The sequence below is a fragment of the Misgurnus anguillicaudatus genome, chromosome 20 (genome assembly GCF_027580225.2).
Source record: "Misgurnus anguillicaudatus chromosome 20, ASM2758022v2, whole genome shotgun sequence".
Lineage (NCBI taxonomy): Eukaryota > Metazoa > Chordata > Actinopteri > Cypriniformes > Cobitidae > Misgurnus > Misgurnus anguillicaudatus.
This window is the reverse complement of record NC_073356.2, coordinates 39,473,655-39,536,090: the sequence shown is the minus strand read 5'-3', so window position 1 is coordinate 39,536,090 and position 62,436 is coordinate 39,473,655. Positions and strand designations below refer to the sequence as shown.

Sequence of the window (62,436 nt, the reverse complement as noted above, 5' to 3'; positions counted from 1 at the left end):
TAAGTTTACTTCAAACTCAAAAAAGTCAAACTCAGCAACAAGAGAATCAGTTAAGGAGGTTTAGAGAAGTTAGAATGTGTAATGGAAAATCAGGCACACATGTGTACACCAACATTACAGATGGAGATGGGTGCACACACACCAAATTCTGTAGTTTATACTGTGGGCTTGAAGTTTTATATGGACATACATTGTCATCTTTTTCTCAAGAGATGTGAAAATCAACACAGCATCTTGCATCCCTTCAAGGTCTGAACTATCCGCCATCTCTTCAGCGTAATTTCAGTGCAAAGTGCTTTTATGTGGTGTTGCGTTAGATATTCTTTGTGCTGTATGTTTTGACTGCATAATGCCAACCATTTTTGACTAACTAATTACTTTTTTTTTTACACAAAATATGGACAATCCAATATGGTCGTCACTACCGAACATTTGATGTCACGACCGAAACAAATAATGTTCTGGAAAAATAAAATAGGTTTTGTTATCAGAAAAGATGACATAATTTTATTTAGTTAGATAAAAATTTAAACTAATGAATCCTTGAATTTGAAAACTGTATCAGTGCATGTATGGCAATTACAGAGAAATATTGCTTTCAAAATGCATTTAATTTGATGAACCACTCTTATAGTTTTGTTAAAATAATATTTCTAACCAATACACCCATGACACTGTTTTTATAAAAATGTAAAAAATATATTTAGAAGGTTAATGTAAAGAAAATCAGAATAGGCTATTAAAAACCTAATTTTTATATCAAATGTTGTTGTGTTTCGGTAGTGACAAATTCTGGGAGAGAGAAAACATTTCGAAACTGTATAAAAACATGCTAGGAAACTAAAGTGTCCAATCAGTAGATTAATGTTCCTTAGATGTTCTACTATGTTTATGTCTACAAAGCTTGCAGGAAAAAACACACTTTTTTCAAGAAGTTTTGAAGTGTCAATTTGCACCAATTCGGTAGAATGGCCCAACTATGCGTTGTTCTTCAGAGATAAAGACCCATACCAGCAAATAAAAGAAAAAGTAACAACAGATTCAATAAAACAACTATAAAACATCTTCATAAAAGTGCTGTCCACATTAAAATGTCTAAGTTTACGAAAAAAAAATACATACATTGGTGGGCTTTCTTACACACATTATCAACCTGAAGCTCAAATGTAAGTTTGTTGTCAATCACATTCCCAAGATATTTGTAATTCTGAACAGTCTCCACAGCCTGACCATTTATAAAAACAGGGGAAATAACATCATGTCCCTTCCTAAAATCAATAATCATCTCTTTGGTCTTACCAACATTGATATCTAAAAAAGATGAATTGCACCAGCTAATAAAATCTGACACCACAGGGCCATGGTCCTGATCATCTGAATAGACACAATGACGGAGTCGTCAGCAAACTTTACCACATGTCGTCTTGGATGTTTACTTTGGCACATATTTGTATATAAAACAAATGAAAGAGGTGAAAGGACACAGCCCTGTGGTGAGTCAGTGGAAGAGATAAGAGCATCAGATAAAACATCATTGACCTTTACACGTTGGGATCTGACAGTTAAAAAGTCCATCAACCAACATAAAATTCCTGGGTCAATGTTATGTGTTTCTTTTAACCTTTCCGCTAAGATGTGTGGCTGGATACAATTAAAAGCAGAAGAGAAGTCAATAAAAACAAGACGTACAAACGTCTTAGCTCCCTCTAAATGGGCATATACCATATTTAATAAAGTGCAAAGTGCATCATCAACCCCTCTGCCTGACGTATACGCAAACTGGAGTGGGTCCAGATCTGCTTTTACAGTATTTAACAGAGCGTTTTTCATAATCCTTTCAAAAGACTTCATAACTAGCGAAGTAAGTGCAACAGGGAGCATTTACCTTTGGTACTGGTACAATTATGGATTCTTTCCATAGGCACGGGACCTTGTGGAGATTAAGTGAACAATTAAAAATTGTAACTGAAGTTATCTCCAGATGCGAGTGTGTGTGCTTCATCAAACAGACGGTTAGGGTTAGGGTTAGGGTGGTCGACGTCCAAACGCACACACAAACACACGATACCTCATATTTGACGCGATTTGGGTTATCATTATAAAATATGCGATTGTAAACATCACGTCTACTTGTTTACTCGCGCCTAAAGTTATCTCCAAACAGACGCGAGTGTGTGCTTCGTCAGTGTGACGGGATCGATGTCCAAACGCACACAAAAACACACGATGCCTCATATTTGACGCACTTTGTGGTAAAATTATAAAAGATGCTCTCTTGCCTGTAAATACAAGTTATCTCCAGGCGCTTATGTTTTCTTTGTGCTTCCGTCAGACGCGGTCGACGGCCAAACGCGCACACAAACACACAATGTCTCATATTTGACGCACTTTGTATTAAAACGCATCTAAACACATCTAAAACCCTGTTTGTTCGCGTTGTATTATGGTACGAAAATTTGTACCTTTTGCCTATTCTTTCTATTCAGGGTAGGCAAGGACAGTCAAAACTAATAATTACTTCCCTAGTATACCAATCATACATTACCTTAAATAAGATAGAAACTGAAAATTGGATTATACTCACATAATTATTAGAAGACTTCCCCGTGGTTGATTATTTGAGCTAAGTTCACGCAAGCACACTTCTTCTTGTCTTTTAAAAAATGTATTAATACAATTTAGCTAGTTGCGATTACAAGTTTTGCCGAATTAAAAAGAAAAAGAAATAAAAAATTCCAAGTTAACTAAAAGTAATAAGACATTAATACAAAGTCTAAAAAGTACTAAGTCTAGAGCACACAAGCTTTCAGGCTGTCAGACAACGGAGATGCTGGATGCTGCGCGGTCTCCAGATCTGCCTTAGTTCTGCACCACCATCAATTTATAGGCACGGCCTCAGGTCCGAATTCCAGGAATCATATTCAGGGCCTCATGGCACGCCTTTGATCCTTACGTCTACTGGGAAAGTCCCCTAATATCTTAAATATACGACGACATCTCTTTGTCGTTCTTCTCCGAACTCCTCTGCGCTTTCTCCCACGAAGACAGGTCTTTAAATCATGCTTTAAACTGTAATGTATCCCTTATGCTTTGTTCTATCTAATGCATGCATCAATCTCTCTGCTCTTAATAAACTAGTAAATACATAACCATATATGTGTCACTTTGTTAAACATGCAATTTAAGAGCAGTCATGCATATACTCCCAACTCAATGATTATAATACTTTACATCAAAGCAACCCTAGGCGTATTAAATAACTTAAAGAGTTTAACATAGTAAAATGAGTATAAAATAACAAACCACAGGTTTATATTGCTCAAAAGAAATACATATAAAATTAGGTGTATTATTTGGTTTATAAAGGTTGGATAATTTGCATCTTACACAACAGCGTATATCTCTGCACAGTAAGTTTATTTAATGCATGATCACGCATGGGAAGGCATTTCTTTTGTGTTGCTTTCACAAACAAACACGTAACAAGGCGTCGTCTTACTGCCTAAAGGCTCATTATGCAGCTCATTATGCAAGTGTTTTGTTCTTCACCTGTCAATCACAGATTATTCAAGAGCTTCCAGCCTCCTTGCATATTGCCTTCCTATCCAAAAAGTGACTTTGAAATTGTAAATCAATATATTGTCTTATGTTAATGAGTAAGCAGAATGATTTTCACATCTTTTTTAAAGAAAAAACTCTAGACTACTAGGTCCTGTTTTGAAAAGTCTTGGGAAAACATATTTAGTATGTTTTTTTTTTTGGACATATATCAGTCACTTAAAAATGTAGCTTTTTCAAAAACCATGCATAAAAAATTTTCTCTCAAAAATACAAACATGTACATACATGTAGATCATATAATATGGTAGCCCAGTTTGTGCTGAACACAGAGTTATAAGGCTTTTGCCATTATTATGTTTTTAAGCAACTGAAACACGCACAAATGTCAGTGCATCTCCAAACTTCTCCAGGGCCCTAAAAACCCCTTAGACCCCAGAGGTTAAAGGAAAAGTCTACCCTTTTGCCATATTAAACTATGTTATTACCTCAACTTAGACGAATGATTACATTTCTATCTTTTTTCAATGCGTGCACTGTACAGCGCGTTGTGAATTTGTTAGCATTTAGCCTAGCAAGTTTTATTTTGTGGCACCATACTTAATGGTATAACTCCTCATGTAACAGTCTTTAAATAGGGAAAACACAGAAGTGTTTGGTGGCTTCCCTGTTTGGTAACATAGGAATGAATGGGTCTAGGCTAAATGCTAACACATTCACGACGCGCTGTACAGTGCACGCATTGAAAAAAGATAGAAATGTAATCATTCGTCTAAGTTGAGGTAATAACATAGTTTATTATGGCAAAAGGGTAGACTATTCCTTTAATACTTTACTGCATAAATTGCATTATTACTACGCTCGCTTTTCTTTGCTTTTCCTACATCTATTAATGTAAAGCTGCTTTGAAACAATTCACAATTGTGTAGTCATTTATTCCCATACATGGGAAGACCATCTTAAAAGCCTAGAGCAGTTTTTTAGCAAGTTGGCTGAAGCCTCTTTAACTCTTAACCTTTAGAAATGTGAATTTGCTAAGGCTGTTGTTATATACCTAGGTAAAAAGGTGGTCAGAGTCACATGAGACCTGTTGAAGCTAAAGTGACCGCCTTTCTAGATTTCCCGACTCCCTGCAATAAGAGAGAGTTACGGAGATTTCTAGGTATGGTTGGCAATTATAGAGGATTTTGCAGAAATTTTGCTACCATAGCAAAATTACCATAGGTGTAAAACATCCAGTATGTTACTTTTCCAAGAAATGTACTCTTCCACAACAGAAGTACAGTACCATAGAAAAAGAAGCACTAGCTCTGCTGCTGGCACTACAGCATTTTGAAGTTTATATAGGAGGTAGCAATGTCCCTGTAACGTCCTCGACCCCGAGGACAATGAGACAAACAGACCCAGTTCCGGTAGATGTGAAAGACTGCACACCTCTGATCTACTGGCCGTCCTTCATCGTGATGCCCAGCTGATGCCTGACCAACGATCACCAGCAGAACCCGTTTAATCTTCGCTTAATATCTGCTTAATCTCCTCATTTGTTTATATGTTAGGGTTAGGTTATATATTTAATATATATATTATATCTCCCAAAGGTTTTTCCCTCCTAGGACTTTTTTATTTCCTCGGCTAAAGCCAGGTTTTTTTTTCTCCTAGCGTTTTTTTTTTTACCCCGGGGAGGCAGCCTTCTCGGGCTTAAAGGAACAGTATGTAGGATTGTGGCCAAAACTGGTATTGCAATCACACTGCTTGTGGCCAATACAAAACATGACAACATAAACATCAGTTGAGGGCTGCAACTCCACTTTTTAAATAAGAATATCCTGGCCAGACCGCTGTTGTGAGTGAAATAAGTATTTGAAATGAAAATGATTTCTTAATGCCTAGTGACATATCAGGGCCATTTTATGAATAGTTTAGATACATTTCTTACATACTGTTCCTTTAACTTAGCTTCCTCTTCTAGACGTTACATTAGTAATACGCTCGCTTATTTATTTATTTATTTATTTGACATTTATTAGAGGATCAACCCCATGAGATGCAACATCTCGTTTTCATGGGGGTCCTCAGGATCATGAACAAACAACAAGTACAAGCGAAGTATACTTGACAGTAAATACAATTATAATAGATTCAAAGTAAAAAAAAAAAAAAAATAGAATACAAAACACACACACACACACATACACACACACACACGCGCTCTCAATATCCCCACCCCCATCCCCATCACATGGAATATGTCTCCAAACAGCCAAAGAAAAATTTTACATAACACAATAATCCCAGATATTTCTAAGAAGTTCCCATCGCTATAAATGTGCATACATACACAGATACATAACATGACACATATCAATGCTAAATCTAAGAAACTAGAAACATTGACAGGAATTCTGAAAGTATGTTAACAAAGCAGTGCGGAACCGAGAAAGAGACGTAAGCGAGCGAATGAATTCAGGAAGTGTGTTCCAATCATGAGGAGCTCTAACACAGAATGCATATTTACCAATTTCTCTCTTAATTCTAGGGACAATAAAAAAGAGCTGTTCATTATGACGAAGGTCATATTGTGAACTGTAAGGCACTAAATATTGCGATAAATAATATGGATATTGAAAGTAGATACATTTTCACATTATAATGTTGAGTCATAGCCTCAGCAAATTTAACTGCTTGTGCTATCGTGTATTTTGTTGTGCTATCTGTCGTTTTTCTGTGCTTTTCACTGCTTCTATTAATGTAAAGCTGCTTTGAAACAATTATCTATTGTGAAAAGCACTATATAAATAAAATTGAATTGAATTGAATTAATTTTATACACAGACCATAATCCTCTAGTTTTCTTGAAAAGAATGCGTAAAACTCAAATCAGCGGCTGATGAGGTGGTTGTTAATCATAAAGGAGTACAATCTGATTGTTCACTACTGTAAAGGCTCCAATAACACTGTGGCTGATGCCCTCTCTAGAGTGTATTATGTTGAAGAATAAAGGGTATGTAATGTTCTTTTTATTCATTTTTCTTTCAATACATCAATGATGTTGGTGGGGGTGTTATGTTCCCATGAATCTTTTAGTGTAATCGTGTTTATTGATTTTATCGATGTTTTGTGCATTGTGTTGTACCTTTTTGTTATTTGCCTGTCCTTATTTCCTATGACTCCCTTTAGGAGGGAGAAAAGAAAGAGAGGGCAAGAGAGAATGCATGCTCCTACGGCCTGATTGCTCACACCACCTGCAGCTAATTACAACACTACAAGCTGCCTTTAAAAGACTGTGCTTGTGACCAGAGGCGAGTTTGAGTTTGTTGGAGAGAGACCTGTGTTGCTACTAGTTGTTATACACTGTTGATTTTTAATATACTTGTTGATGAGTTTTAAGCAACTAACATTGTTTAGAGTTGCTGAGAGTCTAGTTGAAGCTTATTGAAACTTTATTTTGGGTGCCTGCTTTTTACTTTTCTATTATATTTTCTCCTGTTTTTAACTAGTTAGGGAGGCAGTGTATTTTGTTTCCTTTTTGAAAAGGACAATGCACATCAATCAAAATGTTTTTGTTTACACTCAATGTAAATGCGGCAGAGTTAGCTAAAGAGCTATTTTTATCTGAAGTCCCTTGGCAGGTCAACACTGTATCATAGTAAAAAAATAAAATGCATGAAAAGCACAAGACAAATTAAAAAACTAGATTGATGACGATGATGATGACTTATAAGAATAATAATAATTACAATACAAAGATGGGCTGTACCTAAGATAAATTAACTATTGATGATTGCAGTTTTGGGTGTTTTTAATCCATTTTTTTTAGTTTAAATTTAAATAATGAATAGCTGGTACTCTAAGTTCAGTAGGGAGACAATTCCAATAATTTGAGGCCCGCACTGAGAAGACTGTTTGACCAAACTTACTTCGCTTGTCCTGTATAAGACGGTCTCCCCTGGTAGCTGCCCTATTTGCCCTACCGTTGTTTTTCTTTCGGTTTTTATAAATTCACCAAGTGGTGGAGGTGCAAGTCCATGTAAAATTGTTAAAATGGGGCAGGCATCTAGATAATATAAGAAAAATTGAATGAGTTATATTTAGTAATAATTACTGTGATGGCTGATAGGTTTTTGATCTAATATTTTTAAGTTTGCTAATGAAGGGTTTCTTATGGTTTGAGAGTTGTCTCATTTGCTTGGGACCAGCTTGTGAAAACTGTATGATATGAGAAAAAAATCAATGCATGCATAAAGATTTTGGCTGCCTTTGTTGTTAAATATTAGCCTGGCTCCGCCCTCCTATGTGCTTCCGCTTAATTTTCATTTCACTTCAGTACTACGTCTGGGACTGCTGTGTAGAGTTTCGTTTTCTCCTGCAAAAATCTGCAGGTCCAATCAGCGAACAGAGAGGGGTGGCTAAAAACGATGACGTTGAGATTGTGTGTCAGTTTGAGTTGTAGTTCAGTAATGGCAGCGGAGAAAGGCGTGAGAAAAGCTATTCGGTCCGTTGTTGCAAAACTGCCGAATATACAGAAGTTAAAGCTGGAGCAAGAACAATGTTTGCAAAGTTTTGTTGGTCTGATCATTCGGACTTGTTGTTTCCGGACGGTTTCGGCTCATGATATACGTCACAACCACACGCTAGTTATGGCAGATCCTGAGTGACTCTGGGGCAGATCCAATAGTTTTAAACTTCAATAGAGGACCCTCCTTAACGGAAGTAACGCTTTGCAATGGAGAGTGGCCAGACTCTCTGTAGAAATGAAATGAATGTACGAGAGTCTGGTTGGACCAGGCTAGTTAAATATGGCCTAATGTGTCTGAAGTTTGCCATATTATATCTGATTGTTTTAGCCACTTTTTTTAACATGCTTTTAAAAGTAGTCTAAAATAATATCAAGGTATTTAAAATGTGACACTTCCGTGATTTTTTTTTTTCTTCCATAAAACATCAGCCTTTTGAAGACCGTTTAGCAGATTTAATATTCCTAGGTAGAGGGCTTTATGTTTATTATTATTATTTTGGGCTAAACCCATCCTGATGCCTTTTTGTTTGCTTCCACTGTTTTCATTACCTCTTTTTGACATGAAATGAGTGGAGTCTGAACTCGTAATAAAACGCTCCTTTTGTTTTCCAAATGGTTGTTCGTCTTAATTATTTTACTTTAGCTTTTTAATTTTCTAAACTCAACTGTTACATAAAATATCCCCTGGATAAGGCAAATACCATCTAAGAACGTAACACACGTGACCATGATTTTCACACACACCTGATTCTTGATTTTTCCAAACCCAAATGTGACTATGATTTTAACACACACGTGACCTTTGATTTTTCTGCATACAATTGTGACCATGATTTGTCCGCACACAAATTTTATTCATATTTTTCTCTCAATTGTGACCGTGATTTTTCCGCACACAAATGTGACCGTGATTTTTCCGCACACAAATGTGACCGTGATTTTTCCGCACACAAATGTGACCGTGATTTTTCCGCACACAAATGTGACCGTGATTTTTCCGCACACACACGTGACCATGATTTTCTCTCAATTGTGACCACGATTTTCCACACATAAATGTGACCACGATTCCCCCCCCACACACAAATGTGACCACGATTTCCCCCCCCACACAAATGTGGCCACGATTTTCTCTCAATTGTGACCACGCTTTTCACACACGTGACCACGGATTTCCGCACACGAATGTGACCATTTGGCACTGCCAGAGCCGGCCCAAGGCATAAGCGACTTAGCAATTGCTTATGGCCCCCAAGCCACCAGGGTGCCCCCGACAGCACACAAAATGACAGTTTAATATTTAATTATTAGTTTTTATATGTATTATGTCAGCTGTGAACAACTATGGTAATTATCCAAAAACAATATTAAACACAAAAAACACAAATATTATGTTAACTGGCTGGCTATAGGATGCTGGATGCAGGTGGGCAGGAATTCGAGTCAAGTGGTTTGGCAGAAGAAATAGCGCTGCTTAGTTGAGATGCACCCAGTCCCAGAACTGTTATTTACAACATTTAGCCTAATAAATGTCACAAAAAAGATATATCCCTTCGGTGCAGAAAAAAGAAATCTAAATCAGGGGTTTTCAAACTTTTTGGGTGTGTGGACCACTATTTGTAATCAAGAATTTTCGCGGACCACCTCATAATACTTATTATAAAATATGTCTACACAAAGTCCTGAATTAATCTGCACATCTAAATTTTCTTACTAGCACTAAAACTATAACTGGTCATCACATCAGTACAACAGGTTTCTTAAAACAAAGTTTACCTCACAAAACGGCTGCCACATATTCATACACCAATCCATTTTGTACGGCACTCAACTTGAATGTCACCGGCCGAGCGCCACTGGCTTATTTCAGTAATTACACAATAACTTGACAATTTAGATTTAAAATTTATATCGATATTTTTATGTCAATATTATTTATGTACATATTCTCAGTGTTGGGAAAGTTCACTTTCTACATGAACTAGTAGTTCACAAATCACAAATTTTAAAAATATAGCTGCAAGCAGCGATGGCGGGCCCTCGCACGTATTTTTACCGCTACACGGTGCCTCCGAGAAAACGATGCACGGTGGGCAAGTGCATCAAGTGGGTAAATATCGGTGGAGTATTTATGTTGTTACTGACCCAATTGGGGACTGTAGGTAAAAGAAACCTCACATTTTGGACAAATGGGGGCGCTAGTGAGCGACTTAAGAGGCACACCTATGTCTGACCTGTTTGTCAACACTTAACAGTTGACAACTCTGATGTGTGTGCCAAATTTGAAGTTAATCTAAGCATGCCAAGAGGCTTAAATATTCCTGAAATAATAGTAAACTTTGATGCGTTGCCATGGCAACAGCGTTCGAGATGTCAAAAATCCCTTCGCATTTTATCATCTCCAATGTCTCAGCATCATGTTGACCACGTTTGGTGTCAATCGCATGAATATCCTAGAAGGAGTATTTAAAAGTCCACTGCATGCAACTGAAGGGCTTAAATATGCTTTTAAAATGAAAGTAAAGTTTGAAGCGTTGTCATGGGAACAACGTTCGAGATATCAAAAATCCATTCGCAATTTATCATCTACTATGTCTTGGCATCATGTTGACCACTTTTGGTGTCAATCGCATAAACATTCTAGGACGAGTATTTAAAAGAACATCACATGGAACTGTCAAAAAAATCAACCTTTGTGACTGCAACACTTCCTGGCGCCTGGTGGTGGCGCTATACCCGAGACTCACAATAGGCACATCGATGCGATCGGAATCTTCAGACGAACAAACACTCCGCGTGTCATCACAATAAGATATTTTTTGCCTTAGATATTAGACACTTTCTGTTTCTCTGATTTCGCCATGACTTTGCCGCTTCGCCATTGCAACACCGTTCGAGATATCAAAAATCCCTTCGCAATTTAGCAAGTCCAATGTCTTGACATCATGATCACCACGTTTGGTGTCATTTGCTTGAATCCCCTAGGAGGAGTATTCAAAAGTTCACCGCATGCATTTTTTAAACAATCCAAAATGGCCGACTTCCTGTGGGGCGGAGCTAATAGGTTTGATTGTGAAAGTTGTTCGGGTCGATGAGATCTATATACGTACCAACTTTCGTACATGTGCGTACATGTTTGCCCGATTTGTGCACCAATATTTTTTTTGCATTACAGGGGGCGCTACAGAGCCCTACTGCCACACCCGTGTTCCAGCGTTTGCCCGGTCCTAATGGCCGATGACTTTGAGGTCTGTGCCAAATTCACGGTGTTTTCGAGCATGTTAAGGCACCCAAAGTGCATGCCAAGTGCTTAAATATCCCTGAAAATGAAAGTAAAGTTTGACGTGTTGCCATGGGAGCAGCATTCGAGATATCAAAAATCCCTTCGCAATTTATCATCTACAATGTCTCAGCATCATGTTGACCACTTTTGGTGTCAATCGCATGAAAATCCTAGGAGGAGTATTTAAAAGTACACCGCATGCAACTGTCAAAAAATCCACCTTTTGTGACTGCCACACTTCCTGGTGCCTGTTGGTGGCGCTATATCCGAGACTCACAATAGGCACATCGATGCGATCGGAATCCTTGGCCGAACATACACACTTGCGTTTTTATCCCAATAAGAAATTTTTTGCTTTAGATATTAGACACTTCCTGTTTCTCTGAATTCGCCATGAATTTGTCACCTCGCCATGGCAACACCATTCGAGATATCAAAAATCCCTTCGCAATTTAGCAAGTCCAATGTCTCAGCATCATGTTCACCACGTTTGGTGTCAATCGCATGAATCCCCTAAAAGAAGTATTTAAAAGTTCATGATTAACACACTTCCTGCTGCCTGGTGGTGGCGCTATACCTGAGACTCACAATAAGCACATCGATGCGATCGGAATCTTCAGACGAACAAATGCCTCGCTTGGCATCACAATAAGACATTTTTTGCCTTAGATATTAGACACTTCCTGTTTCTCTAATTTCGCCACAAATTTGTCGCCTCGCCATGGCAGGACCGTTCAAGATATCAAAAATCCCTTCGCAATTTAGCAAGTACAATGTCTCGACATCATGATCACCACGTTTGGTGTCATTCGCATGAATCCCCTAGAAGGAGTATTTAAAAGTTCACCGCATGCATTTTTGAAACAATCCATAATGGCTGACTTCCTGTTGGGCGGAGCTAATAGGTTTGAGTGCGATAGTTGTTTGGGTCGATGAGATCTATATGGGTACCAAATTTCGTACATGTGCGTACATGTTTGCCCGATCTGTGCACCAATGTTTTATTTTGCATTACAGGGGGCGCTACAGAGCTCCTTTGCCACGCCCGTGTTCCAGCCTTTGCCCGTTCGCAATGACGGACGACTTTGACGTCTGTGCCAAATTTCAAGAGTTTTCGAGTATGTTTAGGCACCCAAAATGCCCAAAAGTGTTAAAAAAAAAATAATAAAAAAAAAAATAATAATAAATATAACTGCAAGCAGCAATGGCGGGCCCTCGCACGTTTATTTACCGCTACACGGTGCCTCCGAGAAAACGATGCACGGTGGGCAAGTGCATCAAGTGGGTAAATATCAGTGGACTATTTTATGTTGTTACTGACCCATTTGGGGACTGTAGGTAAAAGAAACCCCATATTTAAACAAACGGGGGCGCTAGTGAGCCACTAAATAGACACGTCTTTATCTGACCTTTTTGTCAACACTTAACAACCGACAGCTCTCATGTGTGTGCCAAATTTAAAGTTAATCTAAGCATGCCACGAGCCTTAAATATGCCTGAAATTAAAGTAAAGTTTGAAGCGTTGCCATGGCAACAGCGTTCGAGATGTCAAAAATTTCTTCGCAATTTATCATCTACTATGTCTTGGCATCATGTTGACCACTTTTGGTGTCAATCGCATTAACATTCTAGGAGGAGTATTTAAAAGAACATCACATGGAACTGTCAAAAAAATCAACCTTTGTGACTGCAATACTTCCTGGCGCCTGGTGGTGGCGCTATACCCGAGACTCACAATAGGCACATCGATGCATTCAGAATCTTTAGACGAACAAACACCCTGTGTGTCATCACAATAAGACATTTTTTACCTTAGATATTAGACACTTCCTGTTTCTCTGATTTCGCCATGAATTTGTCGCCTCGCCATGGCAGAACCGTTCGAGATATCAAAAATCCCTTCGCAATTTAGCAAGTACAATGTCTCGGCATCATGATCACCACGTTTGGTGTCAATCCCATGAATTCCCTAGAAGAAGTATTCAAAAGTTCACCGTATGCATTTTTGAAACCATCCAAAATGGCCGACTTCCTGTTGGGTTGAGCTAATAGGTTTGATTGTGAAAGTTGTTCGTGTCGATGGGATCTATATACGTACCAACTCTCGTACATGTGTGTACATGTTTGCCTGATTTGTGCACCAATAAAAATTTTTGCATTACAGGGGGCGCTACAGAGCCCTACTGCCACGCCCGTGTTCCAGCATTTGCCTGGTCCTAATGGCCGACGATTTTGAGGTCTGTGCCAAATTCCCGGTGTTTTCGAGCATGTTAAGGCACCCAAAATGCATGCCAAGTGCTTAAATATGCCTGAAAATGAAAGTAAAGTTTTACGTGTTACCATGGGAGCAGCATTTGAGATATCAAAAATCCCTTCGCAATTTATCATCTACAATGCCTCAACATCATGTTGACCACTTTTGGTGTCAATCGCATGAAAATCCTAGGAGGAGTATTTAAAAGAACTTCGCATGGAACTGTCAAAAAAATCCACCTTTGTGACTGACACACTTCCTGGCGCCTGCTGGTGGCACTATACCCGAGACTCACAATAGGCACATCGATGCGTTAGGAATCTTCAGACGAACAAACGTCCTGCGTATCATTACAATAAGACATTTTTTGCCTTAGATATTAGACACTTCCTGTTTCTCTGATTTCGCCATGACTTTGTCGCTTCGCCATGGCAGAACCATTCGAGATATCAAAAATCCCTTCGCAATTTAGCAAGTCCAATGTCTCGACATCATGTTCACCACTTTTGGTGTCAATCGCATGCATCCTCTAGGAGGAGTATTCAAAAGTTCAACGCATGCATTTTTAAACAATCCAAAATAGCTGACTTCCTGTTGGGCGGAGCTTAAATGTTAGAGGGCGAAAGTTGTTCGGGCCGATGAGATCTATATGCGTACCAACTCTCATACATGTGCGTACATGTTTGCACGATCTGTGCATCAATGTTTTTTTTTGCATTACAGGGGGCGCTACAGAGCCCCCGTGCCACGCCCGTGTTCCAGCCTTTCCCCATTCGCAATGACGGACGACTCTGACGTCTGTGCCAAATTTGAAGAGTTTTCGAGTATGTTAAGGCACCCAAAATGCCCAAAAGTGTTAAAAAAAAAATAATAAAAAAAAAATAAAAAAATAAAAAAAAAAAAAATAATAAATTTGAGCAAAACCAATAGGGCTTCGCACCTTTCGGTGCAGGCCATTCTGGCCTGCTCCTCGGTGCTCGGGCCCTAATAATAATAAATCCGAGCAAAAACAATAGGGCTTCGCACCTTTCGGTGCAGGCCATTCTGGCCTGCTCCTCGGTGCTCGGGCCCTAATAAACTAGCTCAGTTCATAGTTCATATTTCAAAATTTTGAACTAGTTCACAGTTCCAAAAATGAACTAATTTATAGTTCTTTTTCCCATATTTTTTTAAATGATTGCCATTATAGCCCATATAGAACCACAGACAGCTTTAACACTGAAGCTAAATGCGTCAGATTTCATCTTCATATCCAACTTTAAATCCTTATCCAACCAGGGTTTACATAAGCATTGACTGTCTTTTAATTTTTGTATTTGCTTGCACATACCTTGAAAGGCTAGCCGGGTAGGGGTCGCACATCGGGCGAGAAGCATTTCGTGTATGACAACTCGCAGGTATTGCACACCACACAATCTATGCTGATCTTTTAGTGAATGGTTTGATATTTTTAATTGATTGATTTGAATAACCAAATGATTGATTTAAGTGTAACCTGCCTGGCAAAATTGTTAATTTTATTGATTTCAAAACTTGTCAAATCTTTTATATTTTCAGGGTTTAGATAAATAAACTGGAGGCGGCATAGATTAGGAAAATTGCCTCTACTGAAAATATTACTATAGTAATTGCCTCCCCGTTTTAAGTTGGATGGAGAATTGCTTCAACCTAAAACATAGATGGATCCTCTTATTTTCAATATGTTTTGGAGAAACCGCTAACTTTAACTTAAGTTATAAGGAGATTGCCTCTATCCCCAGCTGTATGGAATTGCCTAAGCACCTTCAAAATTACACCTTATTCTCTGTGAATATAATTTATTCTAAATAAATATAATAATAATTATATTAAGTATGATCAGCATCAGAATAATATTGATAACATATAAATTGGAGTCAGATTATAATTTAACCACAGAGATCAGAGAAATAAATTAAACCCTAATAAATGGAATTATTCTTCTAGAATCGCTACGGACGGAAAGAACACGTGAATCCTTCACCACGCCATCGGATTCCGTTGTTGGGCCAGTGGGTGGCACCTTACACTACTTTGTTCTTTTCAATTTTATATGCTTGTAATTTCTTGATTCGTTCTTATTTTATTTTTCCACATCATTTTTTTGCTTATCTGAAAATTATTCAACCCATACCTCAAAAACCATAATTTTACAATATAGTACTGGTTAAATTACACTAAGTCATTTTAAATTAGATGTAGGCCTTCAGGTCCACAACTTAAAATTGTATGGCCTTGCGACGGATGGTCTGATTATGGCAAAATAAAATTATTGCAGATGTAAAAAATTAAGGGAATGCTACTTATTACAGCTTTCCACATTTATCAACCCATTTAATTAAACATGGTTTCGGTTACTGGTCAAATGTTTACAGAGGCCACAACGCCCCTCGAGCACCCTTCTCACCCTTTTCACCCCTGACCCGTTTTCATGCCTGTTAAAAACATGTTAAATTTCATATATAAATCACACCTGAATAAATGTCGCAGGGCCAGCCAAACAAATGAAAACAATGTGAGACTTATAGTCTAGGAAATATGGTTTATTTTTTTTTCATGTGGAGCCTCGGAGTTTCATCTGAAATCACAAAAGATTTCACAGTTAATATCTGCCATTCATATAAACACGCTTCAGAAATGTCAACGCATAACACAAAACTTAATTTGTTATGTACTTGACAAAGATGAGAGGAGGAGCATTACCTCTGTCTTTATAATGTGATTGGCCATACTAATGCGGACGGGTGAATCATTTATGGTCACCCGCCGGGACTCAGTCGACCCCTTGACCTGGTCCGAAATGCCAATTTCTGCCCCCCGAGGCCTGCCGGATTTCTTTAATTTTTGCTATGAATTGGGGGGGGACAAAACACTCAATATAGCCAATAAAGCAAAAAAGTCGTGCCTTCTATTAAGAGCAACCAATCAGCAATCACTAAAGAAAAATGACACTCTGTGTAAGTCAAGTCTGATGTCATCTCAAAACAATTATATGCATTTACTTACCCAGGAGCCAGCCATCGCGAACGGCACCTGCTCCAAGTCTATTTCCTACACTGCTGTGCACTAGAATAAAAGAGTCATGTGTAGAACCAGGCCACCGTGCCGCGACATTATAGATGATTTGCACATTTATTGAATGCACATGTTTGCGATTCACATAAATGAATTCATCTACATATGGAGCCCTTATAGCAATATGAGTGCAGTCAATTGCACCGATTACATTGAGGAAACCGGACATTGCTGCAAATTGCCTTTTAATATTGGCCTGTTCTCCGACAGTGTAAGGAATTATGGCAGTAGAATTGGCTGGCTACCAGTGACTTACTGGGATTCAAAGGATCTTGAAGAAATCTTGTTAGCTGTGGAGAAAAAAAGATACCATTAACATTCAGATTCAGATTTAATCAAAGATATAAAATGTACAAATATGAAGCACTAGCATTGCTATGAATTGGGGGGGGTCAAAACGCTCAATATAGCCACTCAAGCAAAAAAAGTCGCGCCCTCCAGTAAGAGCAGCCACTTGGCAATCACTAAAGAAGAATGACACAAGAAGTGTGGTCAAGATCATCCGGCGCTGTGCAGGCCGATCAGCAAGGTTTGCCGCTTGCAGTCGAGGGGGAAAGCTAAAGACGGAGCCATCAAGCCGGACACCTGCTGCTTGCCATAGTGACGTGTGCGCCGCGTTCCCTTTTTTTATCGAGAATGAAGTGAATTAGATGGTGAATTTCATAAAAACAAATCTTTCAATAAAAAGCTGCAACCAGAAACTTATTATATCGAATATTTGAATTGCTGCTTATACTGTATGCCCAAAAATAATGGGAAACCAGACTACATTATTAAAATACCAATATAGTTTGGTATTTTGCTTCTTTTTATTTTATTACACCAATAAGGATGTAACGATACATCTCAGTACGATACTTCACGGTACAAAAATGATGGGGATATTCATACGATGCTGTTCTTTTTATTTTATTCAGTATATGACCTACTCTGTGACAGCGTCACTTGTGCTTCACCGCAGTCACACAGACATCGCTTGAATCACCAGCAGCTTAAACTGAAGGTCAGCAACATGGCTTAGGAAGAAACAGAAATTGATATAGATGACACCCCGTCATCTTTTAAGTCCGACGTCTGGCAGCATTTTGTTTTCATTTCACTCGACGACAATTTTAATCAGTCGCATGGACTTGTGCCCAAAAATTTGTCCGGACGCGCGCTTCTGTCCGTTCGGCCGCTGACAGCTGCATACAAAAGTCCAGGTGATGCCACACAATTGAAATATCTTATGAAAACATAACAAAAAGTAAGTTTCTAAATAATAATGATAATCTTATTTTGACTCGATCACTATTGGCTCCTCTAGATGGACATCAGAAATGTTTAGTGCAAAGCAGGGAAAGGGAAGCAGAAATGAGAAATGATGAGTTTAAGGGAGTTTAAAAAACGGCGCTGCATTTTGCTGTGTTTTCTCCTTATAGCAGAATCAGCTTAAAATACACCATCATAAATAATACGTGTTTGATATCTTTTAAAACTGTGAAGGGTCTTCTTTATTTTGTATACATTTACACTAACAACAGATCTTTGTGTTTTGTCAAATAAGGAAAATAAACAGGGTGCACATTCAGACATTTCTGTCTCCGCCAGCTGTCTCTCTAAACACGTTACAAAAATCAATTGAAACTCTGCGAATTCATCGTCACACAAACATGATACACATATCCAAAGAAAGCCTGAAGTGTGTACTTTTAAACAAGCTAATTTTAATCGAAAACAAATATTGCCTGTTTATATAATCTGCATTGAAATAAAGAGAGTACTGTTTTTTCCTGACTGACTTCATTATCTTTAATGCGGTCACACCCACAGGCTGTACCCGCTGTTCACATGGTAATGAACAGACAAACATTTCAAACAATCACAAACAAAGTGTGGAGTTTTATCAGATTTGAAGACTTTACCACATGCTGATGATAAACTTTATACACACACGTGAGGAATATCTTCATTTATGTCTGGACATTGAGAAAGAGAAGCGTTTATCTTTAACATTAACGTTACCCAAGAAGAACAATGGAATACGCATTGGAGGAGGATATATTTCTGAAGTAAGTAACTTAGCAAATATTAATGATGATAAATATCATGTAATATTCTAATGGCTTGTGCAGATCAGCCTACATAAGCGAGCTCAGCAGGCTGCACGCTTCGGAATAAAAAACGTTCGCATTGTTTACAAACAAGGATACATGAACTCGCGTAATGGCGGATAACTGTTACATGTCGTACAGTGTTAAATACAGTCATTCACATTCGTATCCTTCATGGAAACTTTCAGTAAGGCTGCACTGTAGGATCTTTTAACTCATTCACCGCCATTGACGAGTTATCTCGTCATTTATGAGTTCATATTTAACATATGCCTTTCTGGACGAATTTCAAAGTGAATACCGCTTTTATCCACCAGATGGCGCCAAAACGAATTTATCAAAAACGGAAGTTAAAAAGATTTTATGATTCATTTTAACTGCCTTTATGTTTGATAGTCATTCTGAGTCTGATTTCTAACATAAATTGCGTTTTTTAAAAGGAATTTTTTAAGCTTTTTGCTCAATGTTGTATTTTTGAAGAGAAATATCCATATTTCAGTGGTTAAATTAAGTAGAAAAAGTAAATATATAATGAAACGTTTTTTCCCCATTTTGTTTGTTTGTTTATTGTTTGTTTGAAAGCAGAGGAAGTTTTCTTTCATTTGATATAATTTGTATGTTTATATATTTATAGAAAATAATTTTTCCTGCAAGGAATTTTGTGAAAATTGTTAAAATCACAAAAATGCAGGTGAGCAACTTTTCTCAAAGGCTGGCAGTGAATGAGTTAAGTGTGTGCTGTAATATGATTCCATATATTGTTTACATGCAACGCAATTCCACACAGTGCGCTTTACACGGAAACTCGAGTCCTCGCGCACATGGACGCTATATGCGATGTGTTTTTAAAGTTCACAAGGTTTTTAAATATCACAAGGGCCATGGTCAACACTGATAATTGCTGGGCAGACCATCACCTTATCCACTCTAAAATGTTAATTAGACTCAAGAGGAAGAGGAGAATGCAAAAAAAGCATGACTGAACCTTGACAGCCTTGATGAAACTGCCACCCAGCAGCAACTTCAGGCTGCTCTTGGGGAAAGTTTTCAACAGAAAAACCCTGATGACATTGATGGGCACTGGAGTCTGCTAAAGTCTACCATCCTTGCCACTTGCAAAACCATTCTTGGGTACAAGCCCAGAAAACACCACGACTGGTTTGATGAGAATGACACAGAGATAGAACAACTCATCTCCAAGAAAAGGAAAGCCTTCTGTGCCTGGCAAAATGATGTAACCTGCAAAGCCAAAAGGTTGACTCACTCCAGAGCCAAGGCAGATGTCCAGAGATGGGTAAGGGAGCTAAAAAACTCTTGGTGGACGGAAAGGGCTCTTGAAATACAGAGAATGGCAGACTCTGGTGACACCAGAGGTTTTTTAAGTGCTACCAAGGCTATCTATGGTCCACACTGCCATGGCCTAAACCCCCTGCGTACAAAGGAAGGTCAGAAGTTACTGAAGGAGAACGAGTCCATTAATGCCCGATGGAAGGAGCATTTCCAAGAACTCCTAAACAGGGTCAGCTCAACTGAATTGGACATTATCAAACACATCCCCCAAAGACCTATTAGAGAAGACATGGGGGAACCTCCAACTATAACAAAGGTTCGAAATGCCATCAGGAGCCTTAAGAACAACAAGGCTCCTGGTCCAGATGGTATCCCAGCTGAAATCTTAAAGGAGGGTGGACTGGAACTCTTGTATCACATTCATGCCCTACTCCTCAAAGTCTGGGAAAAAAGAAGAACTTTCCTCAGAGCTCAGGAATGCTCTAATAGTGACTATTCAAGAAGGGTGACAAGACTGAATGTAGAAATTACAGGGGTATCTCACTCCTGTCAACGACAGGTAAAGTCCTTGCTCGTGTTCTTGCAAATCGACTACTACCACTGTCTGAGGAAATACTCCCAGAATCACAATCTGGCTTCCGTCCATCCAGAGGTACAGCAGACATGATTTTCACAGCACGGCAACTACAGGAAAAATGCCGTGAACAAAGGCAGCCTCTGTGCATGGCCTTTATAGATTTGACAAAGGCTTTTGATATGGTAGACTGCCACGCCCTGTGGAGTATACTATCAAGGCATGGTTGTCATGACAAGTACATCAGAATACTGAGACTCCTACATGATGGCAGTCACTCACAGTGCTCAGCAATGATGGCTCTGAGTCTGAGCCTTTCACAGTGGAAACAGGAGTTAAACAGGGATGTGTTATTGCACCCACCCTGATTGCCATCTTTATTGCAGCCATACTCCACTCATGGGTGAGGAGCTGCCACAAGGCATTCCAATCGTGTACATAAATGGCAGACTCTTTAACCTTTATAGGTTCAAGGCCAAGAGTAAAATCATCCACACCACCGTTACAGAGCTTCAGTACGCGGATGATAACGTCATTGCTGCACACTCCGCAGAAGACCTTCAGGGCATTCTGAATGCTTTTGCCAAGGCGTACAGAGCCCTGGGCCTAAAGCTAAACATCAAGAAGACCCAGGTCTTATATCAACCTCCACCCAACCGGTCAGCAACCCAGCCAACCATAAAGGCCACTTCACACTGGTCAGACAGACTCCAACAGACTGTGTGAAACCCCTGTTGGCAGTTGTTGGATCAAAGTCAATGAGACTTTAGAATGTGGTTGTCTGTTGGTGTCTGATGGAGTTGGTAGTTGTCTGACCAGTGTGAACTGGCCTTAAGAGTGAATAACACCACACTTGAAAACGTGGACCACTTCCTTTACCTCGGCAGCTTTCTTTCCACAAAAGCTGACATAGACTCTGAGGTTAACCACCGGCTGAGTTGTGCCAGCAGAGCCTATGCCAGGCTCAGGAAGAGAGTCGAAGACAGAGACCTATCTGTCCAAACAAAACTCCTGGGGCCTCATTTATCAACATTGCGTAGAACATGTTCTATATTTGTACCTACGAATGAAATTTAGAATTTGCCCTAGTACAAAAAAATCGAGATTTATCAAACATGCGCACGTGGTTTGTACGCACATCAGTAAGTAATCCTTGATGATAAATCCCACTTGATCTTAAGCACCATGCTCGTGCACGTTCATAATCATTTGCATTCCGAAACGCCTCCAATGAACCATATATGGTGACAACACCTCCCGTTATATGTCACGTGGTTGTGCTTTTTCCCTAATCGCAATAATGACAAAGAGCGTAAAAGAGAAATTTTACAGACACAGAAATTGTGTTACTGGTGGATGAGGTTAAATCCTAATAACACATCCTGTTTGGTTTACTTAGTGCGAGAGGAATGACTAACAAAAGAAAACAAATCTGCATGGGAACATGTTACCAGTGAGTTTAATTCCATTGAATATGAGGAGAGAACACTTCCAGAAATAAAAAAGTGGTTTGACATTAAATTATCAGCAAAAAAAAACGCATCACAGCACACTGACGTGAAACGAGTGCAACTGGAGGAGGACAGACAACTTTCCACCTTGGACAGCAGCATATAACCAGCATCATTGGCGCGATCTTTGAAAACGCGCTACCGGTGGAATGGATTATTTGCCAAGTCTTCCAATAACGCAAGATCAGTGGTGGACGAATTACACAAATCGTGTACTTGAGTAAAAGTAAAGATACCCAGGGTAAAATATTACTCAAGTAAAAGTAGAAGTACTTGCTTAAAATTTTTACTTGAGTAAAAGTACAAAAGTATCTGCCTCAAAATGTACTTAAAGTGACACCATGTAATTTTTCAACCTTCATAATACATTTTCAAGACCCTTGTGATAGTACATCGACTTTAAATAGGTTGAATGACATGTCTACCATAGCCTGACGGGGTCTGTATCACTTTTACTCGTATTTTAAAACTTAGGGTTTGTGGTAGTAACCAGAGCACAAAAAAAACTACAAAATTCGACTGCTTTACGGCATACGTCACTTCCTCCACACAATTTGTTTTTAACGTGAATTTTGCTGGAGGCTACTTAAGGAGTGTGGAGAGCAGTTTCTATTATGTGACTCTGTGGCACAGTCTTTAGTGTCACGGACCTATGACACGGGCGACCCGGGTTCGATTCCCCTTTAAGGCAATTTTTTATATAAACTGTTGATTCATACATAAATGCGATGTTCTTTATAAATTACGGCGATTATATTGCATATAGTTCCCTGTATTCAGATGCTGTGTTCACGTATTTACCTTTCTTTTTACTGTGTCTATGATATTTACATTACAATCCAGGATGCTATAGCACTCAAACTTGCTCACAGTGTAAAACCAAACCCTATTCATTCACCAATCAGATCCGAGCGTTTCTCTCTTCTCTCTTCCTCATTTGCTGCGTTCCGCTGTCACTCGCGTGACGTATTACAAAGCGGCAGACCTAAACGCATCGGTTTACTTGGATTTGGAGCGATTTTCACACAAAAAAGAGGAATAACGAGCGCCATTGCGGAAAATCCTGGTGGCGAGGGAGAGAGAGAGGATGCAACAATATTTGTTTGGAAAAAGGCAAGGAAATACGTCTGGTCGTTTCTGAATTGGAAGGCTGCAGCCTCCGGAGGTCAAATATGCAGGCTGCACACGTCATCAAGCCTGGGTTATTAAGGTAAACTGAGCATTACATTCGCAAGTCATAAGCATACTGCAACAATTTACGATTAACTAAGTATAATAGTCAACTTTGTAATTGTTAATATTGTGAAATAAGACAGTCTTGATGACGTATTAGAAATACGACATCCGGAGGCTGCAACCTTCAGATTGAGAAATGGCTTCTGCCACGACGAGTTCCTCATCAGAAAGTTGTAACATGACTGCGTTTCTCACTGTTGTCTCAAAATGTTGATCGTTTAGCATTTTAAATGTTTAGTTTTTAGTTTAGTTTTAAGGTTGGCCAGTTCCTTTCCTTTGCAACAGTGCTGCGGCGCTTGTGGTCTCTAGGGGCGCTAGAAGTGAAAAATACGTGTCTAGCACCCCCTAGTGGCCAAAAGTTTCATGGTGTCCCTTTAAGTACAAAAGTACTGCGATTTATTATGGCCGTATCATTTTTGTCACAAAACTCAAATTATGTGAAATAACTCTCTTGGCTAACCAATCAATGAATAGAAGGACATTAATAAATCAGACACTGATGTCTATTAAAATTATCATAAGCCTAAAACCTTAAAAACAAAAAATTTCCTTTAGCATCAAATGAAATAACAGGATTTGAGAGCAGTAAGTCTCATTTCAAGATTTATTTGTTAAATAATTTATCAGTTTAAGTGTAATAAAAACTTGACTTAAGCACAGGTTCACAATAGTTTTCAAAACATTATACATAACGTTATCTAGAAATCACACTCCCTTTCTTTGACAAATAAAACAAGCCTTACAGAATATAATTTCAGAAACGTTTCATGTGCTTTAGCATGTCATATGTATATTGTAATACATAATTAAATGTATTTATATATTTTGGAAGCAAAACTTTTGAAAATATTAATAACAATCTCAGTTAATAGGGAGCACTCCAATCCACCTGCCTGTTTAAGCATCATACACTGCATGGCTAGTCAAAATGTCATTTATATTTTGCTACAGTGTTGATAGTGATTAATTGTCATTTCAAAATAACAGAGCACTGAGCTTCAAATACAATGAACTTAAGTGAAACAGCTAACTATACGGCTAAAAATAGCTTCAGCCTGCATAGCTTAGTTCATTCATGATAACGTCGTATATATTTTAGCAACACAATTAACAGTTTTCTGCAAGCTACTGTTAAGATTGCTCATTTAAAACGAAGTTTAATAATAACTAGAAAATGCATTTCGGGACGAACTGCAAAAGTGTGCTTGCTCTGGTGCCGCCGATTTAGTTTGTGCATCCTCACATTGGAGTCCCAAGTTCATGTACAAAGTTTGGTTTCAATACGTGAAAGCGTTCCTGAGATAAACTACTTCCTGTTTTGGCGGCGTCGACGCACATTTAGTTTTTGCGGTTAACTTATTTACTCACTTAAGTACACATAACCAAAAGTTTATAATATGGAATATAACATTGTTTTATGCAGTTTTTTGTCAATGCTAATTATTTCACGACCTCTATTTAAACTATAACCGCCATTTTAATAGCTGGCAAACATTAGGCTAGCTTCTAATAAGAGAAATTATACTTTTAGATTTCGTCAGGGCAGTAAAATCAGGTGTATGTTTGTCAGCGCGATACGCATGCAGTGATGCAGGTGCTGGGCTGTGAGCGATGGGCGATTAACTTACTATCTGTCTGATTATTTAGGCTTCAACGTGGCAAACTCAGCCTAGATTCATGAAGATTTTAACAGAGGTGGAAAGAGTAGCCAAAAACTTTACTGAAGTTAAAGTAACTAAATAAATAATTACTCAAGTAGAAGTAAAAAGTATGCAATGAAAATAATACTCAAGTAGCGAGTTACTAGTTACTCATGAAAAAATAAATCTAGATATATGCACACACACGCGCACACACACACACACACACACACACACACACACACACACACACACACACACACACACACACACACGCACACACACACACACACACACGCACACACACACACACACGCAGTGCCCTCCATAAGTATCAGAACAATAAAGACAAGATTTTTCTGTTTGATGTGGAGACCAGAAATTGGTAAGATAAATATCAGTATACCAGAAGTTTAGAATGTCACATTTTATTAACCTTTGTTTATGTTTCAACACATACATGCTTTAACAACAAAGAACAACAGCATTAAATGCTGACTTATGTGTATTGTACACAAATGCACATAAGTGAATCAAACTGATCCTACATATTTTATGCTTTTCATGTGTAAACAATCAGGACACAGCTCAGTGCCCATTAAAAAAAATAATGCGACAGATTCTGTACTTTTGTCTCATGTTCATCTTTTAATGTTTAGACATTTCTTGACTCCACAGCAAACAGAAGAATACTTATGAAGGGCATTTCTACAGTATGTGTAAAACTGCAACATACACCAACAGTATACAGAAAAATGTAGCTTGTAGCTGAAATATCAGACAAGTAAACTGACAACAGTTTTGTATATGTATAAAGTTGGAATCTCCTAAGATGGTCTGAGGACATTGACAGTTTACACTTAGACAAAACTCATGTTTTCTTACGTTGTCATGTCACGTGTGTTTTGTGAGAATCACTTACATCATACAGTACATTAAACAGCGAATCAGACGTCAATCATCGATGGATTTCTTCAATCTGTGCTACAGTGTTTCTGGAGGTTGCACGCGTTTAACTGTGTCTGACGACGAACAGGTCGGCGGTCGCGCGTATGTAATGGCGGGTACATGTGTGAAGTTTTGCTTTTAGTTAAAAGATTGGTAAATTCATTTCCACGTCACCCAACACTGGTTATATTCTGCGTGTTTCTACATAGGTTACGAGTAAAACAGCTTCGGACGATTCCGTGTTTGAAGCGATCTGAACAATTCATTCAAACTGATTCGCGAACCACTTTAAAACATTTGGCCCATTCGCTTTGTAAAGAGTCGACTCAAAAGACTCATTTATTTGCAACACTTTGTAATGAAAACGACTCAAATGAGTCATTAATCCTCGAATGCGCCAGAAACACAAGATAGCAATTTAAAAATAAAATACAAATTTCGTAATTAATTAAAATACCGATGCCAAACGATCACTGCTACCCGAGGACGCGAAACTGACGTCTTTACAAACTAATACGTTTACAATGTATTACATTGATGAAAAAGGGAATTAAACTTGTCGTGCCATATATCACTGAAATAAAAGAAAGGGATTAAAATATGTCTGAATCATATAATTCCTACCTGTATGTGAAAATGCACGTTCTCCAGAGAGCTCGCGTTGATTCAAGCATTCAGAATATAAAATCCATTTGCAGTTTTGCGTCCGAAACCGCATACTGTATAGTGAATAAGATGAAGTTTACGATTCTAAAAATATGTATCCAGGAATCTGTCCATATACGATACGAAGCTTGAGTGGCAGCCGAGGTTACTGAGTCCTCCACGGGCTCGCAGCAGAGTCTGAGGCTGTCGCCTCTTCTCCGGGCTTCTCTGCTTTCTCTTCCTCAGCTCTTCGCTGTATTGTGGCTCTTAAAGGAACACATGATTCTCTCAACAGCTCTTTTAAATTCCATTTTGCCATTTTAACATTAAAACTACATCCCGCCATTGTTATTCAAACTTTTCCACGGAGCAAAAGCCTGTTAGCTTAGCTTCTAAAGATGGCTGCCGCTATCTTTACATTCTGTCTAAAAAACACGTTTGAACGTAAAGGCTGCCCTCTACTGGTAAAGGCTAATGACATTTTTTAATTTTACACAGGTTTTAATTGGACATTTTAAAGTGAAAATAACATAATATAGACATGTTTCTGCAATGTTTTTTTTATCTTGGGCATCTTCACATTGGAGTAAAGAGTTCATATAAACATTTTGGTTAATAAATGTTACAGACATATTGAGATTTGAACTACTTCCTGTTTTGGCGGCGTTGACGCACATTTAGTTTGGGCTGTGGCGCGCAAACGCTTCCGAAAATCAAAAATCCTTCTAGTAACTTTTGTGAGGCTCGGTCCAAGGATCGCGTACGTGGAATTTCATGAAGTTTGGACAAAATTTGTGACCTGTGAAACTTTAAGGTTTTGTGTTCTATCCAATATGGTGGCCGAACGACATGGATCTGTGACTTCATCTTCTCAAGCAACTTACACCGGTACTGCCCGAACATTTTAAAGTTTGAACGGTGTCTCTGCGTCAAACGGTCTGGTCGCTAGAGCTGGCCAAAAAAATCTACCCGGGAAAAATAATAATAATAATAAAACTTAAGAAGAACAATAAGTGTGCTTTTGCAAGCACACTTAATAATCGAGTGCTCGTATCACGTTAAGAATAAATGAGAAAGCAATAGTAACGTTATACGAGTAGTTTTATTAACTTTTACCTCGCGCCAAAACAATAACAACACAAAAGACACTAAATATGAATAAAAAAACAAGTACTAGTTTGATCATGACACCAAATACTGCTGATTTGATCTCATTTTGACGATCAAAAACAAACAAGGCCAACATGAGAGCCGGGGTATCTCTGTCAGAAATGTAGCCCAGAGAGGGCGGTGGTCAGCGGGGCGAGTGAACACTGATGTTCGCTCATGCTTTGGTTCTCATTCGTACCGAATCTCACTAAGCAAACGTTCAAACAGGTGCTATCTTTACTAATCGACTGCAGATTTAAATATAATACAGCTACATTCTCGACTGAACTAATCTTAAAACTACACTTTGTGACCAAGAAACAGTAATATAAAGAAACGGCTTTTCCGTCCATTGAGTTGTTATGAGCTTCAAAGCAGCCGAAAGTTTTACCTGTCATTCTGGCCGCCCTCAAATCCGTGGCGGAAGAAGTAGTTCTCAAACAAAGAGGCTTTTAAAATAACTCCGTTGTTGTTTTCCAGTTTTCGTTTTTCAAACGTGTGCCGTCGAACTGTTGTATAAAAGCAATATCGCTCTCAGAGTCGTGTGATATAGCTCTATATCATCACGGCTGTGATTGCTTAAATATATATATGTGTGTGTGTGTGTGTGTGTGTGTATATGTGTGTGTGTATATGTGTGTATATGTGTGTATGTGTATAGTATATAGTTTCTTGTTAACACATACGCCACTCTGTATTTACTGTAAAACTGCTTCCCTATAATGTTAAAAAAGATGATATAGAAACCAATCTGAACTGAATATAAAGATGGAATATACCAGATTTTCAATAATTTTGGACTCAAAAAATAATCTCTTACTTGTTTGTGATCCACTAGGCATATGTGTGATGGAGTTTGCTCATGATTTTTCTTCTTATAACTAACACTTCTCTTAAATAGCAGTAAGAGTTTCCTCCTGAAACTTATTCACAAAGCTGCTGAGAGCAACTTTAGTTTGTGTCCATTAGTGTGTGCAACAGATCACTTTAGTAGCTTTATCGCTATTAACATTTGCAAGGCTTATAAACACATGCAAATGATAAACTTTCTACATAAATAGTTATTTCTGATAGTTATTTCTGATTAATTGACTGATTATTATTGATGCGATTAGTTTCACGTATGCATGATTTTCCCGCTTTCCCATAAAAAAAAGAGTGTCTTTTCTGACTGCGTGGACCAGCCTTCCATCTGTCAAGCATTAAGAATTTGTATCAACAGTATTTCATGCAATATTTGGCCATTTTAACACGTTTAGTGTCTCAGCCAATCAGATTCGAGAAGCAGACAGAAGTGTTGTATAATAAGATTTATCATCTGTTGGTGTTTAACATGCTTTTAATGCATAAGTGCTCCCAAATGTACTGCACATAACATGACATGCATACCAGTATATAGCATGAATTTCACTTTCACTGTTTGATGACAAAACAAAACATTTGGTTTGACCTTAACCCTGGGATAACAGCATGTATCATGTTTGTGAACTGTTGCTCACATCAGATGCATCACATGAGCACAGTGACACACGCTTACCGGTCCTCCCGCGAAAACTACATGCGATCCTGTGGGTCTTGGGCGATATTGGATATTAACACCCTTTGTAGGACACTAAAATAAGAAGAAAACAAGAAGAATGATGTGCAAACAATTCTGCAGTTTTAAGTCATTTCAACAAAAAAGTTCTAGTTTATATGTGCCTGACACACACTGACATGTTAACTTAGCTGTTGGAGTTAGTTGTCAAAATGTCTGGTTGTTGCATTTGGTTGCACTAATATAATATAAGTATATATGTATCTGGCCATCCGCTAACATCTTCTATACACTCCATTATAGTACACAGATTTAGTAGCGGTGTTAAAAAGGTGATAAAGTCGTTTTTTTAATCACTTTCTCAGTCTGTGTTAAAATCACTTTCACTGCTGATTCTTGCCATACTTCTGTTGCCAAGATTACAATTAAAAACTTTAGAATTAAAGAAGAAATAATGTGGTGATGTATTAACTCTTTCCCCACAACTGACGAGTTAACTCGTCAATTAACTCATTCACCGCCAGCCTTTTTGAGAAAAGTTGCCCACCTGCATTTTTGTGATTTTAACAAAATTTTCACAAAATTCCTTGCAGGAAAAATTATTTTCTATAAATATATAAACATACAAATTATATCACATTAAAGAACACACCCTCTGCTTTCAAACAAGCAATAAACAAACAAACAAAATGGGGAAAAAACGTTTCATTATATATTTATTTTTTCTACTTAATTTAACCACTGAAATATGGATATTTCTCTTCAAAAATACAACATTTTGAGCAAAAAGCTTAAAAAAATGCGTTTTTGTAAAGAAATTTATGTTAGAGATCAGACTCAGAATGACTATCAAACATAAAGGCAGTTAAAATAAATCATTAACTCTTTTTAACTTCCGTTTTTGATAAATTCGATAAAGCTGTAATACACTTTCACTTTGAAATTCGTCCAGAAAGGCATATTTATTAGTTAAATATGAACTCATAAATGACGAGATAACTCGTCAATGGCGGTGAATGAGTTAAGAGAAAACGCTTCGCTGCCAATTGCCAGTTTTTCCGGCAATCCGTAATAGTGTTATTATCCACCAGGTGGTGCTTATAAAACCTGGAAAGTATAGACCTTTTGCGAGTCGACGTCACAGTTACGTCACGCACGCAATGTGGTGGCAGAAAAGCAGTGGAAATGAATGAGACACGAGTGAAACTAACAATATAACTCACTAGAAAATGTCTTGTTGTACTGTTGAGTGTCAGAATAGGAATGCCAAAATAGATGCCCTTCATTTTTATAGTATACCGTCGTCAAAGACACCGTTTGAAGATAAATGTAGGCGTTTATGGTTGCAATAAGCCCTCAACTGGACAGACTGGAGTGATGAAATCATCTGAAAATCTTGTAATAATTTGAGTAGAAAATAATTAGAGAAGATATCCGGTGTTCTGTCTGATCCCTCTATGTGTGTCTCATAGCGTTTTCATCACGTTACGTTTATAATTTATTTAGAAAGATTAAAGATTTGAATGAGTTCATAATATCAATAATATTACCATTTATTAAAGTTTTGATATTTTTTCGTTTTCTATTACTTCTTTTTACCTTCTATCTCAGCCCATGTCTTCCTGTTTGTTCTAAATTATGGTGTTTACTAATAAAAATATATATAGCATACACACGATGTAAAGTGTTAATAATATATAAACAGGCCTATACAAATTAATTCGTATGTAAACATAATAGTTTTAGAACAAACACGTAGGCTAAAAATATAAGGAAGAAATTGAAAACAGGAAATGATAAAATATTTATTATAAAACGGGCAGTTCTGGTTCTTCATTTTGTTTGGTTGAAACGCGTTCTAAGCCGTGATAAAATACACCGGTAACCTCACAGTTCAGACCACATTACATAACTATCACTGCGCAACTGTTGCTGCGTACTGATTTATGAAAATAAACACCACAGTCTTAAATCATATTTTTAATTTGTCTACAATTGCACAATTAATGGCGATATCCAGATGAATGTCAATAAATATTGTTGAGTCATCTCGTCGATAAAGAGAAAACGTTGTCTGAGGATTTTATAACTCAAGTTCATACGTCCGCTATTATCCACTGGGTGGCGATCTTACCCAACTTAAACACTGACGCATTCACTGAAAACACAGTGTAGTAGCTGTTCATGGCTCTGAATTTGATCTCTTACTAAAGTTCTTCACAAAAATGGAATTATCTCCGCTTTTAATAAAAAAATTTGAGAGGTGATAAGAGATCAAATGAAGGTAGGATGAAATGTTTTTTGGTTTGTTTTGTTTCAAAGCGGATGGTCTGTTCTTTCATTTGATATTTTATGTTTATATAAAGAAGATAATTTTCTGTAAGGCATTAAACTAAAACTGGGTGGCAACTTAAAAAAAAAACGCTGACGGGAAAGAGTTCAGCATGCTTCCAAGCATATTTGATCATCACTTCAACAGCACAATATAAATGTTAATGTATAAATTAGATGAATGGTGATTTATAAAATAAACACCACAGTCTTAAATCATATTTTCATTGTGTCTTTGCTGCGTCTGTGTTGGTTGGGAACTGCGCTCTGTTTCAGCCACACTTGATTCTGAGGAACTACTTTGTTTGGCGGAAGACTAATATTTGTACTAATATAATTACAACTTTTTTGGGTTTTATTTTATAAAATCCCGCTAACGTTGTGCATATGAAGTAACCATTTTATAAACGCAATAAACCCCTCGAAGCGTTGGGTTACCAGTGCATTTTATAACAGCTAAGGGGCTTCGCGTCGTGCCTAACAACGCCCCTTAGCTGTTATAAAATGCACTGGTAACCCACTGCTTCTCGGGGTTTATTGCTTTAATAAATGATATTATACAGAATACATGATAGTATAAGTACTTCAGCGATTCATAATGTAAAAATAATTGATTTACCAATAAAGAACAATACATATACATTACATAAATGCACACATACAGTATCAGTAGCCAAGCCATTAAACTTTCTGCCACCAGTTGGGCTCCGCCTACAAAAAACGTCATCTCTGTCAGTTCAAACTCCAGATTCAGAGCGATCCTCAAAACTGACGCGATCTCAAAAGCCCTTCACAAAAATTGAATTATTTCAGATTTTTGCTTAAATTTTGTTTGGTGTTTTTGAAGAAACCTACCCATATTTGAGAGGTGATAACAAGAGAACAAATTAAGATAGGAGGAAACAGTTTTTTGTTTAAAAGCAGAGGTATTGTTTCATATGTTGTATGTAAAAGATTAACATTTTCTATAAGACATTAAACTTCTGTGAAAATCATAAAAAAAGCTGGCAGTGGCTGGCAACTTTTTTAAAAACGCTGGCGAGGAAAGAGTGTGAGGTGCAGGGTTGCTACATGGTAGTGGTGTGATAGAAAGAAGAGGATGCTTCATGTGTGTTAGTAAAATAAAGCCAAAAATGTTCACCAAGTTTTCTGCTCTGTTGCAAGACAGAATTTTTGATTAACTATTGCTGCATTTATTTTGTCTGTGTGATAGGCTGTTTAAATCAAATTCTTTAAATAAAGCACAACAAGTAGAAGCATACTTGTTTTATACTTTATGTACTTCAATCATATTTCTAATACAATACTACTCTTTTTCCTGAGCTTTGCCAACCACAAGTTCCTCCTCTGATATTTTCTTGCATTCCTTTCCCTGGTTTTTAATAACTTTTGAAAGTCGATAATATTCCAAATGTTTTTCTAGATCTGTCCTATTGGTACATCCTCAAACACGGCAATGATTAACAATTTTCCTTGACGACGTTCAGGATATACATCAGTGCCTGTGCTCTGTTGTGATGCGGAGTGCCTCCAATATGGCAACTTCCGCTCTGATGACGCGTCGTGAAAACCCTCTATAAAACACATATCTATCGCGGACAACTGCATACTCATGCCGAAAGTGCTGAAAATTATTTGCATGCGTTTTAAAGTTTTGAGCGTTTAAGCAAACTTTATTCAACCAGGAGAAATCATATTGAGACTATAGTCTCTTTTTCAAATTTAAACTTTCTGCTCTTGACTAAGGAACTGTTATACTCCATATGAATGCGTGTATTTTTCATTTTATACAATAAAGACTGTGAAGTGTTTAATTTTCATTACTTTTAAGAGACCTTTTTAAAAGTGAGATTAAATATCTCTTTGCAGAAGAAATATTTGTTGTGCTTATTTATTTGATTCTCTATTAACACAATAATATACTTAAATACTGCAAGTAATATAACAAAGACAATATCTGTGGTATTAATTTATCTAGAATTTTTTTAAAAAGTTACAGTCATCAAAGAGCTTGCATATTAGCTAAAAAAAAGAAAATCGGAATCGGTATCGGTTGATCACGAAGATAACAAAACGGCAGCAAAAATCCTGATCGGAGCATCTCTCGGGAAAACCTAACTTCAGCATGACACAATAAGAATCAGAATTCTCATCTAAAGTATTCATTTTGTTTGTTTGTTGATCAAAGTAGATGAGGAAAACTAGGAATCTGCGTACTTAACGTGCCGCCATTGTTTGTTTACAGATATCTCGCAATACCCTTCCGCAACTTTTTAAAACCGGAAGTATTGCCCTATGGCAAGCTGCTGCATGTCCGTGTCTGTTTTAAAGATCGCTCTGAATGGGATCTCTATGAAAAGACCGTCACAAAAATGGAATTATCTCAGCTTTTTGCTCAAAATATGGTGTTTTTGCAAAAACCTACCCATATTCAAAAGCTGATTGCAAAAGAACCACTAAAGGTAGGATGAAACGTTTTTTTTTGTTTGAAAGCAGAGGGTCTGTTCTTTCATTTGGTATATTGTGTGTTTATATATTTAAATAAGAACATTTTCTGGAAGGCATTAAACTTTGGTGAAAATCATGAAAAACGCTGGCGCTGGCTGGCAACTTTTTTTAAAAACGCTGGCGGTGAAAGAGTTAAATACTGACCTGATATAATACTGATTCTGGCAGTAACTCATTTTTTCAAAAATGGCGTTTATCGCCTTTTGGAACCAAACTCTTCAAATACACAAACTGATTGAAATACAAAAGAATTTAGCAATTGTTCAAAAATTTGTTCATGCGATTTTATAAATTTATGTTGTAAAATAAATGAATCCATAATAATCGTAATAACCATACAGCCGTGATTATTTAGCACAGGGGTTTTCAAACTGGGGGGCGGGGCCCCCAGGGGGGCCGCGAGATGGTGCCAGGGGGGCCCCAGTTTTATGACATTTTATAAAATACATTAATTTATCATGAATTCTTCGTAATTAAACATAAAAAATAAGGCTACTAACCAAAAGCACTACTTTTTTGTATAATTTAATATGTGTTTTAGTAAAATGTTGAGTTTAGAACAGCTTTTTGTCACAAATTTTCTTTGGGGGGCCGCGAAAGAATGCACCATACACAAGGGGGGCCGCACGCTGAAAAAGTTTGGGAACCACTGATTTAGCAGACTATAACCGAACCATCAAAATCTATAATCGTTGCATCCCTAGTCAGGAGTTTTGAACATTTAAATGGATATTCCACCATTTGGGGAATTAAGCTCATTTTCCACCTTCCCTTGAGTAAAGCAATTTTTAACGTTTTGGAATCCATTCAGCTGATCTCCGGGTCTGGCGGTACCACTTTTTGCATAGCTTAGCGTAATTCATTGAATCTGATTATACCATAAGCATCTTGCCAGCATCACGTTTAATGCTACACTGTGTAGGATCTACTTCCATCTAGCGGTGAAATTCTATGACAACCAACTGAATATTACTTTCTAGACTTTGAGCACATATTTTTGAAAGAACACTTAGATTTAACAAAAAATAAATAAAAAATAAAAAACACTACACAGCGGAGCTTTAAAAGTGACTAAGATTTCCAGAATTTTTCCCATTTAAAACTTGTCTCTTTTAAATTAAAAAAAGTGTCCCTTAAATGAATGTGACTGTAATGGTACCTTCTCAATCATATTTAAAATAATTTTTAATGCATGAAAAACGGAGTCGCTTCTCCCGGCAATTGCGACAATCCTCTCCAGCCACCCAAGGGAGATATTAATATGAGCACCGCTCTGCAAAGACAATCGAAATCACAGATAAACAGTTTTACACAGACCAAGAGTTTCAATCATCGCTAAAAAGCAAAAAGGATTGATGAGGGATCTCACCTCTTCACGTAGCTTTTTTATGGTTTCTCCTTTCTGCAAGATAGAAGTGCATTTAAATAAGCTGGACACATGAAGACACATGAACATATCACTAACACAACACTGCTGAATGCTTCATTCTGATTGGCTGACAGACATTGTGCAAGTGGAGGGGATTGATTTTTTATGTGTATAAAATTGCATAATTATAAAGTCATTAAATAGTGAGGCTGACACCGCACAGATGTGCGTTTCAGGTCCGACAGGGACGTTGTTGATGTTGTGCAATGGGCTGTGCGATGTTCACGCTTCATCTGCAAGTACCTCTGGACTCACGGCTTGGTCAAAGAGGTTCGTTTATGCAGCACATTATGTCTCTTGCTGTGGTGGAATATGTGCGCAAGCTGCCAAGTTACGAGGTACACATGCTCACACTCACTTTTATTGTAAATATATAGCCACAACTTTGGACGTTATGGAAGTTCTTCAGCCAAGACTATGTTCACATTAAAGTAAATCGGCCCAAGGTATACTGAAAAAAATTATTCTTTGCATTTAATAAATTTTTTTAAAGGACAAGTTCGGAATTTTACACTTAAAGCCCTGTTTTCATATTGTTTATGACGAAATAGAACGGTTTTGACAGAAATTTCGACATATGCGGCTGCCCCGAGAATTTTCGGGTGTTTGTTGTTTTACCTCCCACCTCTATAATGGCTGTATAGGTGCACTGAAACAATTCTTCCTAAAATGCATTAAACTTTCGTTTACAAAGACATGAAACTCACCTGAGTGGTCAGGGGTGTTCACTGATAATAGACACTCCAGCCCAGGTGGTGGCGATAACCCACCTCTACCAATTGCAAGAATACAAACAACGTTCCCGGGGCGGAGTACCTGTAATACCGTACCTCATAGCACATCTAATACAAGTCAATGGAGCTGGACAAAAACTACGATAAAACCTTTTGGAAAGCATCTTTTGCAGCGATTTTTGTGTGAGCATATTAGTGAACACCCCTGACCACTCGGTGAGTTTCACGTGCACTGTAAAAAATAAATTGTTGGCTCAATGAATTATTTTTTAGTAACTAGTTCCACAGAAATTTTACGTTCACTCAATTTCTGTCACCAAAGTGTTACCTGGATTGATGTTTTTTAGTTGGCCCAAATTTGACTCAGATTTAAAAAAGTATGTTGGCTCAATTAGCTTTATAGTTCATTCAACTAAAATGTTTTAATCAGTTGAATCTTTAAAAACTTACAGCGAAGACTGTCAATTAAAATTTAAGTATTCATTCAATGTTTTATGTGTTACTTCAATTAATATTTATTATTTGGGATTTTTTTAATAACATTTTTTAATTATTTATCAAATAATTTATGCTGGTGTTGTAAACAAAATAATTAACTTCAGTCACATAAAAACAAAAGCTTTTTATTCACTTATCATACAGACTGAACATACAGAATTAAGTCTTCTTTAAATAGAGGGCATAAAACAGTCCAAAAAGCCTCCAAAGTCAGTCAGAACATCTCCAGGGCCATTTAGGAGACTTTCCTCAGCCAGTCCAAGCGGAGACTGTCTCGCTATGTCTCGGGTCTGCCACTCACATCATCTCCGCTCTGGTTTGATAAACAGAGGAATATAAACACACACACATACATAAATAACATGTTTAATATAATAAAGTTTGACGGTGAAAGACTTTATTCCCTAAATAACGTTAATGTTAGGTCAAATTTCCCTCAGACATCACACATTAAACACTATTGGGCGGTTTTCTCGGACAGGGCTTTTCACTGACTAAAATAACTTACTGACATCTCTTAACATATGAGTGCTACTGTTTTGTCTCAAAATGCACGCCAGTATTGTATTATATAAGGTTTGTTTGTAAAAATGTCCCAATTATAATAAAGACCGAGTTCTTAACTCTGTCCGGTAAACCAACCCTATAACGTTATCCAGGCTTTTTATCTTAACTAAAATAGCTCCACTTTACTTCGGTCACATAACATAACACACTTCTAATATATCTTTACAAAAATATCATTACAAAAACGTCGAGTATTTGCGTCTTTGCCAATTAATATATTCTAAAATTAACATTTAATTACAAACACTTACCTGACGTGAACTTGAGGAAACGGCTGACTTGTGTGAATCAGTAAGTGATTCCAGCTGTTGCGTGCGGATTGATCTCAGATGAAATGCCCTGTGATCCAGATCCTTCCGAGTTAAAACATTTTAAATTCAAAATACACAGACGCAGGCGCATACATACATACATGCACACGCGCGAGCACGCGCGCGCGCACACACGCACGCACGCGGGTACACACACGGGTATATTTAGGGTATATTTAGAAGTTTTAAGATTGTTATGATATTGGGACTATTTCTCCACTCGCACCTTCAGCTCTGAAGTTCAAATTCGCAGGCAGTACGCAGCCCAGTTATTACAAATGTGAAAGATATGAAATATCATTCAACAGCGATATCATTTAAGTGCAATCCTAAAATATGATTTAAAACATACCGGTAAACCTTTTATTATTAAGTATAAGAAATTAAAATGAATTAAATCGCATGTTTAAACGCCACAGAGATATCAGAGCCAGCAGTCGATTTCTGATGGGCTTGCCGAGGCGAGGCTGCGCTGGGCGGGGTGTGAGCGCTTAAGTGTCTGTGATTTTCTGGAGCTCATCTGGAGCTCTTCTTCCGAAAGTGTCCGAGCACATTTTTAAATAGACGCTATCTATATTAACCGACCGCATATTTAAACTTAAAGCACATACATTCACGCCTGAACAACTCTTAAAATTACATTTTGTTACCAAATAACAGTAATATTGTGAGCATTTTGTTGTCAGGAAACATAGCTGTCATAAGTCCACATATTGACCAGATTTGTCTTAATTAGTTCAGTCAACATAGCCATTCTGAATGTTGACTGAATTTGGAAATAACCATTCACTTAATGTTTTAAACACAGATTTATCTAGACTTAAAATAATATGTCTACTCAACTAAGCCCAAACAAGAAAATTGGTTTAACTTATATATTTTTGCCCTTCCAACATTTCATTAATTGGATTTTTTACAGTGTGTTTGCAAATGAAAGTTTAATGCATTTTAGGAAGGATTATTCCAGTGCACCTATAAACCCATTATAGAGGTGGGAGGTGATACAAGAAACACCCGGAAAAAAAACAGGGCTTTAAGTGTAAAATACCGAACTTGTCCTTTGAGGTAAGTGGTTGCAATCAATTATTTTACTTTACTAATTTTTTTTTTTAAATGTAGCTTAAATAAATTGATTGCAACCACTTACCTTAAAAATTTTTTTTTTTCAGTGTAAGATGAGCTTAGAGAGAGGGGGGGCTATAGCCCTGACTGTAGTATCAGCCATAGACACCCACTAATATGATGTAGGTGATATATGTGCACTGCACAAGATTTTTACAAACTGGATATTCCATATTCTTCACAGGTTTCACTTTTATTTTTATACAGGAGAGTACATGTACAGTCAGCATATATGGAGAGATAGAGAGGATTGTTGCAGCCTTCATGTGCTATACTGTAACACTGTTTAACACTGTAAACCCACACAGCAGGAGACTCCTATGCGGATCTGCGTTCAAGTCGTCAAACCCGCGTGACTGTCACATTCGTTTTGGAGCCGCGCAGAGGATCAGCTCCGCCTCCGTCAGCGCCATAAATTCTACTGTCAAACAGCGGATCCTGAACGGACCCATGTCGGATCCTCGGACGCACCTTTACTGAACGGTTAAACGATGCACACCTGTCAATCGAGACTTTCTTGCTGGGACACGGTTGAGCTGAACCCTCTTTTGAGTAAGTATTGATTTATTGATATAATTGTAGCAGTAAACATTGTTTTTTAATCATCCTGTATATACTAATGATTGGAATGACATTGATATTAGGAAAACTTGAGCATGTTCACTAGTGGATAATGGTTAAGCCCTAGCTGTGCATTATTAAGTTTACATGTTGGCAATTTTGGTGTAGTGTATCTGCCATCTTCTTTATAATGAAAATTAATCTTTGGCAATTTACTCATTGTTTGACTGGGTTCAGACTCACGGTCACACTGCAAGATGCCATGTGACCTAATCAGTGACTAAATGAATGCAGGTGTCAGTCAGTGCAGGCACGTGCACACATAGGCTGCGTCCGAAACCGCATACTGTATAGTAGGTACTGAATTAGATGAAGTACCTACTTACTTGGCGTTAAAACAGTAGGTACTGTATAGTATGAATCCTGGTAGTATAAATGAGATTCGGACGTACTACATCCGCCATGTTGCTACATCACGTGACATACGTCGTCATCACGTCGTGTCATTTCAGCGCGAAAACAGCCGCGTGCCTCTTCTTCTTCGTTGGATAACTCCTCGTCCGGGGCATCATGGCATGGGATAGTGTAGCGTCCATCGTATGCACACTGCAAAATCTAACCGGAAGTAGTAGGTCATCCGGGTACTTTTCGCATACTGTTTTTCGAATACTATGTATTCGGACATACTACTCGCTTCGCCTACTGCTTTTCGCGTACTATATAGTATGTAGTAGGCGGTTTCGGACGCAGCAATAGACATCAAAGGGGGCTTGAGCACCTGCCGTTTTTATTCCTGGAGAGAAAGTGCCCTTTTTTCTGGGGTGCTTTTAAAAAAAAAAAAAATATATGATCTTTATTCATATAACAACTGATGTCTGTCTGTTTCTTGTGTTTTTTACTTGTTGCTTATTTAATTTAACGTGAATTTATTCAGGAATCATTTAAATGAGATTCTTATATAAAGAAAAATAGCGCTATTTGTGGCACACAAACGGTTAACAGATGAGTCCCGCCTCCAAAATTCACATCGCTAATATGATTGACTTTACCTTTCCTTAGTCCCGCCTCTCCAACTTATTTCGCTTTATGATTGGTTTGTCTACACTCATGCTGCATCATTCGCGCTTCAAGCGCCAAAGCTCAGCCTGAATACGAGACGCGATCATGTGCATGATTATGCAGGCAGGCTATCGGTAAGTGTTTGAGGAAGAAAGCATTCTTATATTAACAGTTTTATGCACAAAATATATAAGTTGCAGTTAGGGTTATACACATAACGATTCAGGGACATTGTTTTCCATGGCAATCCCATATTAACCTGAAGAGTTGCAAACTTGTATCCGTATAGTGTATGTAGTTTAAACGGACTGCTCAGAAAATAATAAAGCACAAACAACAAAATAATTGCTAACTGCAGTAGTAAGCTTTTTTTTGTTTGCGTTTTTTGTAATGGCTGTTAAATAAGTATAATGTGTTATATAGTGGTGTGCTGGAGTAGATTGGGAAGAAATCTGACGGTTCAGTATTTTACTTGCCCAGTCTGAATTTTCACTGACATCACAAAAAAGTAAAATATAAATACAAATAAAATAGACCTTATCTATGTTTCTGACATGTGTAACCCTAATAAATATGAAACCTAAGATTAAAGGTGCCATAGGATGTGTTGTCATAATATGTTAAAGTGTTCTTTGACAATTACATAGAAGGTATGTTACTTTATTAAGTGCAAAAAATTATCCAGAAACGTTTTTACATGTCTATTTACAACCCTAGAATTTGTCATTTTAATTAAATGGTCTATTTTTGCCCTATTTGAAAGGGTCATGAATAATAATGTTGAGCTCTGCTCTGATTGCTCTGCTCTGAGGCTCATGCCAGCTCACATTAGTAAACAGACCTTATATTTTGAGCCCTTATTAGAAAAACAAAAAAATACATTGACAAAAATACATTTTGAGTAACAACTAATCAGCTAAACGATAGCATATGAGCATTTATTGGAATGTAGCGCTGACTCAGCAGTCACAACTTTGTTTTTAGCATTTTAACAAATTTGTAATTAATGTGTAATTTTGTTTTAAGCATTTTAACAAATGTGTAATTAATGTGTAATTTAATGTTTTCAAAACATGCACATTGGCTTCCTTTGCTGCTCTATAAACAGAGACTACTAAGGAGACCATATTTTGAAAATTAAACAATTGCGTGAGTGTGAGGAAGATAAAATTAATTAACTTTTTTAATTTTTTTTTAAAAAAGGAAGTCAGAATTGCGTTAATATATACTTTTTGTTTAAAGTGCCCATCTTATGACTGCTTTTCCACAAGTTATATAGGTGTATGAGTTCCATAAAGCATGTTTCAAAAGTTGTTTGCTCGAAATAGCTTGTAGGAAAAGATTGTTACCCATCTCTAGTAGCCTCTGTTTCAGGGCAGTTCAGATTGTGCCGTTTTGAGCTGGTCATTACATATTTATGAGCTGCTGCTCCTTTGATCACGCCCCACTACTAACGTCATGTGCCCGTGCGCGTGCTCAGTGGTATCGTCAGCAGTACAGACCATACTGTGTTATTATTTTATATATTATTATTATTAACGGTTTATGTTGCCAACAGACAAATCATGCAGAAAAGTATCACTAATAAGTACACTACAGGAGAAGAAACTCATGACACACAATGATTCCAGAGTAAATTGTGATGTTACGTTAGCAGTCACAATAAACTCGTTTTCCCTGGACAATGCTAACATATTCCCGTTATAAAACATTTTCAAACGCATTATTTTCGCAAATTACAGAAATGAAGACCCGGCGGGGGATGTATACTGCTTGTGGACCGCGTGCTAATTGCTAGAAGCTAGCGGGAGGGTAACGCTCCTCCTCTCATCTTTGTCAAGTACATGAGGTACTGGGCCGCACTTATGCTGGCGGGTGAACCAGTTATGGTCACCTGCCGGGCCTCAGACCCCTCCACCTGCTCTGCGATTTTTATCTCTGCCCCTGAGACCTGCCGGATATCTTTAATTTTGGCTCCTCTCCTTCCGATGTTGCAGCAAATCAACTGTTATCAAAATGATTATTTTAACAATTATTCATATCATCAAAGTTCTACAATACCTAAAGCAACAATTCATCACACATGAAAACAAAACAAACCAGTGCTACGTCTTTAAACTACAGCTGTAGGTGCTATTAACAGGATTGCTAGCCTAGCAAAGGACAACTGTCTGCCCATCATTTAGCAGCCAAGATTGACAGCCAACGTATTCAATTTCAATTCAATTCAATTCAATTTTATTTATATAGCGCTTTTCACAAGTGTTAATTGTTGCAAAGCAGCTTTACATGAGAAGATGTAGAGGAGAACACAGAAAATCAATAGATAATATAAGAAGTAGAGAAAGCGGTTAAACCGTACAAGCGAGCATATTAATAAAGTAACGTATACTGTAAAGTGCTAAGTTAAGCCAAAGTTGGCTGACTCTCCCTGGGATTAAAAACCCTCTAGGAAAAAAAACCCAATGGGAAAAAGTCCTAGAAGGACAAAAACCCTTGGGAGGAATTAATATATATATATATATATATATATATATATATATATATATATATATATATATAGAAACGGTAGGGATAGGAGGCGGGTAAGCGAATTAAACTGGTTTAGCCGGTGGTCGTTGGTCGGGCATCGGCTGGTCATCACGTTGAAGGACAGCCAGTGGATCAGTGATGCAATGATCTTCACAGCAACCGGAACTGGGTCTGTTTGTCTCATGGTCCTCGTGGTTGAGGACGAGACAGGGAGAGAAAAACAGAATTCTATTAGCGTAGGGGCCGTTCGCATGCAATGCAAGTGTCAAACATTATAGTGGTTCAAGTCGGCTCGGTTCCAGACAGGCTAACTATTGTGGCATAAGTATATTACCCATATGAGGTATGTGAGTGCTTTGTTCTGGACAAACTAACTACTGCAGGAAATGTACATTTACTGGACATTTTATGTGAATGCTTTGTTAAAGAAGAATGTCTTAAGTTTAGATTTAAATTGATCGACTGTGTCTGATACTCGAACATTGTTTGGTAAATCATTCCAGAGCTTAGGGGCTAAGTAGGAAAAGGATCTACCACCTTTAGACACTTTTGATATTCTAGGGATAATTAAGTGAACAGAATTTTGTGAGCGCAGTTTACGTGATGGATTGTATTCTGATAGTAGTTCTTTAATATACGAAGGCGCTAGGCCATTTAAGGCTTTGTAGGTGATTAGTAATATTTTAAATTGTATACGATATTTAACTGGTAGCCAGTGTAAAGATGCCAGAATTGGACTGATGTGGTCATACTTTTTAGATCGAGTAAGCACTCTTGCGGCGGCGTTTTGAACCAGCTGTAGCTTGTTTACCTGATTTGCATGGCATCCCCCGAGTAACGAGTTACAATAGTCTATTCTAGAGGTCATAAAAGCATGTATAAGCTTTTCTGCGTCTGATGCAGACAGCATATGGCGTATTTTTGAGATATTTCTAAGATGGAAGAATGCTGTGCGGCAGATGTTGGCGATATGACTATCAAAAGATAGATTGCTGTCGAACATTACGCCTAAATTCTTAACCGTGGAAGATGGCACCACCGTGCAGCCATCTATGGGCAACTTGTAATCTGACATATTATGTTTGTAGCGATTCGGTTCAATAATAAGTATCTCTGTTTTATTGGAGTTTAGCATAAGAAAGTTTTGTGCCATCCAGTCCCTAATATCACTAATGCAGTCTGTTAGCTTAGAAAACTGGTGGGTTTCGCTAGGATGCGACGAGATGTAAAGCTGGGTATCATCCGCATAGCAGTGAAAACTTATGTTATGTTTCCTGATAATGTCTCCTAGAGGTAACATATATAACGAGAATAGGATAGGGCCTAGAACTGATCCCTGAGGTATGCCGTATTTAACGGGGGAGTGATATGACTCTTCCTCATTTACATAAACAAAGTGATATCGATTGGTTAGATACGATCTGAACCAGGCTAACGCCTGACCACTGATGCCAACATAGTTTTCTAGTCTATTGAGTAAGATTGTGTGATCTATTGTGTCAAAGGCTGCACTAAGGTCTAGTAATATAAGGATTGAGATTTCACCACGATCGGATGTTAATAGGAGGTCATTTGTAACTCTAAGCAGCGCTGTCTCTGTGCTATGGTGGGGCCTGAATCCTGATTGGAACTTTTCATATGTATTATTATTTTCTACGAATGTGCGTAGCTGGCTTGCCACTACTTTTTCTAATATTTTAGAAAGAAAAGGTAGATTTGAGATTGGTCTAAAGTTATTAAGATCTCCCTGGTCAAGGTTTTGCTTTTTAATGAGCGGTCTAATAACTGCTAGTTTGAAAGCTGTTGGAACGTATCCTAATTCTAGAGATGAGTTAAAGATATTAAGTACCGTGTCTGACACTACATGAAATACCTCTTTTAGTAATTTTGTGGGAACGGGGTCTAGTATACAGGACGATGATTTGGATGACGTTACTAGTTTAGAGAGCTCTTCTATTGTAGTAGGATTAAATGACTCAAGATGTTCGTTTGGTAATCTAGTGGAAAATGTACTATTGGGTAGAGTGATGGCTGCTTGCATAGTTTCTATGTTTTCCCTAATAAACATAATTTTGTTAGTAAAGAAGTTCATGAAGTCGTCACTATTGTGTTGGAGTTTACTATTGGTTTCTGTTTGTTCTTTGTTTCTAGTCAGTTTCGCAACTGTGCTAAATAGAAAACGAGGGTTGTTATGATTTTCTTTAATAAGCGTACTGAGATAGGTAGATCTGGCAGTTTTAATAGCCTGTCTGTAGTGTTGAACACTCTCTTTCCATGCTGAACGCCATACCTCTAACTTTGTGCTTCGGTAGTTTCTTTCCATTTTTCTAGCTACTTTTTTAAGGGCTGCAGTATGATGGTCATACCATGGAGCTGGCGGTTTTTCTTTGATTCTCTTTTTTCGAATGGGAGCAACGGCATCCAACGTGCTAGAGCAGACGTTGTTCATGTTTTCTATTATAATATCTAGATCTTCACAGTTATCTGCTACATGTTTCATTTGAGACAGGTCTGGAAGAGTGCTAATAAAGCTATCTTTAGTGGTGGAAATTATTGTTCTGGCTAATCTGTAGCATGTTGTAGACTGAGCGGTCCTATCTAGAAGTATTGTGCATGACACAAGGTAATGGTCTGAAACGGCATCGCTCTGGGGTGATATTTCGATGTCATTAATATTGAGTCCGAGTGACAGAATTAAGTCTAGTGTGTGATTACGAGTATGCGTGGGCCCTGACACGTTTTGTTTAATGCCGAGAGAATTTAGAACATCCATAAACGCACGTCCTAATGCCTCTTTTGGATTATCCACATGGATATTAAAATCACCAACGATAAGAGCTTTATCTACAGTGACTGTAAGCTCAGATAGGAAGTCTGCTATTTCTTTAAGAAAATCTGTGTGGTGGCCTGGAGGCCTATATATGGTAGCTAAAATGAACGAAAGTCGTTTGTTGTTGCGATCAGTTATTTCCATATTTAACAGTATTATTTCAAACGAATTAAAGTTTAGGTTGGATTTATGGTTTACTGTGAATATTTTATTGTATATTGTAGCTACACCACCGCCTCTCCCTATTAGACGAGGAACATGTTTATAATAATAGTCTTGTGGGGTGGATTCGTTTAAACTGGTGTAATCGTCTGCTTTAAGCCAGGTTTCTGTTAAACAGAGTGCATCTAAGTTTTGGTCAGTAATTATTTCATTGATAATTGGTTCTTTGTTGGTAAGTGATCTAATGTTAAGAAGGCCGAATTTTAACATTTGAGTTTCATCTGTTAATGTATTATGTTCTAGTTTTATGTTAATAAGATTTGTGCGAGACGAGGTAAACGGTGCTCTGTATTTATTTGTTCGAGGAACAGACACAGTCGAGATGTGTTGGTACTCTGTTAAAAAAGGCTCTATGTGCTGGGATATATGTGATCTTGACATGTCAAGGCAGCTAACAGACTGATGGGTAAGCCGATCTGTCTGTTTCCTGACCTGGGCCCTGGATAGTCAGACAATATCAAAAGTAAGACTATTGGTCAGATTTCTAGAGAGTATAGCACTTCCTTCCGGAGACGGATGGAGGCCATCTCTCTTTAGCAGGTCAGGTCTTCCCCGGAAATGCTTCCAATTGTCTATAAACCCTACGTTATGCTGAGGGCACCACTTTGACATCCAGCCATGAAGAGACACTAATCTACTGTAAGTTTCATCCCCCCGGTAGGCGGGGAGGGGACCAGAGCAAATTACATTGTCTGACATTGTTTTTGCAATTTCACACACCTCTTTAATAGTATCTTTGGTGATCTCCGACTGGCGGAGTCTGGTGTCATTCGTGCCGGCGTGAATAACAATCTTAGAAAACTTACGGTTAGCATTAGCCAGCACTTTAAGTTTGGATCTAATGTCAGACGCTCTGGCTCCCGGTATACAATCGACTATGGTGGCTGGTGCCTCAATGCCAACGTTCCTGAGTATAGAATCTCCAATAACCAGGGCACCTTTAACAGATGTCTCAGCCGGTGTATTGCTGAGTGGAGAAAATCTGTTTGATATTAAAACAGGAACGTGATTTGGATGCCGAATGCGACTAGGCCGCCTGACAGACACCCAGTTAGTCAGCCGCCTTGACTCTGAAGTCGGAACCGAGCCATGTGTATTACGCTTAACACTAGGCGCACCCGAAACAGTGTTTGTAACATTAACATTAGCGGTCTTACTGTCCTCAACTAGCGTTCGGATGCGCGCTTCTAGTTCTGCAACCTTCTCCGTCAGACTTACTACTTCAATACACTTAGCACATGTAAACCCCTCTATGCTGACGGAAGAAGCTAAACTGTACATGTGGCAAGTAGTGCAGGTTACAATGACAAGCGGAGTCTTACCGTTTTCATGCTGGGCGATGGCGTCTCCGTTCGCCAGACAGCGGTCCGTGAAGCTGCATCGAGATGGGTGCTCGCTCGTTGCGTGCCTCGGTCGTCTCCGGGTGCCTGGAGCCAGGGTGATGTGAGGCATGCTGTACCGCCTGGTGCTAATGCCGGGACACAACTCCTCCACAGCTTCCCGCTCTGGTGAGGAAAGGTCTGTGATAAGCGTTTGTTGGCGTCTGATCAGTTGGTCTTCCGGACGTGTTTCCTCTTCGGTATGAGCGATGAAGACGAAAGCTTAGAATTGATGTAAACTGAAGTAAAGTAAACTCACATCATTTGGTTGATGAGAGCTAGCCGTAGCATCCACATCAGGTTCTAGAGAGAAAGACATTGAATTAGTCAGTTTATGATGAATGAAGTGTGTCAGTATCAGGGTTATTATCGTAAACGAAAACTATCACGAAAACTGAAACTATTAGTGAAAAAACATTTTAGCAGGGCCAGCGTCATGGGGGGCATTCGCGGGCAGTGCCCCCCCAAACAGGTTGTTGTGCCCCCCTACAAAGTTTTTTATTAATTTAATATATATCAAGAATAATTAAAATAAATTAAACATTGAATGTTTCATGACTTGTAATGTAATCAAATGAGGAAAATATAGTTGATATAGGTTTTCTTTAATTAAAATAGACCAGTTTCTCTGATTGGATGTATTGCCGCATCTCACCCGTCTTACGTATTTAGCATATTTGTGACTTGATACTAGCAACATGTTTTTTCGCGGCATTTTATGGATCATTTAAAATATGGATATTAGAACAAATCTGCACCGCCTGCTTCATCTTCATGCAAACACAGACTGGCTCAAACTCAGAGATTAGAGGTCGAGGTGGAATTTACAAATCTACAGGACACAGTTTTAAGGAAGTTTAATGTTTGTACACGCCGTCTTCAGCTATTTTAAAGGTAAGTTAGCATTGTTTTAAATTACGTAAGCTTAAATGTGAAGTGTGGCTATAGACCGTTAACAGGATTACGACGTGATTATGGTAAAGCGGCGTTTTTAAAGCTAGGACGCGGTGTGCGCTGCGCTATGAAACCCATTCATTTCAATGGCTTGCGCCGCGCGAGGGCGGTTTGTTGTTGCGTCGAGCAAAGCGCGAGCGCAGCGGAGCAGCTTGCGCTCACGCCGCGGTCGAAGTTCAATAGTTTTGCACATAGTTTGTGGTCTTTTGCCCTTAATACGGGAAATGAGCTGACAGTCTGTACCAGTTGTATGAATGTGTGCTTGCTGTGTTTTAATGTCTTGTTTTTGCAAGTTATTGTTGCTATTGCGTGCCCCTCCGTTGGAAGCCAAGTGCCCCCCTGTTAGTTATGGTCTGGCGCCGGCTCTGCATTTTAGTTAACTGAAATAAAATAAAAACTTAAACTAAACTATAACTATAATGTGTCCCTGTAAAACTAACTTTAACTAAAATTTTGGAAAACAAAAATTGCGTTTTCGTTTTTTAATGTTATTGGATCAGCAGTTGAACACTGAGTCACTCATATTACCAGATCATAAGCAAATGAGCAGATGTTGCTGAATCATTAATGACCAATAGGTGGCAGTCTATTTGAACTCCTGACCTGCACAGCAGCATCACGTGATGTGTATGACGCTGTCAGTGCACTGGATCCCTGCCACCCGAGCCAACAGTTCGGTTCAGAAAACATCATCTTGTTGCTAACAGCTAGTTTAGTAAGACAATTTGTTTCTGCTGGCAAACCATTACAATAACTGAAAAAGGCTTAATTATCTCAGTGTACTGTACACGGAAGCATTAAAACGTTAAATATGGGTGAAAACGCTGACGCCAACCGGGTGCTTGGAAGTGTTAGCTGACGCTTTTTGGTTGCTATGATACAGAATGCCCGCTTAACTAATCTGAAACTATTATATGCCTTTGCGGATAACCAACAAATAATATTATATATTAATATTTAATCAACAAATAAGAAAATTATGTTAGTACAGCGATCTCTTCTGGTACAGAAGTGGACACTCATAGACAGAACATTAAACTTTGCATTGATTTTCAGTTGTTGTGCACAGTTTGTACAAGTAGGATGTGCTGATTTACTCTAAATTATCTGGGTTATTTTTAACCCAATGCTGGGAAAATATTGGACAGAACACATAATGTTGGTTTACAAATAAACATATGCTGGGTTGTTTCAATGCAATGCTGGGTTGTTTTAACTCATATGTTGGGTTGTTGTTAACCCAAACATGATTATTTATAACCAAACATATATGTATATATATATATATATGTATATATATGTATATATATATATATATATGTATATATGTATATATGTATATGTATATATGTATATGTATATATGTATATGTATATATGTATTTATATATGTATTTATATATGTATTTATATATATATTTATATATATATTTATATATATTTATATATATATTTATATATATTTATATTTATATATTTTTATATTTTTATATATTTTTATATTTTTATATATTTTTATATTTTTATATATTTTTATATATTTTTATATTTTTATATTTATATATTTATATATTTATATATTTATATATTTATATATATATTTATATTTATATATATTATATTTACCCAAATAACACAACAGAATTTAGAGTGTTGGTTGGTGTGGTATTTGTCCCGGCCTTTGATTGACAAGACTAAATAAACAAAACTTATTTTTTTAAATCGTCTTATTCTCATCGTATTTTCAACATTTCCAGATTTGGCAAGGTGTATGTACACAACCATGATATCATGCTAAAGACTAAAACTATATACTAAAACTAAATAAAAACTACAAGTAAAGATTTTTGAAAAATAGAAATGAAATCAAAACTATTTATGCACCACTAAAAATAACTCAAACTAAACTGAAATAAAATAACACATTACAAAACAAAATAAAAATAAAACCTATTTTTTTTTTTAAACTATAATAACCCTGGTCAGTATTAAGATTGATTCATGGTCACGCTGGCTACCAGTGACTTACTGATATAAAAAGGATCCTGCTGTGGTAATCTGTTGAGCTGTGGAGAAAAAAAAGACACCATTAACATGGTGATAGAGATTCAGATTTAACCAAAGATATTAGATATACCAAGATGAAGCACTAGCATTGCTATGAATTGAGGGGGGGGGGGGGTTCAAAACACTCAATATAGCCACTAAAGCAAAAAAAGTCGTGCCTTCTATTAAGAGCAACCAATCAGCAATCACTAAAGAAGAATGACAAACTGTGTGTAAGTCTGATGTCATCTCAAAACAACTATATGTGTTTACTTACCCAGGAGCCAGCCCTCGCGAACGGCACCTGCTCCAAGTCCATTTCCTACACTGCTGTGCACTAGAATAACAGAGTCATGTGTAGAACCAGGCCACCGTGCCGCGACATTATAGATGATTTGCACATTTATTGAATGCACATGTTTGCGATTCACATAAATGAATTCATCTACATATGGAGCCCTTATAGCAATATGAGTGCAGTCAATTGCACCGATTACATTGAGGAAACCGGACATTGCTGCAAATTGCCTTTTAATATTGGCCTGTTCTCCGACAGTGTAAGGAATTATGGCAGTAGGGATGGCTGTGAAATCCCAGACCTATGACAAATGAATAGGAGTGTCAAAATCAATAAGGTTTGCCTTACAAAAAGTACAGTTAGTTACTTGTCGCCTATTTACTGCTGGTATGTCCCTGTTGCCAAAAATCCTAAAACTGAAAGGACTTGGGTTGGTACGGGGATGGCGCGGTTCCGTCTTGTTGGCCTTTAATTGATTTATTACTAGTAAAAATACACATTAAAGATGTGTAATTGCAGAGCTCTGTAATTCAATTGTTACTAAAAATTCAATTGTAGAGCTCTTTAATTTCATTCTTATTAGTAAAAATATAATTACGACGAGTAATGCGCTGGCTACATTAAAAGATAATTTGGCTTCCCATATCGTGTGTAAACCAACACCCCCACAGGCACAGGAGGAATGAAGACCAAGTCCATAGGCAACAAAAACAAAAGTCAATTTCAAATCGTTCAACCGTTACTCTGAAGAGGGTTTTAGTCTCCATTTCTCTCAATATTGAGTAAAAGCTCAGTATTCAAGTAACTTATTCCTCAAATTTCTCTGGAATCCCTCATCTACATCTGCTCTCTTTCTGTCGCACGTGCAGACTACCCGACTCTCACGTGTGTGAGAGGAACCCGGAAGCAAGCGATGCGCCAAACAGAATTCAGACACATCATTGGTCGAACGCAACTCTCTTCTCATTAGCTGATTCATTGACCATTAAATAACTATATTTAGGGCTTCAGTATGAAAAAGAATTATAATTTAATAACTTTTGTAACTGGAGTTACAAAAGTCTGAAAACACCAAGAAACTTCCTAGAGAACTATCATGTACCTCCAACATGACCACACAAATCTTATGGACACACATGTTGATGGCCTCAGGAGTCCCAGCGATATTAACGGCTCTCTCTTTAGAGTTGGGCAGCATATCAACATCCACCTTTATGTGAGCCCAGATGACTACACACACAGACAGAAGAGCATAATGAAACTTGAACTTTCACTTCTAACATGAAGTGTTGAGGCTAAGATTATATCCATGCTTTCCTTCATGATCTCTTTGAGCTTACAACCGCCCTTGCCAATAATGAAGCCACACTGGGTGGATGGCACCACTAGCCGCAACGTGACAGGGGGCGTCCCTTTTGACGCACTCATTTGCATGACCCTGGAGATGTTCTGATGAAAAAATATGTGCCATAAAACTGGATAATTGTGCTCAGATCTGGAGTATAACGTTCAGCTTAAGTGCAGGGGATTCAGGACGCTTGAGTCACGCTCGGATACGGTTCAAGATTTGACATGATTTGTCTAGTGTGAATACAAAGTAAAAACTAGGAATGCTCCGATCGGTCGGCCGTCGATTGGTATTGGACGAAAAATGGCATTAAATGACTCGATCGGTACTTGCTAAATTTGCAGAGCTCATAAACCGATCTTTATGTTTACTTTTGTCATCATAGGGATCCTGAATGCTGCTGCAATTGGAGACAATATTTTACGTAGTGCGAGCATTTTTTTCAACCTGTTGCTCATGTGCGACATACAGATTTGGATTTCTCTCTCTGCCTTTACAGAGATGCGTGTCTATTTTCTATGAGGACGCGCTAGGGTCAACAGCGCAACGAGTTTAATTAATGTGACTGTAATTGTACGTTCTCAATCTGATCAATAATTATTGCCACAGCTTCAAAGACCGAGTCGTTTCGACCACTAATCACGATGCGCTCCGGGCAGCCTAAAGAAATATTAATAAGAGCACCGCTCTGCAAAGACAATGAAAATCACAGATAAACAGTTTTACACAGACCAAGAGTTTCAATCACTGAAAAGCAAAAAGGATTGATGGGGGATCTCACCTCCTTACGGAGCTTCTGCATGGTTTCACCATTCTGCAAGATAGAAGTGCATTAAAATAAGCTGGACACATGAAGATACATGAACTCATCACTTACACAACACTGCTGAATGCTTCATTCTGATTGGCTGAGAGACATTCTGCAAGTGGAGGAGATTGATTTTATAATTATGCAATTTTATATACAAAGTCATTAAATAGGGAGGCTGACACTGCAAAACATTAAAACTCAATGCTACGAGTGAGCGAGCTGCCTGTTATATTCAAACCCACCTTCCCAATGATGCAGCCCACTTCTTTTCCATGCACGAGCAATTTAATAGTAATTGTGAGTCCTTCCATGTTCTCATGCAGTATCTAACATACAAACACTTGAAACACACAGAATTACTGACATTTATTTTTTGCATTGGCATTTATTACCAAAATTACAAATCTGCTTTACAAGACCCTGGTATTCCCCAGCTTTGTTACACACACACACACCACATCTCATATTTAAATGGTAAAATAAGCTAATGACCGTTCAAAAGTTTAACACTGTAAAGTCTCATCGTGTAATGCAAGGGTTTAAAGGGGACATTCCATGAAAATCAGACTTTTTCCTTTTTTATAAGTGCTATAATCGGGTCCCCAGTGCATTTACCAACCCAGAAATAAGAAAAATAGCAACCCTGTAACTTTGTTTTGGTAAGGCTCTCTCTGCAAGCATGTGAATAAATAGGTCATGCGATTTCGCTCCCCGCATGACGTAGCTAAGGGATCTTATTATAAAGATACCGCCCCTTCAACTGCGCTATCCAACCATGAAGCGAGTGCGAGAGACGGAGAGAAAGAATGACTGACAGCACGACGCGTTTGTATTCCCTCAAACACAAACAGGAGCCTACAATCTTATAACTTTTAATCTTGTAACAGGAAGCCAGTTTAAGGACCTGATTACATATAGAATAGATTTTAAAGTATTGTTACTCGTTTATAAATCACTTCATGGCTTAGGACCCAAATACATGACATATATGCTAACTGAATATAAACCTAAAACATTACTCAGATCATTAGGATCAGGTCAGTAAGAAATACCAAGGGTTAACTCAAAACAAGGTGCGTCTGCATTTAAGATAAGAAAAAATAAGATAAGGGTTAGGGGGTTATCTAGATTAAAAACGCATCTGTTTAACTCTGCATTTACTGAATGAGCACTGTGCTGCTTCACACTGACTGCACTTTTAACTCAAGTCACTTTTACTTCTGTTTTATTCTTTTTAAAATTTTAAACTGTTTTTATTAAAACGACTTTTTTTCTCTTTAATTGTTATTCTAAATTCTCATGTATCTTTGTTTTTATTGTGATTTTATTGTGTATCTATTATTTTTACATTTTCTTTTTTTCCTTTTCATATATTGTTTTCTCATTTCTATGTAAAGCACTTTGAATGACCTCTGTGTATGAAATGTGCTATACAAATAAACTTGTCTTGCCTAACTAGTACTTTTAATAATCTTTCTAAAGATTGAATTAACGTTCTAAAGAATAAATGTTATCTTAGTGCAAGAGAGAGAGCGAGTGAGCGAACCAACGAGAGAGCGAGCAACGCAACGGTTCACTTTCATCAAGTATATTGTTTAATATGTTTCTCTGAGGTTTATATGAATTTATATGAGGATTAATGTACTGCACGAGACAGAGTGAGTGAACAACGCGTATTCACTATCATACACAATAAGCATAAATCTAAATGTGTTGTTTAATGTTTCTCTCAAGTTTCAAATGAATACGAGGAGTTACAAGATAGATAGAGAGTGAGAGACTGACAGAAACACGAATGTGTTCAATCACAATAAACTTAAACATGTCATTTGATCTGTTTCTCTAAAGTTTAAGCATTAAACGTATTGTTTTATTACAGATCATTCAAATGTGCTTGTGTGGTTTGGTTAGAAAGTAAACTTCTGAGTGTTTGTGGTAACATGCTGAAAATCATTGTGCCGGTTTAAAACACTGGCAGGACGATGAGACCTAAAAGTCTTTATTTTTATTCCACAATGTTCCCCATCTGCTGATAAACATGTATTTAGTATGCATAAAACAGATGATTGACTTTTTAAACTTGTTCAAATATATAATGCTTAACATCCCTCACTAACTTCTTTCGTGAGAAAATCTCCCTGATAGAGACAGAGCACAGCGCGTCATAACCTGAAAACCAAGCCCACCAGGGGGGGGGAAGCAATCCAACCGTCTCCATTGACTTTGTATTGCGAGAAGCCGCCTCCTTGTCATTTCTGGCTTATAAATAAAAACTGAATAATGACTAAAAGCTGCTGTGTGACAATATCTACAGCTAACAAGCCAAAGGACCCAGAAATAAGTTTTTATAAGCTGTCGAGCCGTAAAACCCCATTCTTTAAAGAGAATAAAGTGGATCGCCGACTACGTTTCCCCCTAGTGGACGCAGTTCTGCTAATAGTAGTACTATGAAAAGTTGCCTGTATCCATTTCTGTGTCTTTAAACGCTAGTTTTTTAAAGTCGACAGCTTATAAAAACGTATTTGGTTTTTTTTGACTTGTTAGCTGTACACCTTGTCAAACACCAGCTTTTAGCTATTATTCTGTTTTTAAGTTTAATCTGTAAATACGTTTTTATAAGCTGTCGACCTCAAAAAAACGAGCGTTTAAAGACACAAAAATGGACACAGGCAACCTCCCACAGCACTTCCACTAGCAGAACTGCGTCCACTAGGGGGAAACGCAGTCGGCGATCCACTTTATTCTCCTTAAAGACTGGGTTTTAAAGCTCTACAGCTTATAAAAACTTATTTCTGGGTTCTTTGGCTTGTTAGCTGTACATATTGTCACACAGCAGCTCTTAGGCATTATTCAGTTTTTGTTATAAGCCAGAAATGACAAGGAGGCGGCTTCTCGCAATACAAAGTCAATGGAGACGGTTGGATTGCTTTCCCCCCCGGTGGGCGTGGTTTTCAAATTTGCATAACTGCGCTCTGTCTCTATGCTCTGTCATGTCTACAGCGCGAGCGCTTGAGACTCCGCCCACCTGAGCAGCTCGTTTGGATTTAAAGGGATACACACAAAAACGGTGCATTTTTGCTCAGCCCCATAAAGTGCCCATTTTAACATGCCACAATAAATTACCTATAGGGTATTTTGATCTAAAACTTCACATATGTACTCTGGGGACATCAAAGATTTATTTAATATCTTAAAAACATCTGGAATGTCCCCTTTAAACAAGCTGGTTACCCATAGAAGTCAGCGGGTCATTGAACGAAATATTCAGATAATTCAGCACTTATACATATGCATATGAAATTAATCCACATCAATCATTTGTATAGTTTTAAATCCGCAGGTAAGGCAGTGGTGAATGAAGTCGTAACTTGTTATTTTTGGACCAAGATGTATTTTCTATGTTTCAACACGTTCTAACTGACCCACTGATGTCACATGGACTACTTTAATGATGTTTTCATGACCTTTTTGGACATGGACAGTAAACTGTACATACATTTTCAATGGAGGGTCAGAAAGCTCTTGGACTAAATCTAAAACATCTTAAACTGTGTTTACGAAGATGAACGGAGGTCAGGAACGACATGAGGGCGAGTCATTAAGGGACACTTCATCCATTTGCATTAAGCTTTGTATAGCTAGAACCCCAGGCATGTTTTTGAATGGTCGTGCATCATTTCCTCAGTTTCTGCTGAGACAGGAGAAATACAGATTTCAGTGTTGCACCTCCTTCTTTCAGTGCCAATGCACACCCCTAGAGAGTAGGCCTGCACGATTAATCGTTTTTAAACCGAAATCGCGATTTGATTGGATGCGATTTTTGCATCGCAAGAGCTGCGGTTATTTCGATTCAGAACTATCAAATATGACAATCATCTAGTACGCAGTAGTGCTGTGTTCAAAATATCGATACGACGATACATCGTCATAGACGCCTGACGATGCGCGCATCGATACAGCACCTTCTTTATCGATTCGGATGTACTTTTGAAAGTAACGTGACGAATTGCTGTTGATCCGTGATCCATATGGAAAGGACGCATGTGTCCCGCGGAGTATGTAGAGTTAAAGGTGGCGGGGTATACTTTCACTTTGCGTGTCTGTCTCGCTGGCGCACATGTCTGCATAGTGAGCCGCGTACGCGCGCTCTCTCGCTCTCGCGCGCATTAAAGTCAATGAGTTCAGTATGAAAGCGCAGATATCTTAGCCTATACTACTGCAAAGGGCTTTATTAGCCATGCTCTTATAAAACAGTACTAACGCATTTGAGAAGAAACACGACAAAGATTTGCATGTGAAAAGTGTATGTCTAGAGAAGAGATACAGGGCTACTTCAAACTATAACTGTCACATTAACAATCTGATTTCTATTAAATAGTATTAAGTCTGACTGCATGTTTATAGATATATTCATAGATGTAGAATAATGAGAGACAAGAGTAAGGCACTTTATAAATATGCTTTTAAAAAAACATAAGTTAAGTACTAACTCTGGGATTTTAAATATTTCTAATAGCTAATAAATGAATGGCAAAAACACAACTGTTACAACACTGCTTATTCAATCTACAATAAACAAATAATAAAAATAATAATAATAATAATGTTACTAAATTCTGAACAAAAATGTAATTCAAAATAGTATTGTATCGTGATTCGCATCGTATCGGGACCCTTGTATCGGGATACGTATCGTATCTGGGAATTGTTGGCGATACACAGCCCTAGTACGCAGTTTTTGACAGTTCGCTTCATGCGCATTGTACGTTTGATGCAGTTTAAACCAATAGAGGGCATTAACACTGAGGTGCTGACTGAACGTCAAATAACGCTATTTGGAAAACATGAGCACGAGCAGCAGTTCAACTCCCCAACAAAGTGTACGGCCATATGATTTCCGCGATGCGGAAAACACGAACGGAATCACGAAATCCAAGCATATAAAATGGAATTAACTGCACAGCGCGGAATGTCATTAAAACCCATTATAACTAATTTATTGGCAAATGAAAGGACAGAAATGCGTGAAAACATTTTCCTTTTGTGTAATGTTGGACTTAAAGAAAGGTATATACGTCCGTTTCTCGTCATGCATCGCAAACAATGACAAGTGCCTCATCAGAGCGTAAGCAGGTTTCATTAAAGCCTGGTACACAGCAGACGAAAGAGGTACAGTATACTTACTTGCACGCGCACATCCGCACCGCTTTAAAAGTATATTTGCAGGCACGAGGGTTCATGAAGCGCGCACACAGCGAGTAGTCAGCACACGCGTGATCACTAAACTAAGTTTCTTTGTCTAAGTGAACATAAGCAGCTGGATGTTTATCATTATATTGAAGCAGTCTTGTGTCTTAAAGTGACAGACAGTAACCTGGTGCTTTCTGTGTCAGAAATGTTCATTACACACCAGAAATTAAAATCACTCCTTACTCTTAACTGAACAAACTTCTGCAGCTCCACATTTAAAATCGTACAGTGAGGAATGTGCAGTGTTTTATTTGTATTTTTGCTAATGTTAAATCATAGATTCTAATAACTAACATAAATGTATATATTACAGATGCCTGAAAAGTAAAAGAAGATGAGTATAGTCTTATGATTAATAGAAAAAACTAAACATTTGCTTGTCAGAAGCATTGTTGTAGTGACAGTCAAAATACATTGGCCTATAGCCCTATATGTTATTTTAAATAAAACTAATTAAATTGTTAAATTGTATTCTTTTAATGTTCTTTGATTAAAAAAAGTGTGTCTGCAGAAGAGCAAAGTCCATCAGACACCTTGGTACAATGTTTAAGAGGTTTTAAATAAACAGTAGAACAGCATCTTTCTTTGGTGCTGTTAAAACCACCACAACAAACCTGGATTTAGCTTGTTTATTATATACTAATAAATCAATTCAATTCAATTTTATTTATAAAGGACTTTTCACAAGTGTTAATTGTTGCAAAGCAGCTTTACATGAGAAGATGTAGAGGAGAACACAGAAAATCAATAGATAATATAAGCAGTAAAATAGCGGCTAAGGTTAAACCGTACAAGTGAGCACATTAATAATGTAGCTTATACAGTAAAGTGCTAAGTTAAGCCAAAGTTGGCTGACTCTCCCTGGGACGCAAAAAACCTCTAGGAAAAAACCAAAATCACACTTTAAACCGCGAATCGCAATTTGGATCAGAAGAATCACAATTCAAATTTTTTCTCCAAATCGTGCAGCCCTAAAAATGTTATAGCCAGATATGATGACTCTACTCCAACACGCCTCAAGACAGATGAGTGATCTATTCATCAAGCCAACACGCAAACTGGCGCATATGAAACTGAAAGTAATAGTGCTGTGACAGATCGCAGTTGATCCGTGATCGGTACGTATCATGACCCACAGTTCAGCTCGCATGCGATTCGCGGATTAATACGCAAACTTAAATAGGGAAAGTTGATCTTTTGCACGCATTTCAAAAGAGTTTCATAAACAATATAACTGAAAAAGGGGCTACAGTGAGCAGCTTTCTGTACACACAGACATGCATTCTGCTGAATATGTCCGGTCAAGCTTCAGTCAAACATGACGTGATCAACCCTATATGCCCTTCAAAGATCAGAACTCCTAATGTGTAAACTATAGCGAGAGTTGCGCTACTGTGTCTCATACTGTAGTCGATTAAGATACATTTGGCGAATAGAGCACTGAAAAACAACATGAAGTTGATTGTTTTTCCTACAATCGAGCAGCCCTAATGCAAACAGGGAATGTGAAAAAATTTTACCTCAATAAGGTCATTCCTATTGTATTCGTGTACATTTTAATCATTAACGGCACACTCTTTTTATGACTAGAATAACAGTAAAGGGTAAAAAAGTAATTGCCAAAACTTAAAACAGAATTTGGGAAAAAATCAAAACAGATTTTATAGAGCTCTACTTATTTTTAATCAGAAATTTGATTGTTTGTGTAGGGCTATGTACTCTTTTATTGTTCATGGACAACACATATACCTTCTCGATTAAATCTTTGAAAGGTACAATAAAAGGTATGAAAACAATTTAAACCACTAAAATTTCACAAAAATAAGATGATACTTTGAAACATTTCGTACAGCTTTAAAAACATTAACTAAACATTAGGTTGTTTCAACCCAACCAAAAAGTTATTTCTACCTAACAGATGGGTTAAAAAAAAATTCAACCCAAAGAGTTAAAAACCCAGAATTGGGTTGGTCCATACTTAACCCATTAATCTTAACCCAACGTTTTTTAGTGCGTCATCGCTTACCTATAACCCATTTTTGTACAATATCTTTCATAGAATAACAACCTGAAAAACTGTAAAAAGAATATGCAGAGTTTAACATTAGCCTCTTTCACACAGTAATTCTGTAAAATTACCATGAATTTACCAGAATGAATTTACCAGTAAATACAAAAATGTGCTGTTAACACATGCAGTGACGTTCCGTCTTTTTACCAGTAAGACATCATTCACACATCAGTATCAAAATTTTCTGGTTTTGTTTCGGTTCCTTGCAAAACATCAAACGTTTCTGTTTTTCGTTTTTGTTCCGTGAACCGGTTCAAAGCTCGATTGGCAAAGGCGGATTATCGCCAGTGGGGCTGGAGTGTTTATTATTCAAGCTCTCAGCGGAAGAATGTACGAGTGTGAGGCGTTTGAAAAAATAGGTCCACAAGTTTACAACAAATGCTAAAACACCTGTTGGAAAGAATCTTTTGCAGTGATTTTTGTGTGAACATATCAGTGAACAGCCCTGACCACTCGGTGAGTTTCACGTCTTTGTAAACGAAAGTTTAATGCATTTTAGGAAGGATTGTTCCAGTGCACCTATACACCCATTAAGAGGTGTGAGATGATACAAGAAACACCCCAAAATTTTCGGGACAGCATCATATGTCCAAATTTCAGTCAAAACCGTTCTATTTCATCATAAACAATCTGAAAACAGGGCTTTAAGTGTAAAATATCAAACTTGTCCTTTAATAAAATGCCTCTTTTTCACATTTGCCTTTTAATTTTAATATTGTCAGTCTTACCTCGAGATTGTATTGAAAATGAAATGTCAAATCATCAATTGCATTTTATTTTTCAATTTGGCATGAATGATGCTTCATCACACTGAAAATAAAAATGAAATAATTTATATTAGCATTTAATTTTCAAATTAAAAAAAGCCAAAAATACCTTTCAGAGGGTACTACTTGCAGGCAGCCAACTTTTTAAGCATTTACAAATACGCACATATTTCAAGACCAAAGGGCTGTTCCTAAAACAAGATTACGAAATAAGCCAGGCTTATTTTGTGAAGTCAGACTTAGTCAGTCGATTTGGTTTCATTAAACAAACTTGAAAATGTTGGAACTCAGGAACTATGGCAACGTATACTTAGAAACTAGCCTGGTCCACGGCAGGCTAACTGCCAGGCTAAGCCTCAGATTTTGGTTAACTAGACTTTTACTAACACTGAACTGTAAATGCCATGATATTACAGCTGACTCTCTGACATCAGTGTAAAAATAAACTTATATACTAAATTTAACATAATTTGTTACAATAATAATTAATACAATATAGACAGTGTTTAATTATATGGTATGTGATAAGCCTCTGAAATGTTTAGACCAATGAATTACACACATTATTATGAATTAGTTTTCGTACATTGCATTTTATTTTCTCCTTTACGTGAAGCACTTTGGCTAGCCTTAGGGCTATTGGAAAGGTGCTATATAAATAAACTGACCTTGATCTATGATAAAACAAATTACAATCTTAAAAACCCCTTTTTAAATGTGCCCCAGATTCAAAAAAAACAACTGTTAAATTTAAAGTTTTTTTTTAATCATTCCTCAGCTAAATATGTATCATATAAGTTACATAGTATATTTTAAACATATACAGGGCCGTACTGGCTTGTTTTTATTATTTATAATGTATACATGGTATTCTAATAGCTTACAGGTTGTCTTTTTAAAATGTGTTATATTAGTACAGTATATAAAGAATAAAAGAAATTCGAAGCAAAATGGAAGAAAACTATGAGACGGGTATTGAACTCGGGTGGCTGAATGCGCTGTTGAGTTATTTGAAAGCAAAACTGACTACTATGCTATCATTTCCGACGAGGTCCCAACAGTTTCATATTTGATCGTAAATCGTAGATTTGAATTTAACTGCTGCATGAAAGCATTTAATCCATTTAAAATGACTTTCCAGCCTTTTATATGGTTTTGTTTATTGCAGCAGTAGTACTATCACTTTTAGTCAGTAGTACGTTTTTCATACATTATCACAAATCACCGCTCTCTCTTGAATTTTGATCGTTTTAATCCACGCTCGACCTCTAGGGCTGCTCAAGAATAGCGTGCACGCGATATTATCTTGACTTCTTGAGCCTCGTTCAAATTAATAGGACTGCGTAAACATCAAATAACCGCTTAACGCGCGTTTACTAGGTTTTTTTTGCCAAATTTAACCGACACGTTTACATAATAAATGTTTAACGAGTCTGAAATTTCATCTGAGATGAGACGGGGCCGATTAGAGCTCGTGAAAGC

The 62,436-nt window shown here is 37.7% G+C and overlaps 1 protein-coding gene and 2 long non-coding RNA genes across 5 annotated transcripts; all 3 read right to left on the bottom strand.

Annotated features, from left to right (window-relative positions):
* Positions 1 to 16,151: 16,151 nt before the first annotated feature.
* On the bottom strand, positions 16,152 to 36,171 carry LOC141351606 (poly(rC)-binding protein 2-like). 2 transcript variants are annotated; one of them, XR_012359910.1, is made up of 5 exons: positions 35,536 to 36,171; positions 35,326 to 35,439; positions 29,328 to 29,402; positions 16,333 to 16,994; positions 16,152 to 16,207 (listed from the first exon to the last, which is right to left on the bottom strand). XR_012359910.1 is itself a non-coding variant. In XM_073858703.1 (4 exons), the coding sequence occupies exons 1-4, from the start codon at positions 35,620 to 35,622 to the stop codon at positions 16,890 to 16,892; spliced, it is 381 nt and encodes a 126-aa protein (XP_073714804.1). In that variant the 5' UTR covers positions 35,623 to 36,171; the 3' UTR covers positions 16,152 to 16,889. The 2 variants fall into 2 exon arrangements, 1 of the variants encoding a protein (XP_073714804.1); XM_073858703.1 differs by having other exon boundaries at positions 16,152 to 16,994.
* Positions 36,172 to 36,931: 760 nt separating this feature from the next.
* Positions 36,932 to 38,221, bottom strand: LOC141351352 (uncharacterized). Its single transcript, XR_012359579.1, has 2 exons — positions 37,646 to 38,221; positions 36,932 to 37,140 (listed from the first exon to the last, which is right to left on the bottom strand). It is a non-coding gene; the product is annotated as an uncharacterized lncRNA (long non-coding RNA).
* A 12,472-nt stretch (positions 38,222 to 50,693) lies between these two features.
* On the bottom strand, positions 50,694 to 61,265 carry LOC141351604 (uncharacterized). Of its 2 annotated transcripts, none has more exons than XR_012359908.1 (3): positions 60,916 to 61,265; positions 53,109 to 53,206; positions 50,694 to 52,869 (listed from the first exon to the last, which is right to left on the bottom strand). It is a non-coding gene; the product is annotated as an uncharacterized lncRNA (long non-coding RNA). The 2 variants fall into 2 exon arrangements; XR_012359909.1 differs by having other exon boundaries at positions 52,858 to 52,975.
* Between the last annotated feature and the right edge of the window lie 1,171 nt (positions 61,266 to 62,436).

Coding starts and splice junctions, on each gene's coding strand:
- LOC141351606 (XM_073858703.1), bottom strand. CDS start 35,622: ATGTTCATGTGTCTTCATGTGTCCAGCTTATTTAAATGCACTTCTATC. Junction 29,403..35,325: donor TTTTAAATATGATTGAGAAG/GTACCATTACAG, acceptor TTCTTATTTTAG/TGTCCTACAAAGGGTGTTAA. Junction 16,995..29,327: donor TAGTTTTCGCGGGAGGACCG/GTAAGCGTGTGT, acceptor TTTTCTCCACAG/CTAACAAGATTTCTTCAAGA.